Source organism: Camellia sinensis, chromosome 7 (genome assembly GCF_055761805.1).
Source record: "Camellia sinensis isolate YWXY chromosome 7, ASM5576180v1, whole genome shotgun sequence".
Classification (NCBI taxonomy): Eukaryota; Viridiplantae; Streptophyta; class Magnoliopsida; order Ericales; family Theaceae; genus Camellia; species Camellia sinensis.
Window position 1 is genome coordinate 75,631,814 of NC_138967.1, and position 72,089 is coordinate 75,703,902.

At 40.8% G+C, this 72,089-nt stretch overlaps 2 protein-coding genes across 2 annotated transcripts; one reads left to right on the forward strand and one right to left on the reverse strand.

Annotated features, from left to right (window-relative positions):
- Positions 1 to 21,650: 21,650 nt before the first annotated feature.
- Positions 21,651 to 22,436, reverse strand: LOC145794690 (uncharacterized). The gene is made up of 3 exons (XM_082877077.1): positions 22,135 to 22,436; positions 21,955 to 22,053; positions 21,651 to 21,746 (listed from the first exon to the last, which is right to left on the reverse strand). The coding sequence occupies exons 1-3, from the start codon at positions 22,423 to 22,425 to the stop codon at positions 21,669 to 21,671; spliced, it is 468 nt and encodes a 155-aa protein (XP_082733203.1). The 5' UTR covers positions 22,426 to 22,436; the 3' UTR covers positions 21,651 to 21,668.
- A 30,130-nt stretch (positions 22,437 to 52,566) lies between these two features.
- On the forward strand, positions 52,567 to 56,029 carry LOC114263565 (gibberellin 20 oxidase 1-D-like). Its single transcript, XM_082880832.1, has 3 exons — positions 52,567 to 53,111; positions 54,401 to 54,722; positions 55,766 to 56,029. Exons 1-3 carry the CDS (start codon positions 52,567 to 52,569, stop codon positions 56,027 to 56,029), a joined length of 1,131 nt encoding a protein of 376 aa, XP_082736958.1.
- Positions 56,030 to 72,089: the final 16,060 nt, after the last annotated feature.

Sequence of the window (72,089 nt, forward strand, 5' to 3'; positions counted from 1 at the left end):
AGCTAACCCACTCACGTCCTAATGCAGTGGACAACAATTAATTCATTCCACGTAAGCACCGAATCACGTAATCACAAACGAATATCCTTTCCAGATAAATAATTGTTCAGCGACATTACCAAAGTTCCAATTAGAACAAGCAATGATCAAGTGCTCTTCTAATAGGACTTCTAGAAACTCCTAGATCCAATCAATATCATAGAAACCAAATCTCATATTTATCTAGTCACATAAACATATTATTACATAGCATACCAGGTCTGCTTCTGATACTATCTAGCGAGACAAATCCATTGTGGTAAAAATCACGTCCTACGATCCAAAAATATTCAAACCCGGTAGCTTTGATACCAAGATGTAGCGCTCAAAAATAATAACAACAACCCATCTCATGATAATTAAAAGAAAATGTAATATGTGAAAAAGTAACCTTTCATTTATATTCGTTTGCCATACAAAAGATGGCATATGCGAGTATACATTCATAAATCCTAGATCCATAATCTATAGCATATGCCACATATGAGTCAAACTGAAATAAAATGTTATACAGATAAGTTAATGCCCTAATGGCTACATCTTTCCATGACACTGCTTGGGTATAACAAAAGTGAGTTCAACTCAATACAATTAAAGCCCAAGGCTAGTACAAGGTACTTGCAACAAGAAATGCAAATGAGCCTTCAGCTCCATGGTCCTCCCAAGCTAAGTCCTTGGTGGAGGCATATCATCAGCACCTGAAAGTTGTTTTCCACATAGGGTGCGCTAAAGCCCAATAGAGATACTTTAATATAATGTATGGAACTTAGCAAAGTTATAAGGTAAATGCACATACAAGCCATTTGTCAAACATTAAACTTTTCAATCTCAAATAATGTAATGCCTTTATCAATGCATTTCAATTCATGAAAATACACTTTTATATCAAAAAACAGGGTAGTGGATACAAAACACTGAAAATCTCTAGGTACGTGTCTGCTAGTAGGCTATACAAACACTACCAAAGCCATTTTACCAGTACCAACTGGAAGGACTAGCACCTAGCCAGATTCACCAAGGTATACACCATTTTTTCTCAAAAATAATACATTTTCAATGTTCAAGTATGAAGTAATGCTCGATGCATGATGTTGGAGATATTAGTTTCAACTTAACCTAAACCTCATGCAATTTTTACAACAATCAAAGCTATCCTCCACCTATAGCCCAAAACAGATATTTCTAATCAACTAAAAAATTGTCAAACAATAGATAAAATCTCAAATTTTCAAAATGGGAGTGATAATAAATATCCAACTCAATTGTCATCATTCACTGATACCCTTTTTTCATACCCTTTCAAAACCCAACATCTTTTATTTTCCTTTCATCAAACAAACATCAATGCTTTTCAAACAAAATTTTCTTTATTTCCAAAATCACATTTAAAGAAATATCCTCCCATATTTCAACACAACCCATCAATATAAACACTTCCACAACCTTCTCAAGCATTTATTTGAAAAAAGCCCTCTTTTATATCTCACAATCAAACCGTAGATTTAACCCAAAATGCCCAAATTACCAAACACTTTCTAAGAAGCTAAAACTCATAGAAGAGTTTGAACAAATCCATATCTTAAGACTAGAAGAGGAATAGAGCAAGAGTGAAACTTTGGCATAGTTGAAAACATGATCCTCTCCGATTAGATTGAAGGTTTCGATGAGCTCCACCTTTTTTCTCCAAAGAGCAATGGTAGAGAAATCAATGGATGATAGAGTATTTGAGGTTTTAAACAAGAACTAGAGAGAGAAAGTGGAGAAATTAGGGTTTGGAAGGTTTTAGAGAGAGAGAGATAGAATGAAAAAGTGATTGAAAAATCCCTTTTCCCGAACTGATATATACGTAGACTGCTCGAGCGACCAAAACACCGCTCGACCATCCGAGACAATAATTGACACCGTTCAAGTGCACAATGTCACCTTCCTAAAAGTTTTACATATAGAGAAGACTGCTCGAGCAAAGATCACCCTACTTCCAGAAGTTTTGCAGGCCTGAAAAATACTAGGAAATCTCAAAGACCGCTCAAGTGATCAAAACACCGCTTGAATGAGCAAGAAGAAAACTGGATAACAACTCTTTCGAAAAACTAACTTCCCACCTGTTTCAAACCCGACCAACAAATCAACTTGACTACTAACACGACGATAAACGGTATGAACAACAATGAAAGTACAAAATCTCGAATCTAAGAATATTAAATGGGTTAGGTCTAAACTAGAACTGTTATAATTTTCTTGTAACCAAGTGATGTCTTGCAAAAATGTAGCCACTAGGGCAAACTTACCTGTATTTACTTTTATTCTAGTTCACTCGTTGTGGCATATTCTATAGATTCAGGATCTAGGATTTGTGAATGTATACTCATATATGTTATCTTTTGTACGGTAAAAAGGGTATAAATGAAAGGTTAATATTTTGCATATTTGTGTCTTCTATTGGATATCATGGTATGGATTGTCGTTGTTATTTCGGGGGAAACAATAATTAAAAGAATTTAAAAATTAACCAATAATATTTTTATGTAATAGTATAGATAGAAGTATAGATATGGATGTGGATTTCATACCATAATTATAATGATTCTGGTTTAGACCTGACCTATTTCTTACTTTTAAATTCGAGAATTCATGTACTTGACTGTTGTTCATCTCATTTCCATCTTGTTGCTTATTGAGTTTGCCTGTTACGAGTTTTGGTTATGTTTGAAACAGGTTGGGAAGTTAGTTTTTCAATGAGTTGTTGCCCAGATTTTTGCTTGTTCACTCAAGCAGTCTTTCTTGTGCTCGAACGGCCTTTTACAGTCTGCAAAATTGCTGAAAGTGTGATATCTTCGCTCGAGCAGTTCTTTTTGCACTCGAGCGGTCTTTATAGGTTTGAACTTCTGGAAAGGGGTCATTGTGCCCTCAAGTGATAGTTTTGGTCACTCGAGTGGTGTTTAGGTCGCTCTAGCAATCTACGAGTATACCAGTCTGAGAGAAGGCAATTTTGGTCACTGTTTCATCTCTTTCTCTCTCTCTTTAAACATTTCAAAACCCTAAAACCTTCACACTCGTTCTCTCTAACTCTTACCTCTAGCTCTAAATACTCTCAATCTAATGGTTTCCTCACACTAGCCCTTTGGAGTAAAAGATTGAGCACATCGAGGGCTTCATTCTAATCAGAGGAATTTGTGTTTCAGCTTTGCCAAGTTCTACCTTTTGCTCTTTCTTTTCCTCTACTTTGAGGTAGGGATTTATTTAACACCTTTAATATGATTTTTACGTTAGTTATTTGCTCTTTGAAATGGGCTAGTGGTTTGGGGATTTTTGGAAAAACCTAGGGTTTGAAATCAAAAGAGGGTTTTCCAAATGGGTTCTTGAGAATGGTTGTAGGTATGTGTTTATGGTTGAGATATGTTAAAATTGTGGATATCCTTTTTTAAAATTGATTTTGTAAGAAAATAAGGTTTTGTTCTAAAATTTGGAATATTTGAATTTGTGAAAGGAGATGGAAAATGATGTTGGGTTTTATAAGATTGGGACAATGCTTATGTTGATGATGATGGTGGAGTTGGATATGTAATATCACTCCCATTGTAAAGGATGGAATTATATATTTTGATTGGAAACTATTTGTTGTGTAGAAATATCTGTTTTGGGCTATCAGTGGAGGATAGTCTTGATTTTTGTAAACATTGTATGAGGATTAGGTTAAATTGAAAAAAAAAAAATAAATTCTCATACATTGTGCATTATATTCAACATTGTAAATGTATTAATTTTGAAAAAAAATGGGTGAATACCTTAGTAAATCTGGTTAGGGGATGTGGTTGTGGTTATGATGTTGGCCTGTGTGTCTTTGGTAAAAGTCTAGTAACCCTCACGGTTAAGTGCCTATTCTTCTGGTTAGTACCAATAAATGGCTTTGCTAGTGCTTGTATAGCCTGCTAGGCCTACTAGCAAACACATATGTAGAGATTCCTAGTGTTTTCTATCCATGTCACGTCCCGAAAATAATTCCACATAACTATTACATCAACCTACTTCCACAATGAGATATTAACCAGTTTCATTTACATGGTTCTAAATGCTTACTAATGTATTCACACATGCCATTATACCTTTATTTACAAACTAGTACATGAACCGATAGCATGTAAAAGAAATCATTAATCACAACAAATAAGGCCCTCAAGGGCTTAGAAGTTCCAAGGCAATAGCCCGGTTGCACATAATGGTCTCTCGGACCCAAACACATTAGCCCTTGGCTTACAACAAATATCACAACAAAATAAGAGTCAAACTACTCTTCTTCAAGCATCTCCGCGCCCTTAGCTTGGCGGGATCACCATATCTTTGCCTACACCAATTCTCATAGGGGTGAGCATAAAGCCCAGTAGAGATTCCTCACAAAGTATATACAGTTATGCCAATACCATCAACGTAAAAAAAAAAATGCATATGTAATGCCATGCAAGTGCCAATATTGAAGGAAAAATTTATTTCAATGCACTATTTCAAAATCACCATGTTCTCAATAATATTCAATGCATATTTTGAAAATCACCATGTTCTCAATAATATTATGCAATCTCATCAATTTCAAACTTTCAATATTTAAATCAATAAGGGCAGTAAATACGACACTGGTAATTCCTAGGCTGGTGTCTGCAAGTAGACTCTACGAGTACTACCAAACTGTCATTTTTGCCAGTATTAACCAGAAGGCTTGACACCAATTCGCGCGGCTTTCGGGTCTTTCACCCTGGACATTCAGGCCAACTTATAAAATTCATCTACACCCCTGTAGACACCCCATTTTTGACCGACCTTAAGACTCAGACGTCACCGATTGAGCGCTTGGTGATGTGGCATAATGTGCTTGTTCAGAAGTTTCAGAGTCACGGCTATGAGCCCTGCCTCCGGACTTCCGAACCCTCTTCTGTGCCTTGTCTCGGTTTGCGAACCAGACTCGGTTTTCTCTGTTTCTTTTCCTGAGGGGAGGGAGAGGTCCCGTAGACCATCTCTCAATGTCCGTAGGCTACATTTGGTGGCCGTAGGCCATTTTTTCCATTTCGGAGTCCGGTTTCCGGTTTTCGGGACCGTAGGCCGTGTGCCTCGGTTCGGGACAGCTTAACCATCTCCTATTGCTCTAATTTTTGGCATACATCCTATTTGCTCCCTTTTGAGGGACACTGGGGGCTGAGAAGCCCACTTCGTGGCCGAATGCCACTTTCGGTGCTTAACAGCCCATTTTCGGGACCCCGAACTGCGCGTTTTGGTCCCCGAGCATTCGTTTTGCAACGGTTTTCGTTCATTTTTGGCAGGTACCTCTGTTTTATCACCGGGGAGGTCACTGAAGGGTGAGAGGCCAGCAATTGTTGCAGCAACCAGTTATACATCCTCCGACGCCCTCCGGCGCCCGTTTTTCGCACTTCCGGGCTAATGTTGAACCCCTTGGACCCTTTTTCTTGAACTTTGAACCACATATTTGTGATGTACACACATGAGAGGACCCTAAAAGTTCATGGCCGGCCATTAATTCAACTTGACCCTTTTGACCCCCTCCTTCCGGGCTAATGTTGAACCCCTTGGACCTTTTTTCTTGAACTTTGAACCACATATTTGTGATGTACACACATGAGAGGACCCTAAAAGTTCATGGCCGGCCATTAATTCAACTTGACCCTTTTGACCCCCTCCTTCCGGGCTAATGTTGAACCCCTTGGACCCACTTTCTTGGAATTTTAACCACATGGTTGTGTTGTACACACCTAGGAGAACACCATCAGTTGGTGGCCGGCCAGAAAATCTCATTGAACCTTTTGACCCCTAGCCGGCCGGCTAGGGGGTGTGGCCGGCCGGCCACCTGCAACAAAAGTACCAGGCCGGCCGAGCTCCTTGCACTGTTCCCTTTACAGCTGTGAGGCTTTATCCCCCAGAAAAGATCTTTATCTGGGGGATATTTCGTGGGGGAATATTACTCTCCTTTTCCCCCACCTTTACACCCCCTTGTTGGCCTATATAGCAAGCAAGCCTTGTAGTATTTTGGGGTTAGAAAAACTCTTCTTCAAGCTTCCATACATAACTCCATTTCTATCCTTCTCATTTCCTTGAAAAACCCTAAGTCCCTAACCATCATTCCTTCTACACCACCAAGCTCTGCCACCACCACCTCATTTCCAGCAACAAGGAAGGTTTCTCAAAGGCCAAAGAAGCTGCAAATTGATCCAAGAAGCAACAAAAGTTTGAGTCTTCAAGGGTAAGTGATACTTTTCCCCTTTTGACCCTTTTTCTTGATTTATTTATAAGCCTCACTTGCTTTTTGTTTCAAGCTCCGGCCCTAACTGAAAAGGGCCCTCTTTTGAGCTCATCTTCACTTTTCATTAAGGGCTCAACCCTGTTTGAGCCCTGCATGACACACTTGCTTCATTGATCCTCTTGTATGTCATAATTTTGCATGCTATTTTTGACCCATGAGCAATCTGTTTTTGAGCATGTTGTAAACTGATATTAGGCTTATTTTGAGCCCCTCTTCAACATTGAAGAAGGGCTCAACACCATTTGGGACTTCCATGTTATACCTACCTTTATACTCCTCTTTTCTTCCCCATTCTTGCATGCAATGGCAGCCTATCATACTTTTGTTTTTGGCCATTTTACAGTTCTGAAAAAGTGCTTATTTTGGTCCATTCTTCATGTTTCATTTAGGTCCTTTCATGGTTTGGGACCTCCATAGGTCACTTCATGTTATATCCCTCTTTTATTCCCCATTCTTGCATGTTTAGTTAGCCTACCATGCTTTTGTTTTTGACCATTCTACAATTCTGGAAAAGTGCTTATTTTGGTCCATTCTACATGTTTTATTAAGGGTCTTTGGCTGTTTGGTGATTATTTTGCATACCTCATGTTATAGCCACTTTTGAGCCTCATTTTGCATCACATTTCTATCATGTTTGTATACTGATTTTGAGGCTGCCATATACTGTAAATATTCATATTTTTGGTCCCTCTTCAATGTTGTAGGAGGAAATTTTTCAGTTTGGGTTTTGCTTGTATCACTTGCTTCATTACCCCTCTTTTGGCCCCTATTCTTGCATGCTATTTTTACCATACCTATGTTTGCTGTTTGGCCATGTTTATAACTGTGAAAGTGCATCTTTTGGGACTGTCTAGCTTCTGTCTTTGCATTGCATGTCCATATTGTGCATGTTTGGCATAGCTATAGGTCATTTCGGGTGCCTAAATTCACATTTCGGGACAATTCCTTGCATTTCATGTCATTTCGCCTCATTTCGGGACTGTTTTCCCCCATATTTTAGTGCTGAAATTCCATTAGAATGATTGCATGCCATTTTCATGTCATTACATCACATTCTGTCATTGCCTCGGTTTGCGTGCCCGTGTGTACGCATTTCGAGGCACCTCATTTTTATCCGTCGGCATCCTATGTGAGTGTGGCTGAGGCTCACTCATGTTGGTATAAGCCCATATCATGTTTTCATGTCATTTCATCACATTCTGTCATTGCCTCGGTTTGCGTGCCCGTGTGCACGCATTTCGAGGCACCTCATTTTTATCCGCCGGCATCCTATGTGAGTGTGGCTGAGGCTCACTCATGTTGGTATAAGCCCATATCATGTTTCCATATCATTTCATCACATTTTGCCATCGCCTCGGTTTGCGTGCCCGTGTGCACGCATTTCGAGGCACCTCCTTTTTTTATCCGCTGGCATCCTATGTGAGTATGGCTGAGGCTCACTCGTGTTGGTATAAGCCCATATCATGTTTTCATGTCATTTCATCGCATTTTGTCATTGCCTCGGTTTGCGTGCCCGTGTGCACGCATTTTGAGGCACCTCCTTTTTTATCCGTCGGCATCCTATGTGAGTGTGGCTGAGGCTCACTCATGTTGGTATAAGCCTATATCATGCTTCCATGGCCTTTCATCGCATTCCTTCATTGCCTCGGTTTGCGTGCCCGTGTGCACGCATTTCGAGGCATCTCATTTTCATCGTATTCTGTCATTTTCTCGGTTTGCGTGCCCCTGTGCACGCATTTCGAGGCATATCATTTTCATAGCATAGTGCATACTAGGTTGTATCTTAGATTGCATTCTGTCATTTTCTCGATTTGCGTGCCCGTGTGCACGCATTTCGAGGTATTTCATTTCCATAGCATTGTGTTTGTTAGGATTGTATCTTAGTTGCATTTCATACATATCATGCATATTGCATCGTGTTCGGAATAGGAGTTAGCCCGGGCACGGGAAACGAGGTACATTTCGTACTCCGAGTGACGGAATGTGTCTCAATTCCCCAGTCACCGACACTCCGGACTATCCATGATGGAGTTAGGTTTTAGATATAGTTTCATGTGCATTCATCCTATATTGAGTTGTGCATTTCGACTCCTCGGCCATCATGCCTCGGTATGCGTGATTGGTGGCACGAGGATCGAGACATGCATATATCTGTGCAAATACATTGCTATGCCCCTTTCCTGCTCTCTGTTGCAGCAAAATAAAGAATCAGCAACCTTTTGGGGCTTGGCACGCATTTCAAGAACAGGTGTAAACAGAGGCTAATTGGGGCATTCCGGTGGATTTCCGCGCAAGACAACCCGGACATGCATCATCCATCAGAAGCAAGGCAGTCCCTGGCTTGAACGCCAGTTTTACTTGCTTTCTTAGTTAATTCATTAATTAATTAGGATTCTGTAACATTTAGACTGTAATATTCTTTCATTCGAGACTGTAATATTCGGACCCTCTGCGTGAGGGCACAACTGTAATAAGTGTGCGTGAGTGTGATGTATGTCTTCCAACCCCACGTCTTTCTCCCTTTTATTTATCCGCTGATGATGGTTAGATTAGGGCATATTTAAATTAGCATACAGTATGACAGCATGTTTGCATTCATTCATCTGTATTGCATGCACCGGGCTCGGCGCATCATACTAACTGCATTGTACTTTCAATTTCAAAGTTGAATACATGATAGTTGTAACATTTCATATACCATCTTAGAATAGCCGAGCCTGCTATAATTACATTTTGCATGTGTTGCATTAGGCATTTCTGTATAGTTAGGATCATGCATGATTTCTAATGAATTCCTATTTTGGCTTGGAGTACTCGGTAAGCTTTATGCTTTAGCATCCTTACATGCGTGTGAGTGACTGCCATGAATAGCATGCTTACCATGAGGCTATGTGCTTACATGATATATCTGCCTGAATGCCTGTGGGTGAAGGTTGGGTTACTTAAATTGGAATAAATCATCAAATGTTTTAAAGCCTACCTACGGGTAGCAAATCACTTTCAAAAACAAGCATGAAATGTTTCGTTCCAATTCAGGCGACCCGGTCTATATTTGCATGCTGTGCGCATCATATAGTAACCTAGGCTAATAAACCGGAATAAGAACTCACAAAGTTTTCAAAACTAGATATCATGGTTAGTAGAGGCCGGTCTATGACCGGGCGAGCGGGGGTGCTCACGAAGTGACCTTCCCCAATCGTACCCAAGTTCCCGAGCCGAGGCAACTTTGGTGATGACGGACACGTGGCCTCTTGGCACCGAGTCAGGGTTTCCTAAATTTCCCAAAATAAAATATTTAGGTGGCGGCTCTGTATCTGGCAAAGCAGTCCATATTTGGCACTACTCTTTCAAAAAAATCAGTTTCTCAAAACGATTTGCCGGATTTGGACTCTTTGGTTCAGATTAGGAACCGTGACATTTAAGAGTCCGAGCTGTAGTGACCCCAAATGAACAGAACAGGACTAACCCTCCCGGGGCGTTCGGGGACGTCTACAGTTTCTGGCGACTCTGCTGGGGATTTAGAGAACTTGACTCGAACTCGTGATATCTGTTTTTGACTACACTTGTGTGTTTCTTTGCATTGCATTTGCATTGGTGCGCCTAGGATACCGTGTTTGCCATCTGCTATTCCTGAACGGTTTGCCGGAGGCTTGTCTTGTCAAGGCATGACCATAAGGCTGACCGGTTGTGGGCTCTGCCAGTATGGGAACACAAACCCCGGTTTTACCGGGGCACCCTCTTTGACCATTCGACCTAGTGCATATTCGGCTCCATAGTGACCATTCCAAATTAGGACAGGTTGCTTACCTGTTTATAGGTTGTTTGAAACCGCTGTGTGCGTAATGAAACCCTAGCTCCTGACACAATAGGACAGGGAAACCCTACCCCAACATAGGGGTGTTTTGGCTCTCACTTATCTGTTATGTGCTTTAGAGTGCGTCTCTACAGGAATGCATGTATCAGTATATGAGTTTGGGTATCGAGCCTGCGGGCATCAGTTCAGTACATCAGTTCAGTATCAAGCCTGCGGGCATCAGTTCAGTACATGAGTTTCAGTATCAAGCCTGCAGGCATCAGTTCAGTATTATGGGTATCAGGCCTGCGGGCATCAACCAGTATTTGAGAACGAGTTATCTGCGGATATCAGATTCTGTTTTAGGGAACAGTGATACAGGGATAATAATCAGTGTTTGAGGACAGTGTGTTATTCAGCTTATTGACTGTGTGTTGATTATGCCCGACTGTGTGTCTTGCATTTTATTTTAAGCTGTTATGCTGCCCGTTTATCTGTTTATTTATTTCATTTTCGCTTTATTTATCTTTTGCTAGGTCAGTTTTAGCACAATTGCTTCCAACCCAGCAGGCATTCCCCAAGCACTTTGGACACGACGTCGTCGACTCCATCGATCTGAGGATCTAATCGACGGACAGCCAGTGTTCCATTCTCTACCCCCTGTTACCAGAAGGAAGCCGAAAAGGCGCAGTGTGTCAGAACAGAGGTTGTCAGAGCAGTGGGTTACTTCATCAGAGGACTACAGGACTGAGGTCTCAATTACTGCTGCAAAAATAGACATACCGGTTAGACAGATGGATCAACAGAATACATCAGGGATGGAGGCTCTAATGCGCCAGATGCAGGAGAGCATGAGACAGATGCATGATGATGCCGCCCGTCAAACGGAGTTCTCCAAACAGCAGGCCGCGATCATGGCCCAACAGGCTGAACTAATCGCCAGGCTGCAACAGCAGAATACAGCATCTGCTTCACAACAAATTCCTCCTCCGGCAGGGGCTCCGTTACCTGAGCAGGCACCTACTGTTCAGAACGCCCCACCAAATACCCAGAATACCCTACCGCATGTCCAAAATTTACAAGAGGACACGAATCTTCCAACGGGGCCAGCCCCGCCCCCGCTTCCACCACAACTGTCCAAGGTCCATACATCCAATCACCCGGACTCTCCATTCGAGGTCGAGGTTGATCACACAGCTCTGAAGTTGAGCAAACTGGAGAAGCTCTTTAAGAAATCCCAAGGGGTCAAGGCTATGCCGGATATCGAAGATGGATATACCGAGGAGGCCGTAACACTCCCCGATAGGTTCAAAATGCCACAAATCGACCGTTTTGATGGGTCCGGCGACCCCATGGTCCATATCCGACTGTTCGCAGACGTCTTGCGGCCAATGGGCCTAACACGACCACAGAAGCTCTCATTATTCGGCCGAACCCTGTCGGGTGTGGCCTCCCATTGGTTTGCAAAGTTACAAGACGAAGTGAAGAGGAACTGGGATGAAATGGCTGAGGCCTTTGTCGCACAATATTCATACAACACTCAGATCGAGATCACAACTCGTGATCTCGAAACGACAAGGCAAGAGCCTAAAGAAACTTTCTCGAACTTTGTGATCCGATGGAGGGCAAAGGCGTCAATGATGACTTTAAGGCCCACAGACAAAGATCAAATCCGGATGATTGTGCGCAATCTCCACCCAAAACTGATGCAGAGAATGATTGTAGTCCCCTTCCCTACTTTCGCAGATTTACATGAGATGGGGGTGCAAATCGAAGACGCAATGAAACAAGGTCTGTTTGACCATGACAGAGAACAACCGAGGAGGACGTTTAACCGTAACAACAATGCGGGCCCGAGTGGCGCTGCAAATACGAGAGCCTCGGAAGTTAGTATGGTCACCACCACTCCCCCTCCCCCTCCAAGGCCCATGACTGCCACACCCTTCTCCGGCGCGTCCGGAAGCAACACACAAGCCAACAGATTCCAACCGCGAGGCCAAAGAACCTTTACCCCACTATATATGCCTCTGACCAAAGTTCTGGGGATATTGATCAGAAAGAATCATTTAAAACCCCTAGAACCAAAGCCATTACCGAATCCACTCCCCCCCTCTTACGACCCGTCAAAATACTGTGCGTACCACCAACAACACGGTCATGACACCGACCGTTGTTACAGATTGCGTCATGAGATCCAAGATCTTATTGACAAACAGGTGATCGCGCCTCCTGATAAACCCAATGTCACAACCAACCCTCTCCCACCACATAACCAAGCTCCTCCTCCCAAAAGAATTAATTTTATCCAGACTGGGGTCGCATCTTACGATCCTAGCATCTATATTACGCCCACCCACCTACCCAAGCCGGAGGTGCTCCTCCCCGATTGCACTGATTTCTTGTGCATGGTGGACATCTCCAAAACCCAACCAAAACCGATGGTGGTGACCGTCGAAGACAGGGCAGGGCAGATTTTGGGAGAGAATGAGATTGCTGAATCTGGGACTGGACAGAATTTTGTCGGGGGAGCCTATGATCCAAGCAAGTATATCCTATCAACGAGCCGAATTGGGCTAAGTATAGAATTGCCAGAGACAGGAGAGCTATGCATGATCCGGGGAGATGGATCTGGGCTATGGGCAGATAATCTGACAGCCGTCGAGGAGGACTTTGCCAACCTGCAATTTCTCGACGACCAGGAACTGGGGGAGGCGTCGATTAATTGGTATGATTATGAGGGATCAGAGGAGGCCACTGGATGGCTCAAAGATCAACCGGATGCAGTGGGGGAAGCCCAACCAGAACAGAGCCCGGCAGGGGCAGAAGTACCAGTTGTGACCGGAACGGCCGAAAGTCAAGTTGTATCGCCGGAGAGCGCCGGTGTTAAGAATTCCGCTCGGGACATGGGCATTATGGATATGGGAACTGTTGAACAAACAGCTGTACCGACGCAGCTGGAACAAGGAAAGTTTGAGGAGGCTGAGAGAATTAGAAAAGCAAAAGGCCCTGAGGGGACTGAAAGTGCTGCGTGCACGAAAATGGAGAATGCTGCGAGCATATGGACAGAGAGTACTGCGAGTACAACTAAACCGGAGCCAGACAGATGTCTGTTGGCTGCCAGCGGAATGTGGTGGGAAGATGACGACTTGTGTCTTGCCCACACCGATGAAGACTGGGGAAATGGCCAGCCGGATGATACTTGGTACCTCGATGAGGTTGACCATATGACAAGAAGTGGGCGGTACTTCAAGCCCCCACACCTGGACCAACCCGAGGCATCCGGGAAAGATAGAGAAGCGGAGAGACAGAAGGAGAAGTAGATTGAAGATGAAGCTGTGCTGAAACAGTTAAAGAAGATACAAGCAGATATCTCCATCTGGGGACTGCTAATGGCATCACGAGTACACAGAGAAGCTGTTCTATCTGCTATGGACAAGTCCAAACTCTCCATAGACACCACGCCTGAACAGCTGGTTGGGCTGGTTTTTCCGGGAGGAGGTTCCCCGGCATTAACCTTTTCGGACAAGGAGCTACCGCCTGAGGGCACAAGTCATAACAAACCTCTCTATATTTCTGTGGAATGTAGAGATAAGTGGATACCGGTGGTACTTTTTGATACCGGGTCTGCGATTAACGTCTGCCCAACCAGAACGGCATATGCAATCGGGTTGAAACCCGTGGACTTCGTCCCAACTACCCAAGTGATCAGAGCATACGACAATACTAGCAGAGAAGTGATGGGGACTGTTAAAATTCAAACCAAGGTTGGTCCAGGACAACACAGTATTGAATTTCATATCTTGGACGTTCCCGCAGCCTTTAACCTACTTCTGGGGCGACCGTGGTTGCACCAGGTCAAAGCAGTGTCTTCCACTCTACATCAGATGCTAAAGTACCCCCACGGGAAAGGGGTAGCGATCGTTTTCGGGAATTCATCAATCCATCCGCCGCCGGAAGTGTCTACACCTGTCTTGGAGATTGAGCACGGCACGGAGGATGTGTTTTTGTCGGGGTTCACTTTGGCCGAGGCTCAAGTAGTGCAGAATGTCATGGCTGTGAGTGAGGGCATGTATGTTAGTGCACAATCTATCTACCTCATGAACAAGCTAAAACATACCCCCGGGATGGGATTAGGGAGAAGCGGCCGGAAGGGCGTCTCAGTGTTGGCCGAAGTGCCACACAACCCTCACGCCTTTGGACTGGGTTATCTGCCCACCAAGGAGGATTGGGTGAGGAAAGGAAAGGAAATGGCCGGCAGGGCCAGAGCAAAGAAGGCCGGGAAGCCATTTGAGTTAATGCATAGGCCCATCTGGGGTACCCTAAACGGACGCTTCGTCCGGGAGGGGGAAGATTTTCCATTCTGCGGCTTCCCGGAGCCATGGCAAAACGCGGAGGGGAAGCGCGTGCCTGGTTTTGAAATCTTCTTCGACATACAATTATCTGGGGATGACGTTGCCGAAGCGCAGACAGACCCACCAACTGAGGTTGAGCAATGTGAAACAGTGGATCCTGAGAGCACAGAGCTTGAAATGGGGGTAGCACTGGCGAGTCTACTATCAGATCCTCCGATCGGCCAAGAGTGCTTGGGGGATAACTTTTCGGTTTCTGTGATTGGAGATGAAATAGCTGCGGGCTTTCCAGCACCGATCTTGGATGCATCTATCGCACCTTCTCTCATCTGGCAATATGAAGAAGGCTTTTTATCTAGCAGTTCCGGGTCAGGTAGTGAGCCGGAATCTGATTCAACCGAATCTTGTGCGTCAGAATCAGATTCCAGCTCGACTGAGTCTGAGTCCGGTATTCCTGGGGGTGATAACCCGGATGCCACAGTCCTGTCTAGGTCGTCATTTTCATTTTCTTTTGAGTCTGTTGTAACAGAGGAATCTGACGGCTTGGAAACATTTAATGAGAATGATATGGATGTGGTTTCTGAGTATTTTTCTGTGCCTTTGATTTATTGCTTAAATCAGGATTTTCAAAATTTTGATGAAAACAACGAGGGAGAAATTCCCCCAGTTTTGCAACGGTTAATTGATCAAGAGCAGGAAAGATTTGTTAAACCTTTAATGGATGAAATCACTACTGTGAATGTTGGTACTGAGAAGGACCCGCGGCTGGTCCAGATCGGGTCCACGTTGTCTTCGGAGGAGCGCGAGCGCTTAGTCGCTTTATTAAAAGATTTCAAAGATGTTTTCGCGTGGTCCTACGAAGACATGCCTGGAATCGATCTTGAGATTGTACAGCACCGGATCCCTCTTGATCCCGAGGTCCGCCCTGTCAAACAGAAACTCAGAAGGATTCGCCCGGACTGGGCCCTCAAAATTAAGGAAGAGGTCACCAAGCAAATTGACGCAGGGTTCCTGCTGGTATCTGAATATCCAACTTGGTTGGCCAACATTGTTCCGGTGCCAAAGAAGGATGGCAGAATTCGGGTCTGTGTAGACTTCAGAGATTTGAACAGGGCCAGTCCGAAGGACGATTTTCCCTTGCCACACATTGATGAATTGGTGGATTTCACGGCAAGACACGCCTTGCTTTCGTTTATGGATGGTTTCTCAGGCTATAATCAGATAGTGATGGCACCCGAAGACCGGGAGAAGACTGCGTTCACTACCCCGTGGGGTACATATTGTTATAGAGTGATGCCATTCGGGTTGAAAAATGCTGGAGCTACGTATCAACGGGCAGCAACTACAATATTGCATGATATGATCCACAAGGAGGTCGAGGTGTATGTGGACGACATGATTGTCAAGTCCAAAGATAGAGAGGGCCACTACACCGCCTTACAAAAATTCTTTCAAAGGATCAAAGAGTTTCGACTGCGACTGAATCCCCAGAAATGCACGTTTGGTGTTACAGCAGGGAAGATGCTAGGGTTTCTGATTACACAAAGAGGCATCGAGGTCGACCCTTCCAAAATCAAGGCCATCTTAGAAATGCCACCACCAAGGACTGAAAAGGAGGTGCGAGGCTTTCTGGGTAAAGTGCAATTCATAAGACGGTTTATTTCTAAATTAACCTTGACTTGTGAACCACTTTTTGGTCTCCTGAAGAAAGGAAAGAAATTCCAATGGGACGGCCGATGTCAAGCAGCTTTTGAGCAAATCAAAGAGTATCTACAGAACCCGCCCGTGTTGTCGCCGCCAGAGCCGGGGAGACCGTTGATATTGTACCTTTCGGTAACTGAGACTACCATGGGCTGCATGCTCGCGCAGGAGTCAGAAGACAAAGTGGAAAGAGCCATCTACTATCTGAGCAAAAAGATGCTGGATTACGAGACCCGCTATACACCGCTGGAGAAGGCTTGTTTGGCCTTGGTATGGGCAACCAGGAAGCTGCGGCACTACCTGTTAGCTCACTCTGTAATGTTGGTTTCGCGTTTAGATCCCATCAAATATCTCTTCGAGAAACCAGCACTTACGGGTAGGCTGGCTCGCTGGCTGCTGTTGCTCTCCGAATTTGATTTGAAGTATATAACGCGCAAGTCGGTAAAAGGGAGAGCGGTAGCCGAGTTCCTTGCCGACCACCCGGTTGAGGGGGATGAAGCGGTTGAATATCTATTCCCAGATGAAGCCATTCTGCACGTCGAAGATGAAACTTGGACGATCTACTTTGACGGAGCGTCAAACCAGTATGGGTATGGGATAGGGGTGTTGCTGATAGCGCCTGACGATTCTCGTATCCCTTTAGCATTCAAGCTCCAGTTCAAAGTCTCCAACAATGAAGCAGAGTATGAGGCATGTATTGCTGGCTTGGAAGCAACCCTGGAACTAGGGGCAAGACGGTTGGACGTCATTGGGGACTCGAACCTTGTTGTGTCTCAAGCAAAAGGAGATTGGAAAGTTAAGGAGGAAAGGATGATAATCTACCACCAAACCTTGGATTTGTTAATTCCTCGGTTTGAGAAGCTAAACTTCACCCACCTCATAAGAGAGAACAACAGGTTTGCAGATTCATTAGCAACTCTATCTTCTATGATAGACATCCCGTCCGGAGTCCGGATGCGTCCAGTCATTATCGATCAGAAGTTTGCGCCAGCATACGAGTCGATTTCCGCCATAGATGAGGTTCAAGACGGCAACCCCTGGTATTTACGACATCTGGAACTTCTTGGAAAAAGAGACGTATCCACTAGGGGCGAATGCCAAGGATAAGAGGGCCATCAGAAGAATGGCTGCTCAGTTTATCATCTGCGGGGGTAAGCTGTACAAAAGGGGTCATCTGGGAATGCATAAGCTCTGTGTAGAAGCTGAAGAGTCAAAACGCCTGATGGAAGCCATCCATGGGGGAGAGTGCGGTGCACACATGAATGGAGTAATGCTGGCTAGAAAGATCCTCAGACAGGGCTACTACTGGTCAACCATGGAAGAGGATTGTATTAGCTTTGTTCGGCGATGCCACAAGTGTCAAATCCATGCAAACCGCATGAACATCCCGCCGTCAAAACTGTACAATATGACTTCACCATGGCCTTTTTCAGTCTGGGGAATTGATGTGATCGGAGCTGTTACCCCGAAGGGGTCAAACGGGCATGAGTTTATCCTGGTAGCGATAGATTATTTCACAAAGTGGGTCGAGGCCCAATCATACGCGGTGTTGAAGGCGTCGCATGTCGCAAAGTTCATTAGAAATAACATCATCTGTCGCTACGGGGTGCCAAACGAGATAATTTCAGATAATGGTTCCCACTTCAAGAAAGAAGTGATAGACTTGTTGGAGAAATACAATGTGGCTTTTCATAAGTCATCTACATACCGGCCGCAGACCAACGGAGCGGTTGAGGCCGCCAACAAGAATATCAAGCATATACTACAGAAGATGGTGGGAACTTATCGGGATTGGCCAGACAAGCTGCCATTTGCTCTGTGGGGCTACAGGACTTCAATCAGAACTTCTACTGGAGCAACTCCATATTCATTGGTCTATGGAATGGAGGTTGTTCTACCCATTGAGATTGAGGTTCCGTCGTTACGAGTATTGGCTGAATGCCAGATAGCCGAAGCAGATTGGCAGCAAAGCAGATTCGAAGAACTCATGCTCTTTGATGAAAGAAGACTGAAAGCACTGTACCACATCCAAGGCTATCAACGTAGAATTGCCCGGGCTTTCAACAAGAAGGTTAAGTCCAGGAATCTGAAAGAAGGAGATTTGGTGCTCAAAGACAACCGAGCTCCCATCCACGACCCAAGGGGCAAGTTCAAACCCAATTGGACTGGTCCTTACATCATCAAAGCTATCTGGTCAGGTGGAGCTGTGGTTCTGATGGATCTAGATGGCTTGGAGTTCTCACAACCGATCAATATGAACAAGTTGAAGAAATACTATCCTTGAGAGGCTCGCTAGGCCGAAAACCTGAAAGGGCGACCTAAGTAAAAGTCAGAGCACAAAAAATTAGAAAATATAAAAACTGAGCTCGCAAGGTTGAAAACCCGCAAAGGGCGGCCTTGGCAAAAGTTAGAGCGCAAAAGGAGAGTGAAAATACTCGAGTGAACCTTGGCCTGAACTACGTAAGGCTTGATTCCCATCTTTGGGATACGTAGGCAACTTCACCTTGAAGTTCAGCCATAACTTTTCCCCGATCAACTCTGTCCATTTTGATCATCTCAATCATCTTTATCCATCAGCATTTATCGTGATCTCCGGTACAGTGCTGTTCAAACTAGGGGCAACTTTCCGTTGCCGCGACGGTGTAAAGTTACTCAGACAAGGGGCAACTTTCCGTTACTATGAAGTGCCGCATTGTTCTTCAGACAAGGGGCAACTTTCCAGTTGCAGGGATCTGGGGTTGTGCATCTCAGTGACAGATCTTCGGCGTGTCCAGTTCTGATCCACTTCGAAAATAGTTTTGAAAAGTTTTAATAAAAGTTGACTTTGTTCAAATTAATCTTTTTACGACTAAGACCATTTTTGGACCAAAAGCGGAAAATTTTCAGTACCACAACTTTCAATTTCATTGATTTCAAAACTGAGTTCTCCTGCTCTTGCATTACAATCGAGGTTGCTTTTTTTAGTACATTCATAACGAAAACTTGAAAATGCTAAATAAGCAATAAATTTGGAGCATAGTTGAATCAAGTATCTCTGCGTCCCCTCCCGGAGCTGGACGGAGCATCTGATGCCAAGCTAGGCCCAACCTGTGCCTCCTCATTGAGCCAATCCAAGCACTCATCGGATAAAGTGCAACTGAAAGTTGAAGCAGGGGCCAGGAGCTCTCTAGTCCTCCATGCCGTGGCATATCGGGCAAGCTGTGCACCCCGGATCGGGAAAGCGGCTGGGTACTCAATCCCCTCCAGTGGACAGGTCTGATCATGACCAAACTGACGCAGGAACCGGAACGGAAAATAAAATACGCAGTGGGTTAGACTAATCAATTGGATCCCAATCAGCCGGGACATACTATAGCTCATTGCCGGGAGGTTGAGCCAAGGACAACGCCAAGCAATGCCGTCTGCGGACAAATTGCACATCCAATCGAACCACCACCTTTCATCAAGAGCATTGACAAGGCGCTGCCGAAAGAAGTAGCCTCGAGCTGAATAGGCCGGGCAAGAATCCACAACCTGCAACTTATCCATTAACCATACCTAGGGGAGGGATGGAAAATGAGAGAATAAAGAACAGAGAGATGTACGATGAGAGAAAAGTAAGACAAGGGTTTTGTGAGAAAAACCGAGCCTGAAGGTCGAGTGATGTGAGCAAATATATATGTAAGGTTGGGTGGGAAACATTACCTGTAGCAGCAGTGGACTCCCGGCAAACCTAGTCGCCTCCCGGCGATAGACAAAATCTAAGTCCATCAGTGTCTCGGCCAAGGTCATGGCAATACAGCTCTTCCCCTCTCTCAAACCTTGGGCGACTTCAATCAGGCGAATGCTAGCCCCGCCGAAGCCCGAGGAAAGTAGAAAGTGAGACAACAAACATAAGCAGAGGGCGTGTTGCCGGAAACCCTGCCAATAATGGTTGCTGCGGTCACCAGCGTCGGAAAAACGATGGATCAAGCCGAGGATGTCCAGTTCCCCACTGCAGATCAGAGATCGAGCATCATGCGCCGTGAGCCCACACATCCGCCCTAAAACCTGAGCCTGGCCAAAACGGAGCTGGGGCAAGATCACTTCAGAGCATTCAGACTCCATCAAAACCTGAAAATCTTCGAAAGTGGGACACATCTCTTGGCCGCCAAAGCTAAAAACATGCGTCACTGGATTCCAGAACCTTGCCGCGGCATGGAGAAAAGGAAGCTGTAGCGGAGTACGACTGAGCGTGAATAGTGCATTCAAGCCGAAACCCCGGAAATTCAGCTTTTCCGAGCCATCCAAAGAAGAGATCCAAGATATGAGATTTTCTGCGAGAAACGCCTCCATCTTTGTCTAAAACTAAGATGAAATGAATGTTCCCGAAGTTGAGGCTTTTATAGAAGGAAAGACACTATTCACGGGGACACATGTCAAAAACCAGGTGACTGCAGGACTGAGTGGCCGGCCGGCCACCTTTTCTGGCTGGCCAGCCATTTACTTTTTCAGAAATGGCTGGCCAGCTATCTCTCTCTACAAAAAATGGCTGGTCGGCTCCCAAAGGTGGCCGGCAATGCTGCAGTGTATCCCCCTGGCCCTGTTTTACTCTTTGAGGAAAGTTTCAAGCGTTCCCATGCAACGGGAAAGTCAAAGGCCTTCATCTCCCTCCGTTTCGGATGCGTTCCGGTGCCCAGATTGTCAGAAGTACACTCTGTTGTTGCCAAGTTTTGTTTATCGAGTTGTTGTTTTGCTTATCGAGTTGTTTGTCGAGCGGACGTGTTTTGTGTTTTTGAGTCATTGCTCTCTGTTTAAGCAATTTTTGTTAAAGTCTTGTTTATTTGCGTTGTCAACATTGTTGCATTTTGCTTATCGAGTTGTAAACTTGCTAAAGATTCTGTTATATCTTAGTAAGTTGAGTTGCTTAGTTTGTCGCGTCGGTTCACTACCTGACTTGGTGATTACACATTGCGCATTTCCATTCAATTTCATTTTTGTGCGAAATAAATGATGCGATACGATGCTAAAAGTTTAAAATACAAACATCTTTTTCAAAAGCTATTTCATTTCATCATGCTTTACAACAAACAAAGGTACAAGTTTTACAAAAAATAAAACTGCCTAACAATGTGCAAAGTGCTACAAACTACTAGCAAAAAGAAAAATAAAGCAGGAAATAGCAACATCAAAGTCCTCGGGAGCGGGAACGAGAAGCACTCCTCATCCTCTTCTGCGGGACAATCTCCGCACCATCATCACCATCTGAGTCGGAGCTGTCATCCTCAGGATCCCCCTCAGCCTCGCCTCTATTCCCCGAGCCAAAACCGGAGCCCCCCTCCTCAGCAGATGTCTCTGACTGACGATCGGTAGCCTCCTCCTCCTCCTCAACATCCTCATCCTCCTCCTCATCAGGCTCCACCTCCACAACGTGAGCCCTGTGTCTGCGGACAGGCCCTCCTCGAGCTCCCCGAAAAGGCCTAGAAGGCCCGGCTCCTCTGGAAGGCCGAGATGGCCCCGCCCCCTAAAAAGGCCCAGATGGCCCAGCTCCCCAAGGAGGCCCGGGTGTCCTGGCCTGCGGCTGACCGGACCATGAAGGCATCTGAAAACAAAAAGTTCAATTCAAATGCATCAGTCCAAATATATACATCAGATGCAGATACAAGCAAAGGCTACATGAAGTGGGTGCATGTAAATACAGAATACAAGTGGGGTGTGTACCAGATATGCTCTACACAAATAGTCTATCGATGCAGTAGAAATCAGCATGTCATCAGAAGTATGATAAATGCCAGAAAATTGAAGGGTACCTGAATGCCCGCGACAGACAACTGTGCCTCCCTCCGCAGGACCATGCCCTCGAGTGTGGCCACCAGTCCAACCACCTCCTCCATGTACCCTCGCGATGGCTGCAAAAATGAGCTCATAATCATCAGTGAACAGAAGAGTGTCTAAACATCTGAATGATGAATGAAAAAAGTGGAGCATACCGGCGGTGAGTCCGGATCAATGGCGTATCGATCACTGGGCATCGGAGGCTCTAGTGGAATCGGAGTCGGAAAGCTAGCCCCATACTGCCACGCCATCAACTCAGTAGGCATATCTGGCCATCCGGGATGAGGATGAGTCGACGGAACCGGAGGAACCGGTCTACTCCCACCTCTAGATGTACCGGCCCTGCTAGTAGAAGGGGCGTCTGCAGCCCGAGCCCGAGCCTGGCCCGAGGATGACATACCGACAGGCCTCATCATCGGGATATGAGCTCCCGTCAATGGAGGCATCAAATATATGTGACGGTAAGTGGCGTAGTCCCCCTCCTCAACATATAATAAAGCATCACTACCCAGCATGGCGCCGACTACCTCCGAGTAAGAGAGTCTGTCAGCAGTCTGCATGCTGGCTGGAGTTACTGCGGGAGGATCCTGAGAAAAATACCCCCATACCTGACGCAGAAAGCGCTCCCCCAGGAACCATGCCCTGCCAACCGGCCCTTCAAGCAGGACCCTATACTGGGAGATGTCCGACGCTCCGGTATACTGAAGTCGGAGACCGTCACCCAAGGACACCCAGGGCTGCCATGTGATCTGCGGATGATAAATGCATAAACCAATCAAAAATCGAGAATATACAGAGCAAATCAAAGATGAGAATGAAAGGAACTGAAAGTTCTGAGGTACCTCTGAATGTCGCACAATGTCGAAGTACTGTCGCAGATTAAGGAGGGTCTCTCGAGGTCTCGGCCGGTGCGGGCCCTCGAACACCAATGAATATGGGGTCATGAGAATCCTCGCCACCTCCAACTCTGGGGCTAATGATGGGAAGTATACATAGACCCATAGTTGAGAAAAGCAGTGCAGAATGTAAGTACGAAATGCTGAGAGCAAAATACAGACTGTAAAAGTGCGCCGTGTGTGCAATGTACAAGTAATGAATAGCAGAAATGTAAATCAAGAGGACAGAAAAGTACCTCCCAGGCTCTCCAGTAGCCACCAAGTAAATCGCCCCGCCCGCGGGAGGTCGCGCTCATATAAAAGTAAAGGGTAGCCAGGCCGGCGCCACCCCAATCATAACGATGGACCTGTGATAGGTCAACCAGAGCGCTCAGCAGGTATAGCCCAACTGTGTTCCCTCTGTCGGCAAACAGGGTAGTCCCGAAGAGGAACATAAGGAAACCACGGGCATACTGCTCTGTCTCCTCGGGAGTCTCAGGCACCATCTCCGCCCGCCGAAAATGGGAAGAGAACCAAGTGTATCGGACTCTCCCAGAGACCCTGTCAACGGGCGGGCGAGCCCCCAACAGATACATCCAGGTAGCCTCCCACTCGCCCATATCCTCATCGTAGGGGATGGACCAACCTCCGATGTCAAGGCCGGTCAATACAGCGAAGTCAAAAGGGGTCATGGTCATGTCCCCGGTAGCAGAGAAATGAAAGGAATTGGTGGTGTCCCACCATCTCTCTACCAAGGCTGCCATCAGTGTCCTCCTGGCAGGACAACGTGACAACCCGATGCAGAAGGGCCCAAACCCTGCCAAGTTGACTAAGTCTCGAACACCCTCCGGGAGCTCGGCATACCAGTCCCGCGCAATGGTGGAACCATACCCCCGCACACTGCGGGAACCAACCTGCATTCAGAATGAATACATATGTCAGTAATGGAATGAATGGGCTGTGTGCCAATGGAATGAAATGGGCTGTATGCCGATAAAGTGAAATAAGCTACATGTAAATTCTATCTATCTGGGCTGCGTGTTCAGAAAATTTGAAGTTTGGGCTGCGTGTTCAACTTTCAGTTTAAATTGTGGGCTGCGTGTTCACTATCTATCTGGGCTGCGTGTTCAGAAAATTTGAAGTTTGGGCTGCGTGTTCAACTTTCAGTTAAATTGTGGGCTGCGTGTTCACTATCTATCTGGGCTGCGTGTTCAGAAAATTTGAAGTTTGGGCTGCGTGTTCAACTTTCAGTTAAATTGTGGGCTGCGTGTTCACTATCTATCTGGGCTGCGTGTTCAGAAAATTTGAAGTTTGGGCTGCGTGTTCAACTTTCAGTTAAATTGTGGGCTGCGTGTTCACTATCTATCTGGGCTGCGTGTTCAGAAAATTTGAAGTTTGGGCTGCGTGTTCAACTTTCAGTTTAAATTGTGGGCTGCGTGTTCACTATCTATCTGGGCTGCGTGTTCAGAAAATTTGAAGTTTGGGCTGCGTGTTCAACTTTCAGTTAAATTGTGGGCTGCGTGTTCACTATCTATCTGGGCTGCGTGTTCAGAAAATTTGAAGTTTGGGCTGCGTGTTCAACTTTCAGTTAAATTGTGGGCTGCGTGTTCACTATCTATCTGGGCTGCGTGTTCAGAAAATTTGAAGTTTGGGCTGCGTGTTCAACTTTCAGTTAAATTGTGGGCTGCGTGTTCACTATCTATCTGGGCTGCGTGTTCAGAAAATTTGAAGTTTGGGCTGCGTGTTCAACTTTCAGTTAAATTGTGGGCTGCGTGTTCACTATCTACCTGGGCTGCGTGTTCAGAAAATTTGAAGTTTGGGCTGCGTGTTCAACTTTCAGTTAAATTGTGGGCTGCGTGTTCACTATCTATCTGGGCTGCGTGTTCAGAAAATTTAAAGTTTGGGCTGCGTGTTCAAATTTCAACTAGTGTGGGCTGCGTGTTCACTATCTATCTGGGCTGCGTGTTCAGAAAATTTAAAGTGCGGGCTGTGTGTTCACTTTCGAATTCGGGCTGTGTGTTCGACAAATCAGTGTTTGAGCTGTGTGTTCTAATGCGGGCTGTGTGTTCGCAATTAATTAATGAGCCGAGTGTTCAGAAATTCGAATGTTGAAATTACATGTTCAAGATGCAAGCAAAGTACTATGTCATAAGCTAAACTGCGTGTTCAAGCATGGCAAAGGTGCGAAATCTAGGAAAAATACAGAAAATGAAGTAAATACCTCTCGGGCCTCATGAGAGAGGTGATGCTCCGGCTCTCGGAGAAGCAGATCCACGGGTGCTCGCTCGTTAAAGCTAGTGAAATGACGGAAGACAGCACGAGGGAGGACATGTGCTGGCGGACGGTACCTCCCGGGAATAAAAGGTCGGGACCTCGGGGGTAGGGTCATAGGATCGAAATCATCTCCGGCACCTGGAAAACCTCCGCCGTGGAGAGAATTGCCCGCCATTTTCAAAGAATCTGCAAAAGGAGCAAAAATGAGCGAAAATGAGCCAGAATTGGAAAAAGTCAACAAAAGTCAACTCTCGGGAAATAAAAAGTCAACAAAAGTCAACTCCCGAGAAAATATTCCAAATATTGAGATAAACTTACCTCAAGTGGCGAAAATGCAAAAAGAAGCTCCGAAGCCGGAATTTAATCGCTTCAAAGTGCTTGAAATTGAGTGTTTTTGCGAAAACAATTTGCACGGGGCGTTGGAAAATGCGCGTGAAACTCAGATCTGGAGAGGAAAGTGTTGTAGAAGGCAAGAAAGGAAGGGGCCTCGGCTGCCTTTTATAGGCCTCAAGTCTTGGTTGAAGAAGCATGAAGGAAGGAGGCGAAAAAGACCAAAATAGCCTCGGATCTGGTATATGGCCGGCCGGCCTCTTTTTCTAGCCGGCTAGCTATCTACTTTTTGCATAACTGGCCGGCCAGCCATTAGCTTTATGGGAAACCGGTTGGCCACCTCCCCTTGGGAAGATGAACGGCCGGCCATGTCCCCCACATGCCCACCTAGCTCTCTGCAAATTTTGAGGAAGATCGGAGTTCCCGGGACCTGAAAAAGTTCAAGAAAAGTACACTTCCGGTCGCGAAATTGCTCCGCCGGGACTTCAGCTTCAAGTTCTGACATATGTCTCATCATCACTCATCGAAATCAAAGTGTATCCTTTTTGAATGAGTTGTAACCTTTCAGGGAAGTGGATCGGAGGCCGCGATTGAGTTACCTTCGCCGAAACACGCGTTTCCGTACTCGTTGTTTCATGACAAATGAACGCCCTGATTCATGCTCGTGTCACATTATCTTGCATTCTCATGAGCATACTTGCCTTGTCATGTACATTTCTTGATATCGGCATACCTCCATGTTTTGAGCATGCGTTGTCACGCATGTTCCATTCTTGCATTGCGATGCATTCACTCACCGGCACTGCGTGTGTCGAGCTTTCGGAATCACATTAAATACATGTTGTTAGCATATTGTGCTCGTTGAGTTTCTCTCTTTTGCAGGCACGATATTGTATGTACGGTTCAATTGAGGCTGATGCGACCAGACGAATCGCGCAGGTATCGTATCTTCTCCGTGTGAGACGTGGCGGGGATTGAATAATCCTCCGCATTCTTAACTGCATGAAATGTAGTTGTTGCTTTGCATTCTTGCTTAAAACTGTTGCATCTATTTGCGAATACTTGCTTCATTACAGCTTGCTGCATTTGCACGATCATTGGGTTACCTTTGGCTTTTTGCATATCATTTGCATTTTGCCCCTTGCCTGCGGGCATGCCTGCGGGCGCATCTCTTTTTATCCTGTCTGTTTGTCTAAGTCTTCGGTCTTGTCAAAAATGGGTTGTCTCTGGGCTTTGACATTCACTCCCGTCACTTATGACTTCCGAGTTCTGTCAAAGAGGGGCAACTGTAGACACCCCATTTTTGACCGACCTTAAGACTCAGACGTCACCGATTGAGCGCTTGGTGATGTTGCATAATGTGCTTGTTCAGAAGTTTCAGAGTCACGGCCGTGAGCCCTGCCTCCGGACTTCCGAACCCTCTTCTGTGCCTTGTCTCGGTTTGCGAACCAGACTCGGTTTTCTCTGTTTCTTTTCCTGAGGGGAGGGAGAGGTCCCGTAGACCATCTCTCAATGTCCGTAGGCTACATTTGGTGGCCGTAGGCCATTTTTCCCATTTCGGAGTCCGGTTTCCGGTTTTCGGGACCGTAGGCCGTGTGCCTCGGTTCGGGACCGCTTAACCATCTCCTATTGCTCTAATTTTTGGCATACTTCCTATTTGCTCCCTTTTGAGGGACACTGGGGGCTGAGAAGCCCACTTCATGGTCGAATGCCACTTTCGGTGCTTAACAGCCCATTTTCGGGACCCCGAACTGCGCGTTTTGGTCCCCGAGCATTCGTTTTGCAACGGTTTTCGTTCATTTTTGGCAGGTACCTCTGTTTTATCACCGGGGAGGTCACTGAAGGGTGGGAGGCCAGCAATTGTTGCAGCAACCAGTTATACATCCTCCGACGCCCTCCGGCGCCCGTTTTTCGCACTTCCGGGCTAATGTTGAACCCCTTGGACCCTTTTTCTTGAACTTTGAACCACATATTTGTGATGTACACACATGAGAGGACCCTAAAAGTTCATGGCCGGCCATCAATTCAACTTGACCCTTTTGACCCCCTCCTTCCGGGCTAATGTTGAACCCCTTGGACCTTTTTTCTTGAACTTTGAACCACATATTTGTGATGTACACACATGAGAGGACCCTAAAAGTTCATGGCCGGCCATTAATTCAACTTGACCCTTTTGACCCCCTCCTTCCGGGCTAATGTTGAACCCCTTGGACCCACTTTCTTGGAATTTTAACCACATGGTTGTGTTGTACACACATAGGAGAACACCATCAGTTGGTGGCCGGCCAGAAAATCTCATTGAACCTTTTGACCCCTAGCCGGCCGGCTAGGGGGTGTGGCCGGCCGGCCACCTGCAACAAAAGTACCAGGCCGGCCGAGCTCCTTGCACTGTTCCCTTTACAGCTGTGAGGCTTTATCCCCCAGAAAAGATCTTTATCTGGGGGATATTTCGTGGGGGAATATTACTCTCCTTTTCCCCCACCTTTACACCCCCTTGTTGGCCTATATAGCAAGCAAGCCTTGTAGTATTTTGGGGTTAGAAAAACTCTTCTTCAAGCTTCCATACATAACTCCATTTCTATCCTTCTCATTTCCTTGAAAAACCCTAAGTCCCTAACCATCATTCCTTCTACACCACCAAGCTCTGCCACCACCACCTCATTTCCAGCAACAAGGAAGGTTTCTCAAAGGCCAAAGAAGCTGCAAATTGATCCAAGAAGCAACAAAAGTTTGAGTCTTCAAGGGTAAGTGATACTTTTCCCCTTTTGACCCTTTTTCTTGATTTATTTATAAGCCTCACTTGCTTTTTGTTTCAAGCTCCGGCCCTAACTGAAAAGGGCCCTCTTTTGAGCTCATCTTCACTTTTCATTAAGGGCTCAACCCTGTTTGAGCCCTTCATGACACACTTGCTTCATTGATCCTCTTGTATGTCATAATTTTGCATGCTATTTTTGACCCATGAGCAATCTGTTTTTGAGCATGTTGTAAACTGATATTAGGCTTATTTTGAGCCCCTCTTCAACATTGAAGAAGGGCTCAACACCATTTGGGACTTCCATGTTATACCTACCTTTATACTCCTCTTTTCTTCCCCATTCTTGCATGCAATGGCAGCCTATCATACTTTTGTTTTTAGCCATTTTACAGTTCTGAAAAAGTGCTTATTTTGGTCCATTCTTCATGTTTCATTTAGGTCCTTTCATGGTTTGGGACCTCCATAGGTCACTTCATGTTATATCCCTCTTTTATTCCCCATTCTTGCATGTTTAGTTAGCCTACCATGCTTTTGTTTTTGGCCATTCTACAGTTCTGGAAAAGTGCTTATTTTGGTCCATTCTACATGTTTTATTAAGGGTCTTTGGCTGTTTGGTGATTATTTTGCATACCTCATGTTATAGCCACTTTTGAGCCTCATTTTGCATCACATTTCTATCATGTTTGTATACTGATTTTGAGGCAGCCATATACTGTAAATATTCATATTTTTGGTCCCTCTTCAATGTTGTAGGAGGAAATTTTTCAGTTTGGGTTTTGCTTGTATCACTTGCTTCATTACCCCTCTTTTGGCCCCTATTCTTGCATGCTATTTTTACCATACCTATGTTTGCTGTTTGGCCATGTTTATAACTGTGAAAGTGCATCTTTTGGGACTGTATAGCTTCTGTCTTTGCATTGCATGTCCATATTGTGCATGTTTGGCATAGCTATAGGTCATTTCGGGTGCCTAAATTCACATTTCGGGACAATTCCTTGCATTTCATGTCATTTCGCCTCATTTCGGGACTGTTTTCCCCCATATTTTAGTGCTGAAATTCCATTAGAATGATTGCATGCCATTTTCATGTCATTACATTACATTCTGTCATTGCCTCGGTTTGCGTGCCCGTGTGCACGCATTTCGAAGCACCTCATTTTTATCCGTCGGCATCCTATGTGAGTGTGGCTGAGGCTCACTCATGTTGGTATAAGCCCATATCATGTTTCCATGTCATTTCATCACATTCTGTCATTGTCTCGGTTTGCGTGCCCGTGTGCACGCATTTCGAGGCACCTCATTTTTATCCGCCGGCATCCTATGTGAGTGTGGCTGAGGCTCACTCATGTTGGTATAAGCCCATATCATGTTTCCATGTCATTTCATCACATTTTGCCATCGCCTCGGTTTGCGTGCCCGTGTGCACGCATTTCGAGGCACCTCCTTTTTTTATCCGCTGGCATCCTATGTGAGTATGGCTGAGGCTCACTCGTGTTGGTATAAGCCCATATCATGTTTTCATGTCATTTCATCGCATTTTGTCATTGCCTCAGTTTGCGTGCCCGTGTGCACGCATTTCGAGGCACCTCCTTTTTTATCCGTCGGCATCCTATGTGAGTGTGGCTGAGGCTCACTCATGTTGGTATAAGCCTATATCATGCTTCCATGGCCTTTCATCGCATTCCGTCATTGCCTCGATTTGCGTGCCCGTGTGCACGCATTTCGAGGCATCTCATTTTCATCGTATTCTGCCATTTTCTCGGTTTGCGTACCCCTGTGCACGCATTTCAAGGCATATCATTTTCATAGCATAGTGCATACTAGGTTGTATCTTAGATTGCATTCTGTCATTTTCTCGGTTTGCGTGCCTGTGTGCACGCATTTCAAGGTATTTCATTTCCATAGCATTGTGTATGTTAGGATTGTATCTTAGTTGCATTTCATACATATCATGCATATTGCATCGTGTTCGGAATAGGAGTTAGCCCGGGCACGGGAAACGAGGTACATTTCGTACTCCGAGTGACGGAATGTGTCTCAATTCCCCAGTCACCGACACTCCGGACTATCCATGATGGAGTTAGGTTTTAACTATAGTTTCATGTGCATTCATCCTATATTGAGTTGTGCATTTCGACTCCTCGGCCATCATGCCTCGGTATGCGTGATTGGTGGCACGAGGATCGAGACATGCATATATCTGTGCAAATACATTGCTATGCCCCTTTCCTGCTCTCTGTTGCAGCAAAATGAAGAATCAACAACCTTTTGGGGCTTGGCACGCATTTCAAGAACAGGTGTAAACAGAGGCTAATTGGGGCATTCTGGTGGATTTTCGCGCAAGACAACCCGGACATGCATCATCCATCAGAAGCAAGGCAGTCCCTGGCTTGCACGCCAGTTTTACTTGCTTTCTTAGTTAATTCATTAATTAATTAGGATTCTGTAACATTTGGACTGTAATATTCTTTCATTCGAGACTGTAATATTCGGACTGTATTATTTATTCGGACCCTCTGCGTGAGGGCACAACTGTAATAAGTGTGCGTGAGTGTGATGTATGTCTTCCAACCCCACGTCTTTCTCCCTTTTATTTATCCGCTTATGATGGTTAGATTAGGGCATATTTAAATTAGCATACAGTATGACAGCATGTTTGCATTCATTCATCTATATTGCATGCACCGGGCTCGGCGCATCATACTAACTGCATTGTACTTTCAATTTCAAAGTTGAATACATGATAGTTGTAACATTTCATATACCATCTTAGAATAGCCGAGCCTGCTATAATTACATTTTGCATGTGTTGCATTAGGCATTTCTGTATAGTTAGGATCATGCATGATTTCTAATGAATTCCTATTTTGGCTTGGAGTACTCGGTAAGCTTTATGCTTTAGCATCCTTACATGCGTGTGAGTGACTGCCATGAATAGCATGCTTACCATGAGGCTATGTGCTTACATGATATATCTGCCTGAATGCCTGTGGGTGAAGGTTGGGTTACTTAAATTGGAATAAATCATCAAATGTTTTAAAGCCTACCTACGGGTAGCAAATCACTTTCAAAAACAAGCATGAAATGTTTCGTTCCAATTCAGGCGACCCGGTCTATATTTGCATGCTGTGCGCATCATATAGTAACCTAGGCTAATAAACCGGAATAAGAACTCACAAAGTTTTCAAAACTAGATATCATGGTTAGTAGAGGCCGGTCTATGACCGGGCGAGCGGGGGTGCTCACGAAGTGACCTTCCCCAATCGTACCCAAGTTCCCGAGCCGAGGCAACTTTGGTGATGACGGACACGTGGCCTCTTGGCACCGAGTCAGGGTTTCCTAAATTTCCCAAAATAAAATATTTAGGTGGCGACTCTGTATCTGGAAAAGCAGTCCATATTTGGCACTACTCTTTCAAAAAAATCAGTTTCTCAAAACGATTTGCCGGATTTGGACTCTTTGGTTCAGATTAGGAACCGTGACATTTAAGAGTCCGAGCTGTAGTGACCCCAAATGAACAGAACGGGACTAACCCTCCCGGGGCGTTCGGGGACGTCTACAACCCCCTATCTGGACATACCAACGTATTTACCCCATACACATTTCCATTAGTTCTCATTACAATATAATCCTTTTCAAGTAAACATGATGAGAATGCAACAATGGTAATAATTCACTTCATAGACAATGGTGATATTAACCCAAATGGAAATGAGATGCAATAATTAATATCTCATAACACTTCTCTGTTTTCAAAATGCCTTAACAACAATAATAAACAATACCTTTCTCACTTTCACAAATACGTTTCTCATTTTGTAAAATAATCATGTGTCTTCAACACACCATCACAATTTCTCAACAATGATTCATCATGATCAACCCTTTCAATATGTCTAGCATGTCATCTTTCACTTTATTTTTCCTATTTCATTAATATCAAACATTTTTACATCATCTATGGCACTCAACAACTTGCCATCTTATAACTCTACACATATGTACATTTATCAATGGACTTTAAAAATGGACCTCCATTTTATACATACATCAAGAAATTGCTATTAGCAACTACATCATAAAATCAATGCTCATTCATCCTTCAATCACAAGAAAAGAAGAACTTCCATAGGCCTTTCTACTTTTTAAGAAAATCCCCAATTTCTAGGGTTTTTATTAAAAACAAAACTCCATCATTTTCTTATAGGAACTCCATCACACCATTTTCCATGAGTCTAAGAGAGGAAACCCCACAAAATAATAGTAAAAGCTTGAAATACAAACTCACATTCAAGACCCTCTTCATTTTGAAATCAAAATCAAAGAAATCTACTCAAAACTTCAAAACCCTTTTTAAATCAACATTAATCTAGCAAAACTTGTATATATAACTCACGAAATCCCTACCTCAAAGCTTGATGAAGAACAAGATGAGATGAAACCCTAGCTTTGAAAGATGACAGAGAGCTTTGATTTCTTCAACCCAAGTGAAGCCCTAGTTCTTGATCGCCAAGATTTAGAGGGAGAAGATGAAGATCTTGACCCAAGAATTTGCAAAATCAAAGTGTTTTGGTGTTTGGAGAAGTTTTCTAGAGAGAAGGGGGAAAGAAATAGGGTTTAGAGTGAGAGGGGAATGTGTATAATGGATGATATATTTGGACCAAAATGTTATATAAAAACAGAGCTTGGACTGCCCGTTTGGCCGCTCGTGCGGCCTTCTCCACCGCTCGAGCGCCCCACCTTGACCGCTCGTGCGGCTCGAGTAGCCCACCCATAATGGAATTTCCTGGGTCTCAGCCTCCACCGCTCGAGCGGCCTAGCCCACCGCTCGTGTGGCTCAAGCCCAGCCACCAGAAATTTCTGCTTCGCTCCCGGCACTCCGGACTCACCCGCGCATCCACTGGAACAAGCGAAATTTAACACCAAACAGAAAAACACTTGAACTCCAATCTAGGGAACCATCTTGGACATTTCAAATCCAACGAAGGCAAATAGAGAACGAAGCGAAGAGAGAAAGAGAAAGGGAAGGAACCCGGCCGTCACAATCCACTACCCTATTTTCTCCTATAAAAGAAATTTTTTTTTTCATGAATTGATTTATAATCTGGCATTGCATTCTTTTGAGATGGAAAACAAGGAATATTTGACAAATGGAATGTGTAACAATCTGTTTTGGATGATCGCACGAGCGGTCATTTGGTTGCTCGAGCGCAAAATTCAAGCTCTCAGTATTTCCACTATAGTTCTGCAAAACTTCTTAGACCTTGCATTTACCGCTCGAGCTATGGAAAGTTTGCTCAAGTGGTATCTTTGTATTTTCCACTTCACTCGAGCAATGAATTGTTCGCTCGAGCGGTCTGGTCAGGACAACTCACTTAAAAGTCGACCGAACATTTCTTTTCTCACTTTTTCCAACTCTTTCCTCTCTCCAGCACCCTTATTCCAAAACCCTAGTCCCAAACACTTGATTTCCCTTGATTTCTACCAAGATCTACCTTATATCCTCCTAGAGGGTTGAAGATCAAGCCTAGATCAAAAACATTACCGACTGTTTTTCCATTTTAAAGCTTGAAGTTGGGTATTCACCTATTGCCTTCAATCTTGACGTAGGGGTACTTTTAACTTGATATATTCATGATTCGAGATATATATGTGATTTTTTCTTAGTTAAAGTAATGTATGAAATGATTTTGTGATGTAAAGTGGGTTTGTTGAATAAAAAGAGGTTCCCTCCATGTTTTGAAAAAGTTTTTCCATATTCTTCTTGATTATTGTTAGAAATGGTGAATATTGACTCTTTATGTGTAAAGAAGGGGAAAGCCCCAATTTTTCCGAAAACCCTAGTTTTCAAATTTGATTTAATAATAGGTTTGGCCGAATTGACTCTTAAAGCTTGAAATTGGGTGAAGGATTATGGAAATGGTGTTGAGATATGAGATTTTTGAAACTCTTTGAGTATATGTATTGAGATTGATAAATGTTGAGATTGTGGAAATTGTGAGATTAAAGAAATCTTTTGGTTGTTGATATTATTAATGTCGTCATGGATTGAACAAACCTTAGGAAAATTTTATTTGAAAACTCAAACATCATGTGCATCCAAATTTCTCATGTGATTTAACCATCTTATTGATGTTTGGAAAATGTCAAGGGGGTAAATAGCACATGAGTCTAGGTAGTTGAGTTAAATTTTGGAAATTGAGTTGTGTGTTATAATGGTACCCGCGCGGGGTGTCAAGGTGCCCAATTGCCCTGTCTGCACATATTGCAGGAAGAATGTGGGAAAGGTTTTTGGGTGTCCACGATCCTACCGTTTATAGAGTCGGCTAATGTGGAAAACTTGATTTTGGGTATCCACAAGCCCGCCGTTTTAGGAGTCGGCCAAAGTGAAGAGGGAAAGATTTTGGGTGCCAACTGCCCCGCCGTTATTATTGTCAACAAATGTGGAAATATTTTCTGTATATATATATAAGTATGTATGTATGGTTTTGCAGCTCTTGCTTGGGACGCCATAGCATATTTACTACCCCATGTTTGTAGATGAGACTTTGAATAAAAATCATGCATTGAACATTTTTGGCTGTGAAAGAAAAAATATGTATAATATTCTTACAATTACATGGCATGATCATATGCAATTCAATTATTTATATAACTCTTAAATATACTTCCTACTGAGCACTAGCTCACCCCAAAACTAACTATCTTTCGGGAAACGATGTGGATGTACCACCTAAATGATTGACTTGTGGAAGAATGTTTGGACGAGGGCGCAGAAGCTCTCTTTTGATGTTTTGTGTTAAGCCTCGGGCTATTTTTGTTTGGGAATTTAGACTTCCATTTTTGTGTATTCATGGACTGTAATAACCTCGAACTATGATTAGCCACTAAACCATGATTAAGAATGCCTAATAAGTAATTAAGAAGAAATTCTATGTTAATTGCATGTCTTACATGTTATTTGTGTTTATATCTGTCAGTCATACAAATATATGTTTGTGTTTTTGTTTTGTTCTGTGAATTGAAGGCCTTATCGGCCACAAAATATGTGATGATCGGGTACGTAAAACATCCTACTTTATTTTGTGCGTGTCGGGTTCAACACTTTTTGAAATCTATCTCTCGGTTTTCGTCTCTCTTAACTTCAATTCTAAGTCCTACTTGTTTCGGGAGGCTTGACGTTGAATCCAGGGGGTTTTACATTTAAGCTGGAATTTTTCTAGACTAGGGGCTGAGCCACACGTGCGGGGCCTTAGGCTGCACGTACAGGAATCTGGGGAAGATTCTAGGCTGCACACTACATTATATACAGGTGCAAAGGCTAGTGCGGGGATCAGTGTCGCACATGCAGGAAGTAGGCTCCGCACGTGCGGAGCAAGTGACGCACATGCAGGACGGGCTGGATCCGAGAACTCTGTTTCTTTGTCCCTCTCTTTTGGCTGAGTGTGTGTCACTGTTAATCCTTCTTTCTCTTTAAAAACTCTCATCAAACACCAAGAAACTTTGATTTCTTGCAATCTATTGAGTTTTGATTTACCTTTTTCACAAAATCTTGGAGAGCAAAGCAAGAACTTCACTTTGTACAGTGGAGATCAAGGCCTTGTTTGGTTTGTATTTGAGAAACATGTTTTGAGATAAAAAGTACGAAAATTTGTTTGGTTTGGTTTTTTTTCAAAAGATGTTTTGAAAAATTATTTTGAGAGAGAGTTTTGGAAAAAGTGATTGATTTGATGTGTATGAGAGAGAGATTTGTTTGGAAAATTTGTAAACCAAACAAGTTTTGGAAAAAAATTTTGGAAAAATTTGTTTGGTTTGATTACTTTTGAAAACTTATTTGTAGAGAATTTTTCCCAAAATTTTTTGAGAAACACAAACCAAACAAGGCCCAAATTTCTATAACTTTCAATTCTAGGGTTTCATCAAATCTCTCCATCGAACTTGAGGTGGGGACTTCCTTTGAGTCATATATATGTTTTGCAAGATTTATTGTTGATTTTCAAATTTCTCTTATAAATATTGAGTATTGATGGTTAGCTCAACAATGTGGGTAGTTTGGGAGGGGTTTTGCTCCGCATTTTCTATGAAATAATTTTCTTGAAGGTTTTAAATTACATTGGCTAGGAAGAAATGATTTTAAGGAAATTCTTTCAAAAGATTGGTGTGTGTGTGGTGTGGTTGAGAAAAACCTTGAAATTGGGGCTTTCAAAAGTTGTAGAGGAGTTTGTGATTGACATTGTTAATAAGTTATTTTGTGGGCTAAAATGAGTAAAGCATGAGAACTCTTTTATTATTGTTATGTACTAAATGATGATTTTCATGGGGCATGAGAATTGTGAATGTTGTAGTTGTTGTTTATTGTTGGTGTGGTCTTGTGAGGGCTATAATGTTAAGGGAAGTAGGAAATAAAGAAATATTGCTATTTATCAATAAAATTAGATGAATATGTGGTTATTTGTGAAATGGCATGGAAAAGAGAAATGGGGATTTTGATTCTCATGGGAAAAGAAGTTTATAATAAATTTTTATTGAAATATTTTGGGGTAAATACATTGGTAAGTCTAGATAGGAGGTGTAGATGAAATTGGTTAAGTTGGCCTGAGTGTCCGGGGTGAAAGACCGAAAACACGCGCGGAGGAGGTACCATTTCCCTTCCGGTTAGCAACCGGTAAAGTGGGGTATTGGCAAAGCTAGTTATGCCTACTTGCAGACACCAACCTAGGGATTACCTGAGTCGTATTTACCGCCCCTCTTGAATTAAATTGATAATTTGTGCATTTCTTTTGAGTTATCAAGATATCATTAAGCATAAAGGACTTTTAAAAGATAACAATGTGATTTCCATGTCAGAAGCATAACATGGCATATGTATTTCTTTTTACGAGGCTTGTACAAAATGTATATACTTTGTGAAGGATTTACCTACTAGGCTTTATGCTCACCCCTATGGGATTTTGGTGCAGGACCAAAAGTGGTGATCCCGCCTAGTTGAGGGTGTGGACACATTTTGTGAAGAGTAAATGACTCTCTTTTGTTGTGATTTATTTTGCTAGCCAACGGCTATAAATATATGGGTTCGTGAAACCATTTTTGTGTAACCGGGCTTGAGCCTTGGAAATTGTAACCCCATGAGGGCATTTTATTATTTTTGGGATTTGATGTTCTACATGCTATAGATTCATGTATTTTCATACCATCGAATGTATAATTCGCATGTGGAACTTTTGTACAAACTTTATTGATTAATGATGTAAAGGTTGGAGATTTACCTTTATTCCCTAATGGACGTTGGTTAATGTACCTAATTTGTGTTGGGTTATTTCGGGGCGTTATAGAATATGAAACTGACTAAGATTATGTGTTATTTAGGATTTTTAGAATTTTATGATGGATTTAATTGAAATTCGATTCGGAATCAAATAATTAGAATAAAATAATGTTACTTGATTAGTCTGAAACCAATTTTAATTAAGCTTCCCTAATGAGCCTATATAAGGCCTAATTAACTCAAGAAACTTCTCATAAACACTCCATTCCATCCAATTTGAGCATAAACATGAGAGAGAGGGTGAGACCAAGGAAATCACATCTAAAACTTGAGGATTGGAGAGACTTGGAAGGTAAATTGAAGAATTAACTTGTGAGCTCAAAATGTCTACGCATCTAAGCCATAATTGAGCGCCTAAGGTAAGAAATCAATCCTTTAGTTCTACAATTTGGGTACTTAACACATCTATTCAAAAGAATTAAGTGAATTGAGGCAAGAATTAAGCTTAATGTAGTAGAAGAGAAGAGTATACATATATGCATGTGCATTAATGTAGTAGAAGAGAAGAGTATACATATATGCATGTGCATTACATTGCATTTAGAGCATGTTGACTAAGAATTTGTCCCATGCATGTTCATATTTTGGTTTTGGTTTAAGAATTTACCATGTTTTTTAGTAGAACACCTCGTTTGATTATGAGTTGGAGACTTGGAATCTCATTCATATCACGCATGACATGTTCATGTTATGTTTTCAACATTCCAAGCTTGATTTTGTACAATTGTCAAAGCTTTTGGGCTTAAGTTTGCGAATTGGCTTTTGACTCCTAATATATTACGAATTTATAAGTGTTTTCTAGAGTTTTGACCCAAAAGGAGGTGTTTTCAAGGTTTAAAATCGAGTTTTGAACTTGTATCAGCAATCTGGAAATTCCAGAAATTTGCACCCTCTACTCGAGCGGTGGAGTTTACGCTCGAGCAGAGAATACGAGCTCCCAGTACTTTTGTAGAGTTTAGGGGGTGGTGGCTCAAGCGGTAAAACCTACACTTGAGCGACCACCCTTATTTTGGACCTTCCGCTTGAGCGACCGAAGTTGCGATCGAGCGAAAAAAGAGAGCTCCTAGAAGTTTTATAAACTTTTGCAGACTGTTCAAGCCTAAGAAGTTGCGCTCGAATGGAGACTCTGTGTACCCAGTCTTGCGTTTGAACGACGACCAAGCATCCGTCGAGTGGAAAAATCATGCAACTAGTATTTTTGCAGACTTTGCAGACCGCTCGAACGACAGAAGTTGCGCTTGAGCAGACTGCCCTGTTTTTGAAAATTTGGCTAAGAGTTCCACAACACATTTTAGCATCCTCATTACATCCTAGGCATTCCTAAGCCCTAATTAAGACATAGTAATAGGGATAAAGATTAGAAACACACCTAGACAAGAAAGAAAGAAAGAAATTAAATGAATTTCAAGCGTGTGTTTCCAATGTGTATCAGTTCTGTGTTTATATAGGCCCTGCGTCGCAGGCTATCTGGTTATCTGCTTTATCTGCTTTATCTGCTCTATCTGTCTGCTATAGGAGCCAACTGTGAGCAATAACTCTATAAAGCTGTTTTCAGCTATTTGCATTTGTGAATGATATGACACTCTGTTTTCTGAACTATTATTTTCGGTATGAATGAATGGTTGTCCAATGTTTCTAAAATGTATTCGTGGCATCCTTAGCTTCAGATGATATCTGTTATATGTTCTGTTATATCCCAATTATGGGCCAACTGTACGTCTCATGAGCCAACTATTATGGATCCTTCTGTATACATCTCATTTATGGGCCAACTGAACATCTCATGAGCCAACTGTACCATCTCGATGCACGCAAGTCAATTATATGCCTTCATGGTTGTCCTTTTATGGGTCAACTATTTCTGTTAGTGCTAATGGATGTACCACGTACGATTAATTGTAAATTCTAATTATGAATATGATTCTGATTCCATTTCTGTTATGAATAATGATTTATGAACAAGAATATGAATCCACTTTTGATATAAACTGAATTCTGTTTTCTGTATTTGTTATGGGCAACATTTATTATACCCTTTACCTTGTTATTATTCATTGGGCTCCAGCTCAGTATATTATTTATGTATGTAGGTGATTAGGCACATGACCAGGCTTAACGATGATTGCCTGGACTTCTGTTTTGTCAGCCAACCATTGTGCCTTTTGAGGAGGCTCCAGAAAAAGTAATGTGGTCGAGTTTTGTGAATTAAGTTGAAGACCTTGTTTTCTTTTATTAAAATCTGAACCAGTATTCGTTTATCTGTATATTAGGCTAAGTCCCATTTTGGTTTTATCTGTATATGTTGGTGATGTAAGACTAATGTAAATATGATGTCACATGTATGTATATAAAGTTTTAGATTTCTATTCCATGTATGTCTCCACAGCTCTATGGACATTGTATTTTGTATTGTTGCTTCCACTAGTCCTCTTAATTATATGTTATTTTGTATACAGGCCTTTGGTAATCCAAGGATTACTGGCCGATTACAATGCTAAACCTATGGGGGCGGGTTTGGGTCGTGACAAGGACACTCTTTGAAAAGATGTTTGCCTTTTGGCTCTTTCTTTACATTATCTCTTGTCTTTTAACTATTTTTTTTTTTTTTGATAGATGTAATCAAACACATGATGTAATCATTAGAATAGTTCAATAGGGAAGAGATAGTTATGAAATTTTATTAATGTTATTACGGACTTATTCTCTCTCTCTCTTCTATATTGGTTACACCCACATGAGCATATTTCATTGGGGCAACTTAATTTCCGAGGCATTACAACATGCATGGGCATTCACCTTATCATTTGGCTAAGATTCATATACTGTGTTAAAGCATCTCTACAAGGCATTGTGTGATACCCTTGTTCTGTAATATGCTAATTGGTCCTTAATTTGAATATGATTATGGGTTTAACATGATTTTGTATGCCATTATGTGAATGTATGTGATTTTGGGTTTCTATCTGTTCACCGTAGGAATATCTGTCTGAACAATCTGCTTTGCAAATTAAATTGAAGGCCTTATCGGCCACGGAACCCGAAATTGATTACGCCATTGTGAATAGCATAATTTTTAGAGCCTACAGTCAAGTTTAATTGAAAAATTGATTCGGACCAGATTAAGCTGATTAAATTGATGAATTAGTGCCCAATTACTCTATATTATTATATTATGACTTAGTGGGGCACTATACACTCAAATACCCTCTTTGTTATTCTTCTTAGCAGAATTAAACTCAAGAAATAGAGAAAGGAGTCAGCTAGAGAGAGGGAAAAGAGGAGAGTTGGGTGTTTGGCTCAAATTTGTGAAGAATTTGAGGATTAAACTCAAGAAATTGCCATAGTTTGGAAGATTGAGCCTCTAGGTAAACATTTGGTCTTGAATTCATAAGTTTGAAATTGTGATCTTGTAAGTTCAAGGGTTGTTTGTGATCAAGAGCATGCAATGAGTTGATTTTGTTAAGTTTGAAGTCTTAGAACTCATGCATGTAGGAAATTACTTTGAATTTGCATGTTTGAGCTTGAAACACATGATTCATGTAGAGTTTTGGTTGAAACTCATGTTTTGATCACCATTTGTGTTGTCTAAGTTGAGAATGTGGCAATTCATCACATGCATGTTCAATTTATGAAGATATGAACTTGAATGTATGAAATTGTTATGCTAGAATGAGTTTGATGGGAGATTAGGGCATGCATGTGAATTATTTGTGAATTGAGCTCCATTGGGTTATGATTTGGGGTTTACATCATGTTAGTATGATTATATTTGAGAATTGGGCCATAACATGCATGATTTGTTGGTTAAAAATCGAATTGGAGCTCAAGAACTTAATCTGGAAAACTCAGATTTTTTATGTCCGCTCGAGCGGGGTGACTTCCGCTCTAGCGGGAATATCATGCTCCTAGCACTTTTTGCAGAGTTGGATGTTCTCTCGAGCGGGATATTTCACGCTCGAGTGGGGAGCTTTTGTAGACAGGCCTTCCGCTCGAGCGCCCTAACCCACACTCGAGCGTAATTTTGAAGTAACCAGTACTTTTGCAGGCCTCTTGGGTTCGCTCATGCGGGGAAGTCCACGCTCGAGTGGGGACCCTGTTTTCTGAAATTTTGTTCATGCGTTCTGTGTTTCGTTTTCCGTTCTCTTTCACTTGTAATCACTCTTAGGCATGTGTTAAACGTTGTAAATGAGTTAATGAGATAAGAATAAAGTCTAAAGAAGAATATGTGAATTAAAGAACGGATTTAACTGTTAGTGACCCTTTTGTGTTCATGAAATGTGTAGGGTCAAGCTCCAGGGCAAATCCGCAAGCGGATCACTGTGAGTAATATCAATATTCGAAAGTTTGTCAATGTCCAATTGTCTATTCCCTTATAAACTTTATGAGTTGCTAATTGGGATTGTGGACAAAAGTCTGACATGAATAAATGAATGGACCAAAGGTCGTTTTGACAGAAATGAATGGACCGAAGGTCGTTTTGACAGAAATGAATGGACCGAAGGTCGTTTTGATAGAAATGAGTAGACCGAAGGTCGTTTTGACATATATGAATGGACCTAAGGTCGTTTTGACATGAATGAGTGGGCCGAAGGCCATTTTGACATGAACGAGTGGGCCAAAGGCCGTTTTGACATAAATGAATGGGCCAAAGGCCATTTTGACAGAAATGAGTGGGCCGAAGGCCGTTTTGACATAAGTGAATGGGCCGAAGGCCGTTTTGTCATGAATAGAAATCTGAATGGGCCAAAGGCCAGAATGTTTGGAACTACAGTCACTTGATTTGAATTTCGTATAGTTATATATCTGTTAAATAGAAGTATGAATTGGGCCCAAGGCTGTTTGGAGCATGTTGTTCTGCATATTGTTATGTAACCTCTGTATTTGATATTATTCACTGGGCTATCGCGCACGCTCATTTATGTGTTGGTAGGTGAGCCAAGAGAAGTCCAAACCCAGCCCCAGTGAAGTATGTCAGGAACAACAAAAGTTTTGGAGGGTCAGCCCTTGTGTCTCAGGCACGAGACCCATCCTTGCCACTTTGTTATGTATTTATATTTTGTCTTGTTGGCAAGGACTTTGTATATATCTATATATAGTTTTGTTATGGGTTGACTCGGTTTGGATGATCCTGTCTATAAAGGATTTTACGGTAATGTATTTTGATGTGGGTTATTAACGTACATGTGTATGATTTGTTTTAAAGTGCATATAAGCACGGCTCTATGGACAAAGTTTTTAATTATTGCTTCCGTTTGGCCCCTTTACTCTGTTGAGTTATGTCTGATTTTGGTTTGAGGCCGTAGGTAATCTCAGGATTACTGGCTGGTTATGTCCTTAACCCATAGGGAGGGGTTCGGGTCATGACAGAGTGGTATCAGAGCACGTGTTAATAACTCACACACTTGTCCAAAAAGAGAAATAAGCGTCTAGATAAGATCTATGATGCATTCATGAGATAAATATGAATTAGGAAGCATTGATTATATGCTTAAAAGTTTTGATATGAACAATTATATGTGTAAGTTGTGAACTACTTGCATTGTAAATTATCTGGAAATATGTGCTTCTTAGTGTATGCATACTTGTGTACCTTTTGTATGAAATATAATACAAGTTTAATCAGATGGTGAGAACCAGAGGTGATGAGATAGAGGAATCTTCTACTACCAGACTCGACAGAATGGAAAGACTGATTCAGGAAATGGCAGAGGCTTTGAGACAGCAACAGGAGTGGCAACAACAGTGGCAGCAACCACACCCGCCACCTCCACCTCCGGCACCACCTGTGCCAGATAATCAAAATGATGACCGGATAATAGCTATCACCAAGGAATTCAAGAAAATGAAACCACCACAATTCCACGGGGGATTAGATCCGTTGCAAGCCGAAGCGTGGGTCCTCGGCATTGAGAAATTATTTGAAGTGTTCCCATGTTCAGAGACACAGAAAGTGCTTCTAGCCACTTTTATGCTAGAAGACGAGGCCCAAAGATGGTGGATGCTAATGCGTGAGAATCATAAAGAGTTGGACTAGGTAAAATTTCTGGAGATCTTTTATGGCAAGTACTTTCCGCAATGTGTTCGGGATAGGAAGATAGTCAAGCTCATGGAACTCAAGCAAGACAGCATGACTATAGCTGAGTATGAGGCCAAATTCACTGAATTGGCTAGGTTTGGACCACATGTAATTGACACTGATTATAAGAAGGCAAGACATTTTGAGGGTGGGCTCCGAAGTGACATCCTAGAGAGAGTGAATGTCCTGAAGTTGAAGACCTACATTGGGGAGCTTGACAGGGCCATTATATCAGAGGCTAACATAGCTACACAAGCTAAGCCAACAACAGAATGGAAAGGCAACAAAAGGCAGGCTTCTTTTCGAAGAAGAAATTTCTGAAAAAGCAAAACACAGGCTCCTCAACTACTTCAAGTTCTTCCCGAGACACAGCTCCCATGTGCAACATTTGTAGCAAAAGGCACCATGGAGTCTGTTACCGTGCATCAGGAGCCTGTTTCAAATGTGGGAAGCAAGGGCACATAGCCCGAGAATGTAATCAGAACAGTGGAAAACTAGCAGCTAGTTCAACTGCATCAGTTCCAAAGCCGGGAAATACTTTGAGATCTGCTACTACTGGGGATACAGTGAGACAGGGGAGAGTTTTTGCGCTTGTTCCGGGCGATACACGGAATGCCAATGTCGTTGTCTCAGGTACTATTTCAATATGTAATCAGGATGCCTTTGTATTAATTGACTTTGGATCAACACACTCATTTGTGACATGTACATTTGCATCTAGACTAAATAAATCCCTAGAATTATTGCCATATTTGCTATGTGTGTCTGCTCCATCGGGGGAATCTGTGTTGTGTGAATCCATATATCGGTTTTGTGAAATGCGTGTTGAGGATGCTATCTTGTATGTAGATTTGTTACCCTTGAATTTTAGACATTTTGATGTAATTTTGGGCATGGATTGGTTAACCAAGTATTGTGCCACCATTGATTGTGTAACAAAACGGGTCGTGTTTAAACCACCAGAAAATAAGGAGATTGTGTTTGTGGGTAATGGGGTAGTGCCTCCACCTTATTTGATATCTGCAATGAAAGCATGTAAACTGATCAGGAAAGGGTGCCAGGCTTATTTGTGCTATGTGTTGTCTAAACAATCTGAGAATATTGAATTGAATAATATTCCTATTGTTAGAGAATTTTCGGATGTGTTCCCGAAGGATTTACCAGGGGAATTGGTAGACAGAGAGATAGAGTTTACCATTGAAACTGTGCTGGGCACCCAGCCCATTTCTAAAACCCCCTACAGAATGGCTACTGCTGAAATGAAGGAATTAAAAGAACAGTTGCAAGACCTGCTTCATAAGGGGTTTATCTGACCTAGCACTTCGCCTTGGGGTGCACCAGTGCTATTTGTGAAAAAGAAGGATGGTACTTTGCGTTTATGCATCGATTACCGGGAACTGAATAAGGTAACAATAAAGAACAAGTACCCCCCTACCCCGTATTGATGATTTATTTGATCAGTTGCAGGGATCACAAGTGTTTTCCAAGATTGATTTGAGGTCCGAGTACCATCAGTTGAAAGTAAAGGCAGAGGATGTTGAGAAAACCGCGTTTAGAACAAGGTATGGTTATTTTGAGTTTCTTGTTATGCCGTTTGGAGTGACTAATGCTCTGGCAGCATTTATGGACTTAATGAATAGAATTTTTAAAACCTACCTTGATGAGTTTGTTGTAGTCTTCATCGATGATATTTTGATATACTCTAAAGATAGACTTGAACATGAGCATCATTTTAGGACTGTTTTACAAATACTTCGGGAAAGAAAATTATTTGCTAAACTAAAGAAATGTGAGTTTTGGTTGGATGAAGTTGTTTTCTTAGGGCATGTGATCAACAAGGAAGGAATTTTAGTGGACCCGCAGAAAATAGAGGCAATTGTGAAGTGGCCTACACCGACAAATGTGACAGAAGTTCGCAGTTTCATGGGCTTGGCTGGGTACTACAGGAGGTTTGTGAAGGACTTTTAGAAATTAGCTGTGCCGCTTACCCAATTGACACGTAAAGGGCAACCATTTGAGTGGAATAGTGAAAGAGAATCAGCCTTTCATGAATTGAACACGAGATTGACCATGGCACCAATTTTGACACTACCTTTAGGTACGAAAAATTTTGTGATTTTCAGTGATGTATCTTATAAAGGTTTGGGTTGTATATTAATGCAGAACAGAAAAGTTATTGCTTACGCCTCCAGGCAGTTGAGGCCACACGAGAAGAACTATCCAACACATGACCTAGAATTGGCCGTAGTCGTTTTTGCCTTGAAAATTTGGCGGCATTATCTGTATGGCGCAAAATGTGAAGTCTACACAGATCATAAGAGCCTGAAATACTTCTTCACGCAGAAAGAGTTTAATATGCGCCAGAGAAGATGGCTGGAATTGATAAAAGATTATGATCTAGAGATTCAGTATCACCCCGGGAAAGCTAGTACATTGGCTGATGCCTTGAGTAGAAAATCAACGGGGAGTATGGCTTGTTTGCTTACCGAACAGAAAGAGATCTTGCAAAATTTTGAGAAGTCTGAAATTGAAGTGGTAATGTGTGAATAGGGCAGATTGATAGCCGCTATTATAGCCGAGCTGGCAATTGTTGATGAAATCAAGCAGAAACAGAAAGAGGATGAGTTTCTCAGAAAGGTAATTGATGAATTTGAGACGAGTTCAAAAGCAGAATTTAGCATTGAGAATGAAATGTTGAAATTCTGGAACCGAATATGTGTCCCTGATATCCCAGAACTAAAGAAGAGGATCTTTGATGAAGCCCACAGATCTGTATTTGCTATGCATCCGAGCAACAATAAAATGTACCGGGATTTGAAACAGACCTATTGGTGGCCTAAAATGAAGAAAGAGATTGCAGAATATGTGCCCTATTCCTGAATGGAAGTGGGAACATGTGACTATGGATTTCGTTGTTGGCCTACCTCGGACTTCTCGAGGTATGGATTCTGTTTGGGTTATAGTTGATGGACTGACTAAATTTGCACACTTTCTGCCTATCAAAACTACATTTACTTCTTATAGATTGGCTACTATTTATGTTGATGAAATTGTCCGTTTACATGGAGTTCCGGTATCTATTGTGTCGGATAGAGATTCGAAATTTGTATGTAGATTGTAGAAAAGTTTACAGGAAGCTATGGGAACAGAACTAAGGTTCAGTACTGCATTCCACCCACAGACAGATGGGCAGTCAGAACGAACGATACAAACTTTGGAAGATATGCTTCGCATGTGTGCTTTGGATTTTCAGGGAAGTTGGGAGGATTATTTGCCACTTGCAGAATTTTCTTATAATAACAGCTTCCACTCCAGCATCGGTATGGCACCGTACGAGGCTTTGTATGGTAGGAGGTGTAGATCACCTATCTGTTGGACAGAGGTCAGGGATAGAGCTTTGCTTGGGCCAGAAATTATGCAAGACACTTCTGAGAAAATCAAGACTATTCGTCAAAGGCTCAAAACAGCTCAAGACCGACAAAAGAATTATGCAGACATTCGGAGAAGACCCCTTGAGTATGAGGTTGGTGACCATGTGTTCATCCGTATTTCCTCGATGAAAGGCCAAGTTAGATTTGGGAAAAAGGGCAAGTTGTTGCCCTGTTACATTGGGTCGTTCCAGATTTTGGAGAGGCTTGGTCCAATTGCCTACAGAGTTGCGTTGCCATTGGCATTCGAGCAAATCCATAATGTGTTTCATGTGTCGATGTTGAGGGGTTACCTCTGAGACCCATTTCATGTGATTGATTATCACCGAGTAGCTATTGATGAGAATATGGAGTATGCTGAATGGCCAGAAAGAATTATTGACCGGCAAGTGAAACAGTTGAGAAGCAAGTTCATCCCAATGGTGAAAGTGGAATGGAAGAACACTATGGGACGGATGCCACGTGGGAAAAAGAGAAGGAAATGCGACTACGCTATCCACATTTGTTTCCCGACAAAGGTAACTTAAGTTTGGAGGACCAAACTTCCTAAAGGGGGGAAGACTGTGATACCCTTGTTCCGTAATATGCTAATTGGTCCTTAATTTGAATATGATTATGTGTTCAACATGATTTTGTATGCCATTATGTGAATGTATGTGATTTTCGGTTTCTATCTGTTCACTGTAGGAATATCTGTCTGAATAATCTGCTTTAGAAATTAAATTGAAGGCCTTATTGGCCACGGAACCCGAAATTGATTACGTCATTGTGAATAGCGTAATTTTTAGAGCCTACGGTGAAGTTTAATTGAAAAATTGATTCGGACCAAATTAAGCTGATTAAATTGATGAATTAGTGCCCAATTACTCTATATTATTATATTATGACTTAGTGGGGGCACTATACACTCAAATACCCTCTTTGTTATTCTTCTTAGCAGAATTAAACTCAAGAAATAGAGAAAGAAGTCAGCTAGAGAGAGGGAAAAGAGGAGAGTTGGGTGTTTGGCTCAAATTTGTGAAGAATTGGAGGATTAAACTCAAGAAATTGCTATAGTTTGGAAGATTGAGCCTCTAGGTAAGCATTTGGTCTTGAATTCATAAGTTTGAAATTGTGATCTTGTAAGTTCAAGGGTTGTTTGTGATCAAGAGCATGCAATGAGTTGATTTTGTTAAGTTTGAAGTCTTAGAACTCATGCATGTAGGGAATTACTTTGAATTTGCATGTTTGAGCTTGAAACACATGATTCATGTAAAGTTTTGGTTGAAACTCATGTTTTGATCACCATTTGTGTTGTCTAAGTTGAGAATGTGGCAATTCATCACATGCATGTACAATTTATGAATATATGAACTTGAATGTATGAAATTGTTATGTTAGAATGAGTTTGATGGGAGATTAGGGCATGCATGTGAATTATTTGTGAATTGAGCTCCATTGGGTTGTGATTTGGGGTTTACATCATGTTAGTATGATTATATTTGAGAATTGGGCCATAACATGCATGACTTGTTGGTCAAAAATCGAATTGGAGCTCAAGAACTTAATCTGAAAAACCCAGATTTTTGATGTCTGCTCGAGCGGGGTGACTTCCGCTCAAGGGGGAAAATTGTGCTCCCAGCACTTTTTGCAGAGTTGGATGTTCGCTCAAGCGGGATATTTCACGCTCGAGCGGGGAGCTTTTGTAGACAAGCCTTCCGGTCGAGCGCCCTAACCCACGCTCGGGCGTAATTTTGAAGTAACCAGTACTTTTGCAGGCCTCTTGGGTTCGCTCGAGCGGGGACCCTGTTTTCTGAAATTTTGTTCATGCGTTCTGTGTTTCGTTTTCCGTTCTCTTTCACTTGTAATCACTCTTAGGCATGTGTTAAACGTTGTAAATGAGTTAATGAGATAAGAATAAAGCCTAAAGAGGAATATGTGAATTAAAGAACGAATTGAACTGTTAGTGACCCTTTTGTGTTCATGAAATGTGTAGGGTCATGCTCCAGGGCAAATCCGCAAGGCGATCACTGTGAGTAATATCAATATTTGAAAGTTTGTCAATGTCCAATTGTTTATTCCCTTATAAACTTTATGAGTTGCTAATTGGGATTGTGGACAAAAGTTTGACATGAATAAATGAATGGACCAAAGGTCGTTTTTACAAAAATGAATGGACCGAAGGTCGTTTTGATAGAAATGAGTGGATCGAAGGTCGTTTTGATAGAAATTAGTGGATCGAAGGTCGTTTTGACATATATGAATGGACCTAAGGTTGTTTTGACATGAACGAGTGGGCCGAAGGCCGTTTTGACATGAACGAGTGAGCCAAAGGCCGTTTTGACATAAATGAATGGGCCGAAGGCCATTTTGACAGAAATGAGTGGGCCGAAGGCCGTTTTGACATAAGTGAATGGGCGGACGGCCATTTTGTCATGAATGGAAATCTGAATGGGCCAAAGGCCAGAATGTTTGGAACTACAATCACTTGATTTGAATTTCGTATAGTTATATATTTGTTAAATAGAAGTATGAATTAGGCCCAAGGCCGTTTGGAGCATATTGTTCTGCATATTATTATGTAACCTCTATATTTGATATTATTCACTGGGCTATCGCTCACGCTCATTTATGTGTTTATAGGTGAGCCAAGAGAAGTCCAAACCCAGCCCCAGTGAAGTTTGTCAGGAACAACAAAAGTTTTGGAGGGTCAGCCCTTGTGTCTCACGCATGAGACCCATCCTTGCCACTTTGTTATGTATTTATATTTTGTCTAGTTGGCAAGGACTTTGTGTATATCTGTATATAGTTTTGTTATGGGTTGACTCGGTTTGGATGATCCTGTCTGTAAAGGATTTTACGGTAATGTATTTTGATGTGGGTTATTAACGTACATGTGTATGATTTGTTTTAAAGTACATATAAGCACGGCTATATAGACAAAGTTTTTAATTATTGCTTCCATTTGGCCCCTTTACTCTGTTGAGTTATGTCTGATTTTGGTTTGACGCCGTAGGTAATCTCAGGATTACTGGCCGGTTATGTCCTTAACCCATAGGGGCGGGTTCAGGTCATGACACTTTGGCTCACCCTATGTAGAAAAAAAACTTTCAAGTGTTCATGATATGCCTTCACCAATGACGTATCTTGGGAGGACTTGGAGCCAAGGGCTTCATTTTTGTTTATTGATGTAATTATTTTTGTTTAAGCCTCGAGCTTTACTTGTATTTAGTTAAACTCATTTTGTTTTACCCAAGTATTGACTTGGAAAGTTGTAGCCATTAGGGCATATAATTATTTGGTTTTATTTTTACTTTAATTTATGTATCCATGGCATATGCTTTAGATTCAAAATCTAGAATTTTTTAATGTATATTGCATATGTTATCTTTTGTATTGATCAAAGTTATGAATGTAACATAAGATATGATGGTGTTGATCATTTGTAAGAAATTTATAAGTTGGATTATTGTTATATATTTCAGGGCGTTACAATAACCATTGAAATTAAAAAATAGTAATTAAATCATTGCGTGTTTTGAAATCAAAAGATTTAAAGAAATAATACTAATATATTATTGACAACAATTAAGAGGATTTAAAAATTAACCAATAATATTTATATAATATTATACATGGAAGTGTAGATATAAACATATATTTCATACCATAACCATTGAAATTAAAAATAGTAATTACACCATTGCATTTTTGAAATCACAAAATTTTAGAAAATAATACTAATATATTTTTGGCAATCACTAAGAGGATTTAAACATTAACCAATAATATTTTTACATAATAACATAGATAGAAGTGTAGATATAAATATAGATTTCATACCATAACCATTGAAACTAAAAATATTAATTACATCATTGCATGTTTGAAATCACAAAATTTAAGGAAATGATATTAATATATTATTGACAACAATTAAGTGAATTAAAAAATTAACCAATAATATTTTTATATAATACTATAGATAGAAGCATAGATATGGATATGGATTTCATACCATAACCATTGAAATTAAAAATGGTAATTACATCAATACATGTTTTGAAATCACAAAATTTAAGGAAATAATACTAGTATATTATTGACAATAATTAAGAGGATTTAAAAATTAACCAATTATATTTTTATATAATAGTATAGATGGAAGTATAGATATAGATATATATTTTATACCATAATCATTGAAATTAAAAATAGTACTTACATCGTTGCATTTTTGTAATCACAAAATTTAAGAAAATAATACTAACATATTATTGGCAATGATTACAAGAATTTAAACATCAATCAATAATATTTTTACATAATAGCATAGATAGAAGTATAGATATAAATATAAATTTCATACCATAACCATTGAAATTAAAAATAGTAATTACATCATTAGATGTTTTGAAATCATAAAATTTAAGGAAATGATATTAATATATTATTGACAATAATTGAGACAATTTAAAATTTTAACCAATAAGATTTTTAGATAGACGTATAGATATAGATGTGGATTCCAAACCATAATCATTGAAATTAAAAGTAGTAGTTACATCATTGTATGTTTTGAAATCACAAAATTTATGGAAATAATACTAATATATTATTTACAACAATTAAGAGGATTTAAAACTAATAATATTTTTATATAATAGTATTGATAGAAGTAGAGATATAACTATGGATTTCATACCATAATCATTGAAATTAAAAATAGTAATTATATCATTGCATACTTTCAAATCACAAAATTTAAGAAATAATACCAATATATTATTGACAATAATTTAGACTATTTAAAAATTAACTAATAATAATTTTATATAATACTATAGATAGAAATATAGGTATAGGTATAGATATAGATATAGATATTATATAATTTTTAATTAAGTCAATCTAGCTCTATTTAAATTTTATTGGGGTTCATTATGGCCCTATTTTAATTATTTATTTTTAATATTTTAATGTATATATTATTTATGAAAAAAAAATTATATTAATTTGATAACCATAATTATATAATTTTACCATTTTTATCTTCAAAAATTGAATAATTTGTTTTCAAAATAATATTTGTTGTTCATATTTTAAAAACATATAAAAATTATTTTACTAAAAATCAATGTAATTTTCTTTTCGTGAATAACCTATATATTAAAAATAAAAAAAAAATAATTGAATTATATCAAAATAAGACCCGTAATGAGATTGATAGATGGAACAAAATTTAAATTGTTATTTAATCTCACTTTTCATCAAGAGCATTGCTACTCTGGTTCAAAAATTAAATATACCTTTTAAACCTAATGATGTGGCATTATATTAAAATATTTAACTCTCTCTCTCTCTCTCTCTCTCTCTCTCTCTTATTTATTATCTAATCATCAATCAATCTTTCTTTTTGTTGACACATCACTAGGTGTAAAAATTGGGTCTATAAAATGGACTTGTATATCATGTTCCTTTCATCAATATCTTTGTCTTCTCTAACTCTTTTACAACCATCTCTCTCAAGTCTTAACAATATCCAATGCCTCCTCCTCCTCCACCACCACCACCACCACCATCATCTCCATTGCCAAACCACCCAAAACATCTTGTGTTCGATGCATCTCTTCTCAAACATGAACTCAACATACCTCCACAATTCATATGGCCCGACCATGAAAAACCCAGCCTCCATGAGCCACCATCGCTCTTCGTTCCACCTATTGACTTGGGAGCCTTCATCTCCGGTGACCCCCTATCCGTCTCAACAGCTATTCAACTTGTCGATGAGGCTTGCAAGAAACATGGCTTCTTCTTAGTCATAAACCATGGAGTTAGCAAAGAGCTTATCAGTGATGCTCACAAGAACATGGACTTGTTTTTTGATATGCCATTGAAAGAGAAACAGAGAGCTCAAAGAAAAGTTGGGGAATATCATGGGTATGCTAGTAGCTTTACTGGTAGGTACTCTTCCAGACTTCCATGGAAAGAAACTCTTTCTTTTAGATATTGCGATGACGGTGGATCATCAAGCGTGGTTGGAGAGTACTTGGTTAGCACAATGGGTGAAGATTTTAGACAATTTGGGTATGAAAACCTTAGTTTGTTCTATTTGGTTATGTTTTTGTTTTCTTTGTTTTCATTTTTCTGTGTTTTAGAAAACAAAACAATGAAAAATTTAGAAATACCAATCAGTTTGATATTATTTTTCAACCATGCTATATAAACTCATAAAAAATATCTCAAAAAATATATTTATGAATAATAATCATTTTCCTTGTGGTCCGCATCCCATCAACTTTAAATCTACGCGCATCCCATCAACTTTAAATCTACGCTATATAATTATTTCGAGGTAGATTTTAAAATAACTTTTCATGCTTCATGGTATCTCTGCTTATTTATATTTTTCTAATTTTTTTGATTTTTTTTCAAAAGTAAGTATTCATAAATTTTTCTCAAAAAGCTTTCAAATATATATATATATATATATATACATATTTATTAGAAGAAAAAAAAAAAGAAAAGGAACCATAGTCTATGTAATTTGTGTTTTGCATTAATTTGATTACTATAGTTTTATTTTTGAAAATTTCACGTTATATCAATTTACCCTAATTCATAACATTCCTTTAGAAGTTAAACTGAAAGCACGTGTGACATATCTTAGAGTAATCGTGGGGTTAACATCTGATTTGAAATTATTTATTCCTTTTTTAATGAATCATATTTTTCTTTATTTTTTTTTCTAATTTCTCAAAATACAAAGTAAAAATTTGAAGAGAAAAATTAATACAATTGAATTTATTGAGGTCAAATTGATACAATAATGAAATCATAAAATGGAAACATAATTTATTAAAAAAGAATACTATTAATGGATAACAAGAGAGGTACTATATTTCTTATAGTTTTACCATTTTAAATTATTTTAAGTAGTTGCGTTAATTTCATTACTAAAGATGATTTCGTTTGAATTTAAGAAGCCCACTTGAAAACATTAGATTTTTAAAGTGAGTCTTCAAAAAATTTTAATGAAAACCAGTTTGAAATATATATATATATATATATTTTAATTGATGTAAAACGAAGAGTACAACAAAGGTACTTGGTCAAAAATATAATGTAACAATTCATTAAATAATTTATTAGTTATTATTATTATTATTATTATTATTATTATTATTATTATTATTATTATTATTATTATTATTATTATTATTGTGTTTTCTCAAAAATAAAAACACAAAACGAAACAACCAAAAATATAAAAATAAAAATACCCTTAATTATTTAGAACCATGTTTATCTCTATCTCAATTTATTATTTAGCTAAACTTGCTTTTTTGTTTTTGTTGCTTTTTGTGTTTTCTTAGAAGGATATACCAAGATTATTGTGAAGCAATGAACACTCTTTCACTTAGGATCATGGAGCTATTGGGGATGAGCCTAGGAGTGGGCCCAACCTATTTAAGAGAATTCTTTGAAGGAAATGAGTCAATAATGAGATTAAACAACTACCCCCCTTGTCTTAGAGGTCATGATACTCTTGGAACTGGCCCTCACCGTGATCCAAACTCGCTCACTATCCTTCATCAAGACAATGTTGGTGGGCTTCAAGTGTTTGTTGATCAACAATGGCACTCCATTCTTCCCAATTCACAAGCTTTTGTTGTCAACATTGGAGACACATTCATGGTAAGTACATAAACAAATGTTGAATAAGGAAAAGGTTATGAGTAGAAAAATAGTCTAAAAAGTAACCAAAAAAGGGCTAAGTTTCCTCTTGTTCTAAAATTAGGATGACAATTTTCTCGTCCTCAATGAGAAAGCAAAGCAAGGACAAAGTTTTCTCTCCCATCTTGCTTATTGTCATCCTTGTTTCTCTCATCCAAAACATTTATAGTCATTGGATCATGTGAGGGTTCAAAAATCTCGAAACATATCTAATAGTTATAGATGCTTTGGGATGGGGGACACCAATATTTAGAAACAAATGATCTAGTCTTCAAAAATTGTAGTAATAAACGAACACACAAATATGTAGAATTTAGATTATGTGACACCATTAAAATGACATTTAATTATATGACATCTAATTATTTGGTAATTTTTTTATATATAAAAACTATTTTTGAATAGAATTTGTATTCATAATACAATCTATACAGAATGATGTGGCAATAATATTTTTGTAAATCTGGCTACAATGATGGGTGTTTTCTCTTCAAATGAAAGGATTGCAAAATGTCGTATCATTCTGTATGATTTTGTTTTTCTTACAAATTGTATTTTACAATATCGCTACAAGGAAAAAAAAAACATATTTGGCGACCAAGGTATTTTTTCATCGCCAAAGATGACTTTAGCGACCATTTTTCTAACTTTATAACGTTGTTGAATGATTGATATGGCTATGGATTCTTTGTCATCTAATCCCTTTGTCTTTATGTGTCAATGTACTTTCCTTAACTATTGAATCGTATGAGAATCTCGAAATATAATTCAATAATTGAGGATGTATTGAGAGACGAACATTAAAATTTAGGGATAGAAGACCTTGTGTCCAATGTTAGTGATGGTTTCAACGAGCTGAGGATAAACTTGAATTTAGAAACAGTGGACCATGTGTTCAATCATGTGAAAAACTCAAAATATATGAGAATCTATTAAACTTTTTCTAATGAAGTTTATTAGCATAAGCTTGAATTTTAATGCATAAAAGTTTGAAAATGTTTCAGGCTCTATCAAATGGAATTTACAAGAGTTGCTTGCATAGAGCAGTGGTAAACAAACAAGTTCCAAGGAAGTCTCTGACCTTCTTTTTGTCTCCAAACATGGACAAAGTGGTGAGTCCAGCTAATGGATTGGTCAGTAGTCATAATCCAAGGATATATCCAGACTTCACTTGGCCAACTCTTCTTGAATTCACTCAGAAGCATTACAGAGTTGACATAGATACCATTGATGTCTTCTCAAATTGGCTTCAATGCAAAACCAACTGAAGAGAGTCCAAGAAAAGTTCTAGAATCTTCACATTTCTTTTTTTTTTTTTTTTTTTACAGTGGTGATATGTGCTTGGAAAAAATACTCCGCTTTAAATTTAGTGTGGTGTGAATTTAAATAAAAATGAATTTAATATATGCATTTTATATTTTTTCATATATATATATATATTCTGAAAGTCCTTAGTTTGGCAATCTTCAAACAATCTATTTGGCTAAAAAGGAGTTAAATATAAAAAGTATGTTTGCTTTGACTAAATAATAAGTGATTTCTTCTTAAATAAATACCTTTTTTTTAATTGTAATTAGTTGTCTAATTTATATAATCCTTAGAATATTTGTAAGAGAAACTTTAACTATACTCTTCAATTTTACAAGTTAAACTATAAAAAGAGATGATTTTTTTATTTTGTCTAATTTCTTTTGTCATTTATGTACTCCAACGCTACTATTTATTTCAACCTATCTATACACACAAATTGTTTAAAGAGCCTTCTAAGGCTCTTCAAATGTCGCTAACTTTGACGAATTTTGTTAAAATCATTATTGTAATAGCTAGCCTGTTGAAAGGACTAAAATATGATAATGCTAACTTTAATAGCTAGCATGCCTCATTTAAAGAGTCCATTGGAGATGCGATACATAATCTCATACTGATTGACAACAATAAAACAAAAATTATGAATAAAATGCATTCAAGTTTGGCTTATTTACTTTTTTCAAATGATTTGAATCAAACTTAAACTATACATAATCAAGTCGAGTCGAGTTAAGTTGTAACGCCCCAAAAATAATCAACAATAGATAATTCCACAAAGTAAGCTAAATGTGCAGAAAACCAATAATGTTTCGTTCTTTCATTAACTCTCTTGAAAATATTACAAAAGATGTCACATACAATTATACATTCATAAATCCTAGATTGTGAATCCATAGCATGTGACTTATATCAATGCAGGGAAACGAAAAGAAATACACATAGGTTCATGCCTTAGTGGCTACATATTTCCAAGTTGACGCTTGGTTAAAATTAAAATGGGTCAAGCCCAAAACAAATAAAATCTTGAGGCTTGTACAACAGATATTTACAACAAAAGAAAAGCAAAATGAGCCTTCAGCTCCACTATCCTCCAAAGTTAAGTCCTTGGCAGAGGCATACCATCAGCACTTGAAAGTTGGTTCCATATAGGGTGAACTAACGCCTAGTAGAGAATACTTGAAAACACTGTATGATGCTTAACATAGTCATATGATGAATGCATATGCATGCCATTTACCAAATCGTCAAACTTTCTCTTTCAAAATAATGTGATGTCATGATTATAAATCAATTCATAAAACAATACTTTTTAGAACAGAAAATAGGGCAGTGGATACACAACACCGGGAATCTCTAGGTATGTGTCTGCCAGTTGGCTATACAAGTACTGCCAAATCCATTTTACCGGTACTAACATGGAGAATTGGCACCTAACCACATAGGTTTTTGTGCATTCATTAAAGACACACATGCCAACATAGATAATACCACAACCACACCCCTTAACTATATTCACCAAGGTATTCAACCTTTTTTCTCAAAGAGATACAATTTCATTGCAAGACTATGGAATAATGTTCACTGCAAGATATATGAGTATTTGGTTTTAATTAACCTAATCCTCATGCAATTTTTACAACAATCAAAGTTATGCTTCACCGATAACCCAAAATATATATCTCTACACAAAAGATAAATCCCCAACAACAGTTACACTTTCATAATCTCAATATGGGAATGATAATACATATGCAACTCCACTCTCATCTTTAATAGATACATCCATTTTATCTTCTAAAAAACTCAACATCTTTTTCTTTCTTCTTAAGGTCAAAACCAATGTTTTCTAACAAATCATCTATTCCTTTCAAAAACACATTTAAAGGAGAATTCCCAATATTTCAACAGAACTCAATAATACATAACAATTCTGGTTTAGGCTCGACCCGTTTATTGTTTTGGATCTGGGATTCCTTATGTTGTTTGGTTGTTCATATCCTGATTCATCTTATTCTAGATTAGTTTTGTTGTTTAGATGTCTTTATTGCGTTTGGAATAGGTTGGGAGTTTGTTTTTCAATAGAACTATTTCCCAGATTTTGGTCAGTTCGCGCGAGTGGTCCTTTCGTCGCTCAACCGATCTTTGAGAACTTCCAGTATATTTGCAAGTCTGCAAATATATTGGGAGGGTGTTTTTTTTCGCTCAAGCTATGTTTCTTGCACTCAAGCGGTCTTGGCTCGAGTGGTCCTTCTTGCGCTCGAGCAGTCTTTGGAAACTCTCAGTACTTTTGCAAGCATGTAAAAGTACTGGGATGATGGTGTTCTTCGCTCGAGCGGTCACATTGTTCGCTCGAGCGGTCTCACTTGTTGTGTCTAGTCGCTCGAGCGGTGTTTTGGTCGCTCGAGTGGTCTACGTGTATATCAGTTCATAAAAGTCACTTTTTGAGTCATTTGCTCATCTCTCTCTCTTTCTCTAAACATTCTAAAATCATATATTTTCTTCTTCTCTCTCTAGAAACCATCTTTTAACCTCAAATACACTGTCATCCATTGATCTCTCAACCATTGTCCTTTCGGAAAAAGGGTAGCGCTTGCCTAGAGTTTCCTTTTATTGAAGCAAAATTGGTTTTCAACTTCATCGAGGTTTTCTCCATTCTCTCTCTTGCCTTCTAGCTTTGAGGAAGGGATTTCTCCACACTTTTGTATGGTTTTAAACATGGTTATTTCATTTTCTAAATAATATTGTGATTTGGGAATTTTTGAATAAACCTAGGGTTCTGTTTTTGAAATCAAAAGAGGGTCAAAATAGTTTTTGGAAAATGATTGTGGGTTTGTAAATGTGGTTGAGTTGTGATAAAAGGGTGAATTTTCATACTTGGAATTGGTTCATGAAGAAAAGGGGATTTTGCCCTAAAATGTGAATACTTGATTTTGCAAAGAGGAAATGGAAATGATGTTGGAATTTATGAAATTCGAATGCTGATGATGATGATGATGATGATGGTGGAGTTGGATATGCATTATCACTCCCATCTTGAATTTTTGAAAGTTTATCTTTATTGGAAATTATCTATATGTTTAGAGATATTTGCTTTGGGCTATCGGGGGAGAATAGCTATGAGTGTTGTAGAAATCACATGAGAATTAAGAGAATTAAAACTACTTGCTTATCCATTTGCATTGAGAATTGTTACATACTTAACGCATAAAAAATGTTTATCGTTTTGAAAAAAATGGGTGAATACATTGGTGAATCTAGGTAGCGGGTGTGGTTGTGGTATTATTGTTGTCCAGTGTATTCTTGGTGAAAGTCCAGAAACCCACGTTGTAACGCCCTCAAAATAAACCCATAAATCATCCAACAATAGCATACTTAAATATAAGTGAATAAAGCATAAATATATTCCATCAAAGTAGTCTTTACAAAATGTATTACATGTTGACATCAAAAGTAAATACCCTATGGGCTTACAACTTTTCAAGTCAACACTTGGTTACAAAAAGAGAGTACTAACTCTATACAAAGAAAGCCCTTGGCTTGATATACATGTAATACAATAAAAAACACAAAACAGCCCAACAGTCTCAAACCTCCCAAGCTATGTCCTTGGAGGTGGCATGCTACCTGTACCTGAAAATGTTGTCCCATATAGGGTGAGCCACAGCCCAGTAGAAATATACTAAACCAACTATAAACAATGACTAAAATAACGGCATTCGATAGATGGTCCACACTTATATTTCCACTTATAACACGTTACAGTTTCATGACATTGAAGTCTATGTTACATTTCATTTCCCATTTCTTTCTCAACTTTGAGTTTGAAAACAAGGCTTAGAACCTAGCCAAATAACTTAATGAGATTAAAGACTCATCTTTAAAACACTTTCGAAATTCATGATGGATACACATATTGGTGCTGTATCAATAACACATAGAAACACTTCTATACTACACAATTGATAACGATAGACATTTTAGTGCTATATCAAATCAATTCAAACAGTTCCATAATCCACACTTGATACACATTGTAGTGCTATATCAATGTCACACAAAATCCGGTTTAGAGGTCCATCCCCTATCATCCCCTAAACCGTGGAGTACATCCCCTATCTCCTCCCACACACAATGTATATAAACATAGATCATATACATAATCAATCAATAAATAAAGTTAATGTATTATTCCAACCGCTATACTCGATAGCATACTCAATCGATTAGTTTTGGTTTGCCTAATCATCATGCATTGTCTACAACAATCAAGGCTATCCTCCACCGATAGCCCAAAGTAGTTATTTCTAAACAGAAAAATAAATGCACCAAATGGATAAAATATCAACATTTCCACTAGGTGAGTGATAAATGATCCAACTACACCCTTTAATCCCATACGTTCCCAATTTCAACATTCTCAATTCAACTTCTCATTTCTCAAAATTAATTTCACAAATTAATTCATCAATGTAATTAGGGCATTTCCCATAATTAACAAAACAACCCTAAGGTTCCATTTCTATCGATAACCCAACTTTATCTCATTTCTCCATTCTAAACATGTATATAGGCTTACATAAATAAAACCCCATCTTTTGTAAAATTACACAAAGAGCCAAACTTTCTCAAAATTACTCAACAATCCCCAACATATCAAAATGCTAAAATTCAAAGACAAACCTCATAAGGAGAAGTAGAATATCCCTACCTCGGAGTTAGAGCTCAAACGGAGAAAATGAAGAAATTCAAAGTGCTCCAAACTTCAATCTTTTCGGATCAAAATGTAGCCCTCGATGATCAACACACTTTTTGTAAAGGCCAAAGGGTAGGAGAACACTCTAACTAGATCAATCCTAAGAGAGAAGGGAGATTCTAGAGAGAGGAGCTCTCAAAATTGATTTTGGGAAAGTAAGAGAGAGAGAGGAAGTGTAAAAAGTGATTCAAAAGTGCCCAGCTGCCCTCTGTTATACGCATAACCCGCTCGAGCGGAGAATAGAACGCTCAAGCGTCAAGCACAAAAATATGGACACGCTCGAGCGCAAGAAGGCCCGCTCGAGCGCGAAAGCCAGTCCGCTCGAGCGTAGATTTCCCCTTCCCATAACATTCATAGACAAAGCACTACCCGCTCGAGTGCCAAGATACCCCCTTGAGCACGACCCACTCGAGCGTAAAGAAACCCGCTCGAGCGTGAAAAACACACCTGCAGAAGTTTTGCAGAGGCACGAGATATTGGGAGTGTGTAAACCCCGCTCGAGCACAAGAAGTCCCGCTCGAGCGTAGAATGTCCCGCTCGAGCGTAACACCAAAAACCTGGGCAACTACATTTGAGACCAAAACTCAACCTACCTGTTCGAAACACGCCCAACACATCCCAAAACTCAAACATACGGAATTAAAGGATGACAACAAGGTACACAACCACCAACTCCACGAGACCAAAGTCTGGAATACAACAAATATAGAAAGGAAAAACCGGAATCGCTATAACTGGTTAGGTTCTAAGCCTTCCAATTAGTGCCAGTAAAAATGGCAATTGGTAGTGCTTGTATAGTCTACTTGCAGACACGTACCTAGAGATTCCAGTGTTGTATCCACTGCCCTGTCTTCTGTTGTAAAAGAAATGTTTTCATGAATTGTGATATAAACCTGGCATTGCATCATTTTTTAAAGAGACATAAAATGTTTTGGCACGAGCATTGCATATGCATTCACTTCATAGCTTTGTCAAGATTCATACACTATGTTAAAGTATCTCTACTGGGCTTTGGCTCACACTATGTGGAAGACCATTGTCAGGTGCTAATGATATGCCTCCGCCAAGGCTGTAGTTTGGGAGGACTTGGAGCCGAGAGCTTATTGTTTGGTTTTTGTTCTATTTATTTTGTACAAGCCTAGGGCTCTGTTTGTATTGAGTTTAAACTCACTTTTAGTGTAACCAAGCATCGTCTCGGAAAGTTATAGCCATTAGGGAATTTATACATATGTTTAACTTTTATTTCATACTAGTAACTCATGGCACATGCTATAAATTTAGGGTTATGGCATATGAATGTATAACTGCATGTGTTGCCTTTTGTACAATGGGATCACATGAATTGAAGGATATTATATTTAGAACGGTGTTGTTATTTAATTAATATCATATGATGAATTATGGTTATTATATATGGGGCATTACAACTTGGTATTAGAGCTACCGGGTTTGAATACTTTGGGATCGTGGGATGTGGTTTTTACCACAATGGGTTACCTCGCTAGTTTGTGTTAGAAGTAAACCTGGTATGCTATGTGATAACATACTTATGTGATTAAATGAGTATGAGATTTAATTTCTAAGATATTGATTAGGTCTACGAGTTTCTAAAAGTTCTGTTAGAAGAGCACTTGATCACTGCTATTTCTAACTGGAACTTTGGTAATGTCGCAGGACGATCATTATCTAGAAAGTTTGTATATGTTTACATGACTACGTGCTTATGTGGAGTGAATTAATTGTTGTCCGTCGCATTAGGACGTGAGTGAGTTAGCTTCGTCACATTTGTAAATGTGCTAATCTCTTGTGTTACCTTCATTGGGATGTTAGGACGTGGACATGGCGGTGGTAGCCGTGGCAGGCCTAGACGACAGGAGGTGCTATTACCGGATGATATTCCGGCACAGGAGGATAGGGTTGGTCAGGCCAATGTGGCCAAACTAGTTGGTCAGCAAGCCATGGGCACTTTGGCCCGTGAAATGGCCGGAGCCTTGCGGGAATCCATGGACATTCTCAGAGCTTAAAATCAAGTCCAGGCCTAGGTTGCTGAGACAGGCCCATCTTTTCTGAAGAGGGAGTTTTTCCGATCTAATTTGGATGAGTTTTTGGAGGATTTCAAGGAACCACTGAAGCCGGATGAGTGGCTAGAACAGATGGTGAAGACATTTGAGATGCTTGGCTCGAGGACGACGGGCTGAGAGTAACATTGGCATCTTTCCAGCTGAAGACAAATGTGGGTCAATGATTAAAGTATGCACATGGGCGCATTGGGGTGACTTAGGAGGCCTTTGTCAATGCCTTCCAGGGAGCATAGTCTAGATCCACTTTTTCTGTACCGAATTCTGGGTCAGGGAGAGGTGGTTAGGGTGGGATCACTTGCTTTAAGTGTGGTCAGCTGGGCCACAAGTCTTTAGTTTGCCCGTAGAGAGGAGGATGGCAATAATTTGCACCATTTGCAGCTTGTCCTAAAAGCCAGAGTTAGGGGAGAGAGCAATCGCCTACCTGTTAACAGTGTGGGTAGTCAGGGCACGTAAGGAGGTTTTGCCCTCAGTCAGGTGGCATATCTGGCCCGTCTAGTTTGAGGCAAACACAGAGCCAGTAGCCTATACCGTTAGCACAGGCCTCGAGGGCCACTCAAGGAGCCTCTTTGGCTCAATCAGTGTTTCAGACTTATGCTTCGAGAGGTGAGCACGTAGAGCAGAGGCCTACGGGGCATGTGTATGCTATTACAACGGCAAATTTGTTGCCAGCACCTTCGGTAGTGAGAGGTAACTTCTTGTTGTGTAATTCTATTGCTAATGTGTTGATTGATACTAGTGCATTACATTCTTTCATTTCGTCTGCATTTGCATCAGCATTGAGGTTAGAAGTGGCTCAGTTAGCATCTCCACTTAGGGTAGAGTCACATGTTGGTGGTGAGGTTGTGTTGGACTAGGGGTGTCGGGGTTATGAGATAGAGGTTGCCGGTCACCAAATTCCTTTTACTTTTGTGTTGATTGATATGTTGAGTTTTGATGTCATTTTGGGAATGGATTGGTTGTCATCTTATCGGGCCATTAAAGGCTGTTACCGTCAGAGAGTTACATTGTGCACCTAGAGTGTTGATTATTTTTATTTCTTGCAAGATTGAGTCGATAGAGCCTTACTCACCGTGAGATTGAGTTCTCTATTGATTTATTGCTAGGCATGACATCGATTTCCATGACACAATATAGATTTGCACCTATCAAGTTGAGTGATTTAAAGATTCAACTCCAAGAATTATTAGATAAGGGCTTTATCTGCCCTAGTACTTCGCCTTGGGGAGCATCGACTCTCTTTGCCAAGAAAAAGGATGGCATATTGCGACTTTGTGTTGATTACCGAAAGTTGAATCGGGTAACTGTTAACAAAAAGTACCCACCACCTCGTATAGATGATTTGTTTGAACAATTGAAGGGGTCTTGTTGCTTTTCTAAGATAGACTTGAGATCGCATTATCACCAGTTAAGAGTCAAGGATGAGGATATCCATAAGACGACATTCCATAAGCAGTATGGCCATTATGAGTTTCTAGTGATGCCTTTTGGGCTAACTAACGCACCGGCCTTGTTTATGGACTTGATGAACCAAATTTTTTGTGAGTTCTTAGACCGTTTTGTGGTTGTCTTTATTGATGGCATCTTGATTTACTCATCCTCTGAGGGGGAACATGAGGAATACTTGCGGATTATACTTTAGTTGCTCAGAGCCCACAAATTGTATGCTAAGTTTAGAAAGTGTGAGTTATGGTTGAAGGAGGTGAAATTCTTAGGCCATGTGGTATCTGGGGAAGGGGTGATTATAGACTCTTCTAAGATAGAGGCAATACAAGATTGGGAACAACCTAAGAATGCCTTTGAAATCTGGCATTTCTTGGGGTTAGCCGGTATTACCATCATTTTGTAAAGGGTTTCTCTAGATTGGCCCCACCTTTGACTAGACTGACGAGGAAAGGAATCAAATTTGTCTGGAGTGAGACTTATGAGAAGTCATTTCAAGAGCTTAAGGTTAGACTTAGCACTGCTCCATTGTTGATTATTCCAGAGAGGGGTTTGGGCTATTCAGTGTATTGTGATGTGTCTCGGGAAGGTTTGAGTTGTGCCTTAATGCAAAAGGGGAAGGTAGTGGCATATGGCTCACGGCAGTTGAAAACACATAAGAGAAACTATCCTACCCATGACTTAGAACTAGCAGCAGTGATTTTTGATTTGAAAATCTAGAGACATCATCTTTATGGTGAGAGATTCGAGGTCTTTTTTTATCACAAGAGTCTGAAGTATCTGTTTTCACTGAAAGATTTGAATCTGAGGTAGAGAAGGTGGATGGAGTTTATGGAGGATTACGACTTTGAGTTGTACTATCATCCGGAGAAAGCGAATGTAGTGGCTGATGTGTTGAGTAGGAAATCCATTAGTAGTGTAGCTAGTATTGCCATACAGGAATGAGAGATGTTGGGTGCTATTGGCGAGTTTGACTTGTATCTTGGCAAGTTCGTTGAGTTGGCAGCTTTGTTTACTATAATGGCACAACCTACACTTGTGAGCCAAGTTATAGAAGCACAACGAGGTGATCATGAGGTAGAGTCTATCTGAGAGAAAATATCTAGACACGAGGTGCTCCAAGAGTTTCACCATTCATGCCTTACGGTACACCCAGGAGGTACAAAGATGTATCACAACCTTAGTCACTAGTTTTGGTGGAGGGGGATGAAGACGTTACTTGTCAACAAGTGAAGGTCGAGAATCAGAGGCCAGCGGGTTTGTTGCAACCATTACTTATAGCCAATGGGAGCATATCACGATGGATTTTGTTGTGGATCTTCCAAGGACTCAGCGGGGTAATGATACCGTGTGGGTGATAGTTGACCGGTTAACTAAGTCAGCACACTTTGTACCTATGCGCACGAGTGACTCGATAGATAATCTTGTAGACCTTTATGTTAGGGACATAGTTCGACTTCATGGGGTCCTTGTGACTATTGTTTCGAATAGAGATTTGCATTTCACGGCTGGGTTGTGGCAGAGCCTACAGAATGCCTTGGGCACTAGGTTAACTTTTAGCACTACTTATCATCCTTAGACTGACAGGCAATCAGAGTGTACCATTTAGATCCTAGACGATATGCTTCGGGGTTATGTTCTTGACTTTAAGGGATCGTGGGAGAGGCACTTTCCTTTAGTAGAGTTTGCCTACCACAATAGCTTTCCGGCGAGTATTGGCATGGCACCGTTTGAGGCCTTATATGGCCGATTGTGTAGATCTCTAGCGTGCTAGACTGAGGTGGGCAACGCACCTATGTTAGGTCTTGAGTTAGTCCAGGAAACAATGGAGAAGGTTATACTTATCCGTAAGAGGTTGGTTTTGGCTCAGAGTCATCAGAAGAGTTATGCCAACCGTAGGAGAAGACCGTTATCATTTGAGGTAAGAGATCATGTCTTCCTGAAAATATCACCGAGACGGGGTTTGATGAGGTTTGGGAAGAGCGGAAGTTATCTCCTCGATTTATTAGGCCTTTTGAGATTCTAGATCATATTGGGGAGGTAGCTTACCATTTGGCCATGCCGCCACAGTTTTTCGAGGTTCATGATGTGTGTCATTTTTGTATGCTCCGGAAGTATGAGCCGGATCCGACACATGTGTTGGATTGGACTGAGTTAGAGGTAGATGAGGATGCCTCATATGAGGAGAGACCGGTTAGAGTCTTAGATACACGAGATCAAGTCTTGCGAGGCAAAACAATTCCATTGGTAAAAGTATTGTGGCGACACCACAGGATTGAGGAGGCGACTTGGGAATGTGAGGCAGAAGTTCATTAGAAGTATTCGGACCTTTTTGTTAATGTTTAAAACTTGTAATGAAAATTTTGCTATGATGATTAAATGTAAAACATTACATATATTTGGGAAAAAGTGAATTGTATATTCGGTATTAAAAACTTTGTTTCTCGTTGTTATGAGAGTGAATGACCAATGGATGGATCATGATTATGAGTTTGACTTGTTATTATTATTATAACTGATTTAACACAGTGTTGTTGTTTGATTTAAAATTTCAGGGACGTAATTCCTTAATGGGAGAGGTTATAATAGTCCCGGTTTAGACCCGACCCGTTTACTGTTTTGGATCCAAGATTCCTTGTCTTATTTGGTTGTTCATCCAATGATTCATCTTAATCTTTATTGATTTTGGTTGTTTGGATGTCTTTATTGCATTTGGAACTGGTCAGGAGCTTGTTTTTCAATAGAACTATTGCCCAGATTTTGGTTAGTTTGCTCGAGCAGTCCTTTGGTCGCTTAAGTGGTCTTTGAGAACTTCCTATTATGACCTAAACCCGCCCCTATAGGTTAGGATCATAACCGGCCAGTAATCATGAGATTATCTACGGCCTCGGACAAAAATTAATTAAAAATCATTAATATGGGGCCAGATGCGGATGAAGAACTTTAAATTTTGTCCGATGAGCTATGCATATATGGTATAACAAAAACTTTTTACTTATGTAATAACTCACACCAAATAGAACATAAAAGATTATACATGTCCAGGACCATTCAGAAACTGGCAAATCAAAAACCAAGGTTATATACCAGCCTGGTCTTACGTGACCATCAAAAGTGAGCAGAAGAAAATCAAAACAAAAGCCTCGTGCGTGAGACAACCTTGGCTGACTTCAAAATCTTGCTAACCTTTCATAATCTCACTAAGGCTGCGGCTAGACATTCCGTTGCTCACCTACATACATATAAATACAAAGTAAGCTAAAACCCAGTGAATAATACAAGAGTAAAGAGGTTAATGAATGAGATTCGTACATAAATAAATCATACTTATGATTTAAACATTTGCAATACTATTCTCATTCATATCAGATTTATAGATTATAATTCATATCATATTTATAGATCATAACAAAGCAAAACGACCTCGGGTCTAGTACATCATATCCATATACAAAACTACCTCAGGTCCAACTCATTTACAAAACGACCTTAGGTCCATTTTATGCAAAATGAGCTTGGGTCTATCTATACAAACGACCTTGGGTTCAATACTCGTTCATAGACCGACCTTGGGTCTAATGGATTCATACACAAATGACCATCCGATCCTTCAAAACATGTAACAACCCCGATCTGTGATTAGCCCATGATCCTTGATTAAGACTGCTTAATACGTAATTAAGATGAAATTCTACATTAATTACATGTTTTATATAATATTTGCATTTTTATATGTCTGTTGTAGAAAGATCTGTCTGTATTTCTGTTTCACTACACGAATTGAAGACCTTATCGGCCACCGAATGAGAAATTGACTAGGTCAAAGGGTAATTTGGAATTTTTAGAGCATTATTGTAGGTTTAATTGAAATTGGATTCAGAACGAATTAATTAGAATAATATGCTGCCTATTGATTAACTTTAACCATGTTTAATTAAGCTCCCTAATCAAGCCTATATAAGGCTTATACAGCACTCTTTAATCATCTCATCTTCACCATTTTGAGCATCAAAATGTGAGAGAGAGGGAGATTAACTGATAGAGCTTGAAACCAAGGAAGAGGAGGAAGAATTGGAAGAATTTGACTTGAGAGCTCAACCAACTTAGCATTTAGAACACAATTGAACACCTAAGGTAAGAATTCAAGCCTTTAGTCTTGTAATTGTGTTGGTTAAAGCATGAATTCAAGAGTTTTAAGCTAGGAAATGCAAGAATCAAGCTAAGAGGTAGGAAAGAAGACCATAACATATATGCATGCATAATTCATGGATTTTGAGTTTTGATTTTGTGGGAGCCGAATTTTAAAGGAGGCATACTTTAACAGACAGGTATTGCCCGGCTATGTCCAGAATCATCAGGATGTCGAATATAAAGGGTAGATGGGCCAAATAGGTACCGAGCTATGGAGCCGAGTAAATATGAACATAATGAGCGAAAAGTGGACCTGGTCCCGAGGCCCAGGGAATGAGTATAAATAAAGAAATAGCAGACTGAGAAAGGTATGTGATAATTGTGGTGTTTAACTTAGAATACAAGTAATCTAGAATGAGAGACTGACTTCTCTGTCGGAGTGCTAATTCCAGCACCCCCAACCGGAGTGTTTACTTCCTTTCAGGTGCCTATCGGTGGATCACGAGCATCCCCCAGGATCAGAAGAGTATTTCCAAAAACCACTTCCCAACAATTGGCACCGTCTGTGGGAATACTCAAGCACATCCATGGCAGACGCGACAGAGGACCCTCCAATAGTCGCTGATGACACCACACAGATAGACGACTTCACTCCAACAAACACGCACGGACCAGAGCCTAACCCAGTAAGACGCGCTTTGAACTTCGGTTCACCTTCGACTCCAGAACATGAGGCAATGCAGGCGATCATGGAGCAGGCAAAGCAAAACGAGCAGCGGTTGGAGAACATGATCAATGAGAACAAGCGTCTCCGTCAGGATTTGACACTGGAGGTGGCAAAGTCCAAACAAGCCGTGCGCCAAGACCCGGAGCGACCTCTGAAAGTAGGTTGTCGACGACCTCGAGCCCGGTAACAAGACACTGATAGCGACTCCGACTCACTATCTCCGGAGCCCAAGAAGAAAGGACGACCTATAACTTCCAGCTCCTCTGAAGAGAGCCCACGCGTAAGGCATAAGCGCAGAAGAAACGGCTCGGATGACGAGGAACAGCATGATCCTTTTGTTCGACGGATCGCAAGGGCAATCTTGCCCAATACGTTTAAAGCTCCGTCATTTACTCTATACGATGGCAAGTCAGACCCCACTGATCATATCCGCCACTACAAGCAAGCCATGACATTACATGCAGATGACGAAGCCCTCATGTGCCCAATATTCCCCAGCAGTTTGGGACTATTGGCTATCAGGCGGTATTACAAACTGGAGCCGTGTAGACGCGCCCGCGAGGGACCCCCGCTACAGTTCGGACTCGATTTGTGTCACGGTTCTTAATCTAAACCGAAGAGTCCAAATCTGGCAAATCGTTTTGAGAAAACAGATTTTTGAAAAGAAGTGCCAAACAAGGTCTGCTTTGCCAGATACAGAGTCGCCACCTAAATATTTTAAAATGGGGGAATTTAGGAAACCCTGACTCGGTGCCGAAGGCCACGTGTCCGTCATCACCAAAGTTGCCTCGGCTCGGGAACTTGGGTACGATCGGGGAAGGTCAGCTATGAGCACCCCCTCTCACCCGGTCCGAAGACCGGCCTCTACTAATCGTGATATCCAGTTTTAAAAACATTATGTGTTCTTATTCCATTTATTAGCCAAGAATTACTATGTTATGCGCACAGCACACAAGTATAGACCAGATTGCCTAATTTGGAAAGAAACATTGCATATCCGTTTGTTTTGGAAAATGTTTTGGAATTTGCTACTCGCAAGTAGGCTAAAATACGGATTTCAACGAGTTTTTCCAACTCAAACAATCCAACCTTCACCCACAGGCATTCAAACAGTTTATCACATAAGCAACTAGCCACATGGTAAGCATACTGTCATGGTAGCATTCACACACATGCGATGATGCTAAAGCATAAATACTTACATCGTACTCCGAGCCAAAACAATAAACTGGTTAGCAAACATGCGTGATCCTAGTTCATGTTAAATTGACTAATGCAGCACATACAGGATGCAATTACATAGGCTCGGCTATCCTAAACATGGTATATGAAATGCAACCAATTTAATGCACGTATTCAATTTGGAACTGAAATACAAATGCAGTTAGCGTGATGTACCCAGCCCGGTGTATGCAAGACAAATGTATGAATGCACGAATGCATTGCATAAGGTATGCTAATTTTAAATATGCCCTAGTCTACCATCGTAAGCAGGTAAATAAAAGGGAAGAAAGACGTGGGGTTGGAAGACATACACCCACTCACGCACACTTATTACACAATTGCCCTCACTCAGAGGGTACAAATAAATATTACAGTCCGGATAACAAATACATTAACTATTACAGAATTTCTAATTAATTAATAGAAAGAATGCAAAAAAGGAGAAAGCTGGCCACAGCCTCCGCCTCGGGATGCGCGAATGATGCATGCTCGAAATCTGGCTCGCCCAGAAAGCCCGTACCATACCACTGCCGCCTCTGTTTATACTGCCCTGTCTTTCTGAAAATTTCCAAAAGTCCTAGGACAGGTTCCTTGCATGTTGAAGAATACCACCGGCTGGAGGAAATTCCCATTGGCCCTGTATAATTTCCATCGGCTGCTGTTGGGGGTTATCGGCCATTCACACAATGCCGGTCGGCATTTAATTCTGCCGGTCGGCAGAAGATTCCTGCAGAGGCCAGTTTTGACAGCAACAGAAGACAGACAGTATATGGCATGGGATTTCAGGCACATGTGAGCACGGTCATGTTTCCCATCATGCTTTGAACTCAGGGAAGCATGGCCCTCGATCCTCGAGCCATCAATAGTGCATGATAGCCCAAGAGATCGAGTTTGCCACTTGATGTAAAAATGCATGCAATCACACAAATGAGGACCAAGACCCTATCATACCGAAGTCAAGGGCCCCGGTGACCGAGAGTCAAGGCGCATTACATCACTTATAGTATGAATGCTCCTTGACCCTTACACATGGTTTGACACCCCAAACCAAGTAATGCAATGCATGTTATGCAAACAATGCCTCAAAGATACAACATGGGATTGGAAATGCAAGGCATGCCAAATGCCATGCAACTAATATGGCAAGTATGCAATGCTAGGCAAACATGGACAATTTGAGCAATGGGATCAACATATTACATCACTTAATGAAGCAAATATGCAATGGGCATGAGACAAGCATGCAAAGAGGCCTTAAACCATAAAGGGGCAGACCTTAATCCACCCCAAAACAGTGGCCAAAAGTGCCTAAAAGGGTGGACAAATACTTATGCCAACAAGCAAGCCTATGGTCCTAAGGTTAAGGCACAAAAGGGGGCACTTCACTCACGCCAACATGACCACTCATGGCATGAATTGGACAAGCCAAAACAGAAATTTAACATGCAAAATGGACTCCAAACCTACTGATATGGCAGCTTAAATGGCTCCAAAGGGATGCGCGCACCAAGGTTCATTTCTAGGCATAAGAGGGCACACCCTCAAGGCATGAAAGAGGTCACACATGCACATATACAAACATGATTTATGGGCTGAGAAACAATCCTAAATGATGCCAAATCATGAGGATGGTCAGAGCTATGCATGCTAGAAGTCAAAATGCT

Excerpts from the sequence above, each read along its gene's own strand:
- LOC114263565 (XM_082880832.1), top strand. The coding sequence starts at position 52,567 with ATGCCTCCTCCTCCTCCACCACCACCACCACCACCATCATCTCCATTG. Across the intron at positions 53,112-54,400 it reads GAAGATTTTAGACAATTTGG|AAGGATATACCAAGATTATT; the intron begins GTATGAAAACCT and ends GTGTTTTCTTAG. Across the intron at positions 54,723-55,765 it reads ACATTGGAGACACATTCATG|GCTCTATCAAATGGAATTTA; the intron begins GTAAGTACATAA and ends AAAATGTTTCAG.
- LOC145794690 (XM_082877077.1), bottom strand. The coding sequence starts at position 22,425 with ATGCCTCCATTGACGGGAGCTCATATCCCGATGATGAGGCCTGTCGGT. Across the intron at positions 22,054-22,134 it reads TTGATCCGGACTCACCGCCG|CCATCGCGAGGGTACATGGA; the intron begins GTATGCTCCACT and ends TCATTTTTGCAG. Across the intron at positions 21,747-21,954 it reads TGTCTGTCGCGGGCATTCAG|ATGCCTTCATGGTCCGGTCA; the intron begins GTACCCTTCAAT and ends TTTTGTTTTCAG.